Here is a 72089-nt window from a genome sequence, read left to right as displayed (position 1 = left end):
AGTAGGTCGGTGGAGCCATGAGGGGCCCATGAGGGTGGGGGGCGCGCGTACCCCCCCTGGGCGCGCCCTCCTACCTCGTGGCCGCCTCGTTGGTTCCTTGACATCCACTCCAAGTCTTCTAGATTGCGTTTGTTCCAAAAATAACTCTCCCGAAGGTTTCATTCCGTTTGGTATTCCTTTTCTGCGAAACACTGAAATAGGCAAAAAAACAGCAATTTGCACTGGGCCTTTGGTTAGTAGGTTAGTCCCAAAAACATATAAAAGTGCATAACAAAGCACATTCAACATCCAAAACTGATAATATAATAGCATGGAACAATCAAAAATTATATATACGTTGGAGACGTATCAGGGGGCCGCGCCCCCACCCCTTGTCCAATTCGGTTTGGGCAGGGGGAGGCGCGCGCCACCTCTTGGCCCTTCTCCCCTCTCTCCACTAAAGCCCAATAAGGCCCATTACTTCTCCCGGCGAATTCCCGTAACTTCCCGGTACTCCGAAAAATACCAGAATAACTCGAAACCTTTCCGATGTCCGAATATAGCCTTCCAATATATCGATCTTTACATCTTGACCATTTTGAGACTCCTCGTCATGTCCGTGATCTCATCCGGGACTCCGAACAACCTTCGGTACATCAAATCACATAACTCATAATACAAATCGTCATCGAATGTTAAGCGTGCGGACCCTACGGGTCCGAGAACTATGTAGACATGACCGAGACTCATCTCCGGTCAATAACCAATAGCGGAACCTGGATGCTCATATTGGTTCGTACATATTCTACGATGATCTTTATCGGTCAAACCGCATAACAACATACGTTGTTCCCTTTGTCATCGGTATGTTACTTGCCCGAGATTCGATCGTCTGTATCATCATACCTAGTTCAATCTCGTTACTGGCAAGTCTCTTTACTCGTTTCGTAATGCAACATCCTGCAACTAACTCATTAGTCACATTGCTTGCAAGGCTTATGGTGATGTGCATTACCGAGAGGGCCCAGAGATACCTCTCCGACAATCGGAGTGACAATTGCTAATCTTGATCTATGCCAACTCAACAAATACCATCAGCGACACCGGTAGAGCATCTTTATAATCACCCAGTTACGTTGTGACGTTTGATAGCACACTAAGTGTTCCTCCAGTATTCAGGAGTTGCGTAATCTCATAGTCATAGGAACATGTATAAGTCATGAAGAAAGCAATAGCAATAAACTAAACAATCATAGTGCTAAGCTAACGGATGGGTCAAGTCAATCACATCATTCTCTAATGATGTGATCCCGTTAATCAAATGACAACTCTTTGTCCATGGCTAGGAAACTTCACCATTTTTGATCAACGAGCTAGTCAAGTAGAGGCATACTAGTGACACTCTGTTTGTCCATGTACTCACACATTTACTAAGTTTCCGGTTAATACAATTCTAGCATGAATAATAAAAATTTATCATGATATAAGGAATTATAAACAACAACTTTATTATTGCCTCTAGGGCATATTTCCTTCAGTCTCCCACTTGCACTAGAGTCAATAATCTAGTTCACATTGTCATGTGATTTCACATCAATAGTTCACATGTTTATGTGATTAGTTCACATCTTTATGTGATTAGTTCACATCTTCATGTGACCAATACCCAAAGGGTTTTACTAGAGTCAATAATCTAGTTCACATCGCTATGTGATTAACACCCAAAGAGTGATCATGTTTTGCTTGTGAGAGAAGTTTAGTCTACGGGTCTGCAACATTCAGATCCGTATGTATTTTGCAAATTTCTGTGTCTACAATACTCTGCACGGAGCTACTCTAGCTAATTGCTCCGACTTTCAATATGTATCTAGATCGAGACTTAGAGTCATCTAGATCGGTGTCAAAAAGTTTGCATCGACGTAACTCTTCACGACGAACTCTTTTATCACCTCCATAACCGAGAAATATTTCCTTACTCCTCTAAGGATAATTTTGACCGATGTCCAGTGATCTACTCCTGGATCACTATTGTACTCCCTTGCCAAAATCATGCTAAGGTATATAATAGGTCTGGTACATAGCATAGCATACTTTATAGAACCTGTGACTGAGGCACAGGGAATGACTTTTTCATTCTTTTTCTATTTTCTGTCGTGGTCGGGTTTTGAGTCTTTACTCAACTTCACACCTTGCAACACAGGCAAGAACTCCTTCTTTGACTGTTCTGATAACCCACAAGTATAGGGGATCGCAACAGTTTTCGAGGGTAGAGTATTCAACCCAAATTTATTGATTCGGCACAAGGGGAGCCAAAGAATATTCTCAAGTATTAGCAGTTGAATTGTCAATTCAACCACACCTGGATAACTTAATATCTGCAGCAAAGTAGTATGGAAGTAACGGTAATGGTGACAAAAGTAACAGTGAAAGTTTTGTAGTGACTGTAACAGTAGCAACGGTAAAGTAAATAAGCGAAGAATAATATGTGAAAAGCTCGTAGGCATTGGATCGGTGATGGAGAATTATGCCAGATGCAATTCCTCATGCAATAGTTATAACATAGGGTGACACAGAACTAGCTCCAATTCGTCAATGTAATGTAGGCATGTATTCCGAATAGAGTCATACGTGCTTATGGAAAAGAACTTGCATGACATCGTTTGTCCTACCCTCCCGTGGCAGCGGGGTCCTATTGGAAACTAAGGGATATTAAGGCCTCCTTTTGATAGAGTACCGGACCAAAGCATTAACACTTAGTGAATACATTAACTCCTCAAACTACGGTCATCACCGGTAGTGGTCCCGATTATTTTCACTTCGGGGTTAACGGATCATAACACATAATAGGTGACTATAGACTTGCGAGATAGGATCAAGAACTCACATATATTCATGGAAACATAATAGGTTCAGATCTGAAATCATGGCACTCGGGCCCTAGTGACAAGCATTAAGCATAGCAAAGTCATAGCAACATCAATCTCGGAACATAGTGGATACTAGAGATTAAACCCTAACAAAACTAACTCGATTACATGGTAAATCTCATCCAACCCATCACCATCCAGCAAGCCTACGATGGAATTACGCACGCACGGTGGTGAGCATCATGAAATTGGTGATGGAGGAAGGTTGATGATGACGATGGCGACGGATTCCCCTTTCCGGGGCCCCGAACGGACTCCAGATCAGCCCTCCCGAGAGAGATTAGGGCTTGGCGGTGGCTCCGTATCATAAAACACGATGAATCCTTCTCTCTGATTTTTTTTCTCCCCGAACATGAATATATAGAGTTGGAGTGGAGGTCGGTGGATCACCAGGGGGCCCACGAGGCAGGGGGTGCGCCCAGGGGGGTAGGCGCGCCCCCCACCCTCGTGGACAGGGTGTGGGCCCCTGGCCTTGATTCTTTCGCCAGTATTTTTTATTAATTCCAAAAATAATCTCCGTTGATTTTCAGGTCATTCCGAGAACTTTTATTTCTGCACAAAAATAACACCATGGCAATTCTGCTGAAACAGCGTTAATCCGGGTTAGTTCCATTCAAATCATGCAAGTTAGAGTCCAAAACAAGGGCAAAAGTGTTTGGAAAAGTAGATACGACGGAGACGTATCAACTCCCCCAAGTTTAAACCTTTGCTTGTCCTCAAGCAATTCAGTTGATAAACTGAAAGTGATAAAGAAAAACTTTTACAAACTCTGTTAGCTCTTGTTGTTGTAAATATGTAAAGCCAGCAATATGCACAAAGATTATGAACTAACCATATTCACAATAACACTTAGGTCTCATATTTACTCATATCAATGGCATAATCAACTAGCGAGCAATAATAATAAATCTCGGATGACAACACTTTCTCAAAACAATCATAATATGATATAACAAGATGGTATCTCGCTAGCCCTTTCTGAGACCGCAAAACATAAATACAGAGCACCTCTGAAGATCAAGGACTGACTAAACATTGTAATTCATGGTAAAAGAGATCCAGTCATAGTCATACTCAATATAAATTAATAGTAATGGATGCAAATGACAGCGGTGCTCTCCAGCTGGTGCTCTTTAATAAGAGGGTGATGACTCAACATAAAAGTAAGTAGATAGGCCCTTCGCAGAGGGAAGCAGGGATTTGTAGACGTGCCAGAGCTCGATTTTTGAAATAGAGATAAATAATATTTTGAGCAGCATACTTTCAGTGTCAACATAACAACCGAGAGATCTCGATATCTTCCATGCTACACACATTATAGGCGGTTCCCAAATAGAATGGTAAAGTTTATACTCCCCCTCCACCAACAAGCATCAATCCATGGCTGGCTCGAAACAACGAGTGCCTCCAACTAACAAGAGTCCCAGGGGAGTTTTGTTTGCAATTATTTCGATTTGATTTGCTTAGAGCATGGGAATGGGCATCCCGGTGACCAGCCATTTTCTCGTGAGTGAGGAGCGGAGTCCACTCCTCTTGAGAATAACCCACCTAGCATGGAAGATACAGACAGCCCTAGTTGATACATGAGCTATTCGAGTATGCAAAACAGAATTTCATTTGAAGGTTTAGAGTTTGGCACATACAAATTTACTTGGAACGGCAGGTAGATACCGCATATAGGAAGGTATAGTGGACTCATATGGAATAACGTTGGGGTTTATGGAAGTGGATGCACAAGCAGTATTCCCGCTTAGTACAAGTGAAGGCTAGAAAAAGACTGGGAAGCGACCAACTAGAGAGCGACAACAGTCATCAACATGCATTAGAATTAATAAACATTGAGTGCAAGCATGAGTAGGATATAATCCACCATGAACATAAATATCGTGAAGGCTATGTTGATTTTGTCTCAACTACATGCGTGAACATGTGCCAAGTCAAGGCACTCAAATCATTCAAAGGATGATACCACCCTATCATACCACATCACAACCATTTTAATAGCATGTTGGCACGCAAGGTAAACCATTATAAACTCCTAGCAAATTAAGCATGGCATAAGCAACTATAATCTCTAATTTTCATTGCAAACATGTTTATTCATAATAGGCTGAATCAGGAATGATGAACTAATCATATTTACAAAAACAAGAGAGGTCGAGTTCATACCAGCTTCTCTCGTCTCAATCATTTCATCATGTATCGTCATTATTGCCTTTCACTTGCACGACCGAATGATGTGGATAATAATAATGGTGCACGTGCATTGGACTAAGCTGGAATCTGCAGGCATTCAATACAAAGGAGAAGACAAGATAATATGGGCTCTTGGTTAAATCAACAATAATGCATATAAGAGCCACTTCAACATTTTCATTATGGTCTTCTCCTCTCGACCCCAAAGAAAAGAAAAGAAATAAAACTATTTACACGGGAAAGCTCCCAACAAACAAAAGAAGAACAGGAAATCTTTTTGGGTTTTCTTTTAATTATTACTACTACAGGCAAGGAAAGTAAACTAGCTAAGAGCTACAACTAATTTTTTTCTTAAGGTTTTTCAAACACACAAGAAGAAGACTAGAAAAACAAAATAAACTAGCATGGATATTACAGCGAAAAAGTATGAGCACCGACAACTAGAATGAGTGTGTGAACATGAATGTAATGTCAGTGAGAAATACGTACTCCCCCAAGCTTAGGCTTTTGGCCTAAGTTGGTCTATGCCCATGGATCAAAGTTGTAGTTGGGGTCGTACTGAGGAGGAGCCTCGGGTTGCCACTGGTTGGCAATCTCCTCCGGATCCCACTGGTAAACAGACTGTCGTGAAGGATCAAATTGTGGTTCCGGCTCTTGCTCTGTGGCTGGTGTGGGGTTCTGGTAGGCACGAAATGCCTCCGGCTGAACAAGGTACTTGCTGCTCGCGCTGGTCGCGGAGGAAGTCGGTGAGGCCCGCATTCTCAACCAAAGAATAAAAATCGTCATGAATCCCGGCCGCTGTTAAGAACTCATCACAAGGCACTTCACACGGCCGAACTTCCGTGGTGTGAGGGAGATTATATTTGGGCCTCTTATCCTCCTCACTTTGCTTGTTGATACGTCTCCAACGTATCTATAATTTTTGATTATTCCATGCTATTATATTACCCGTTTTGGATGTTTATGGGCTTTACTTTACACTTTTATATCATTTTTGGGACTAACCTACTAACCAGAGGCCCAGCCCGTATTGCTGTTTTTTTGCCTATTTCAGTGTTTCAAAGAAAAGGAATACCAAACGGAGTCCAAACGGAATGAAACCTTCGGGAGTGATCTTTTTGGAACAAACGTGATCTAGATGACTTGGAGTGCAAGTCAAGAAGCAATCGAGGAGGCCACGAGGGTGGAGGGCGCGCCCCCCTATCTCATGGGCCCCTTGGGCGTCCACCGACCTACTTCTTCCTCCTATATATACCCACGTACCCCGAGAACATCAGGGGCGACCACGAAAAACTATTTCCACCACCGTAACCTTCTGTATCCGCGAGATCCCATCTTGGAGCCTTCGCCGGCGCTCCGCCGGAGGGGGATCAACCACGGAGGGCTTCTACATCAACACCATAGCCTCTCCGATGAGTTGTGAGTAGTTTACCACAGACCTTTGGGTCCATAGTTATTAGCTAGATGGCTTCTTCTCTCTCTTTTGATCTCAATACCATGTTCTCCTTGATCTTCTTGGAGATCTATTCGATGTAACTCTTTTTGCGGTGTGTTTGTCGAGATCCGATGAATTGTGGGTTTATGATCAAGTTTATCTATGAGAAATATTTGAATCTCCTCTGAATTCTTTTATGTGTGATTAAGTTATCTTTGCAAGTCTCTTCGAATTATCAGTTTGGTTTGGCCTACTAGATTTATCTTTCTTGCAATGGGAGAAGTGCTTAGCTTTGGGTTCAATCTTGCGGTGTCCTTTCCCAGTGACAGCAGGGGCAGCAAGGCACGTATTGTATTGTTGCCATCGAGGATAAAAAGATGGGGTTTATATCATATTGCATGAGTTTATCCCTCTACATCATGTCATCTTTCTTAATGCGTTACTCTGTTCTTCATGAACTTAATACTCTAGATGCATGCTGGATAGCGGTTGATGTGTGGAGTAATAGTAGTAGATGCAGGCAGGAGTCGGTCTACTTGTCACGAACGTGATGCCTATATACATGATCATGCCTAGATAATCTCATAATTATTCGCTTTTCTATCAATTGCTCGACAGTAATTTGTTCACCCACCGTAATACTTATGCTATCTTGACAGAAGCCACTAGTGAAACCTATGGCCCCCGGGTCTATCTTTTATCATATAAGCTTTCAATCTACTTTTATTTGCATCTTTACTTTTCCAATCTATATCATAAAATACCAAAAATATATTTATCTTATCATATTGTCTCTATCAGATCTCACTTTCGCAAGTGGCCATGAAGGGATTGAAAACCCCTTTATTGCGTTGGTTGCGAGTTCTTGCTTGTTTGTGTAGGTGCGTGGGACTTTTGAGGAGCCTCCTACTGGATTGATACCTTGGTTCTCAAAAACTGAGGGAAATACTTACGCTACTATTGCTGCATCACCCTTTCCTCTTCAAGGAAAACCAACGCAAGCTCAAGACGTAGCAAGAAGGATTTCTGGCGCCGTTGCCGGGGAGGTCTTCGCTCAAGTCAAGACATACCAAGTACCCATCACAAACTCATCTCCCTCGCACTTAACTTATTTGCCATTTGCCTCTCGTTTTCCTCTCCCCCACTTCACCCTTGCCGTTTTATTCGCCCTTCTTCCGTTCGATCTTATGTTTGCTTGTCTCTCCATGTGCCTTCTATGTGCTTGCATCTTTGCTTGCTAAATCTATTGATATGGATCCACTCAAAGTGTTCTACTTGGATCATCTTCGATCCTTATGTGCTCGTGCTGAAACCCCAACTAGCCTAGTTGATGGGAAATCTTTAGATGAGCATGCTTATTTTGTGCGTCACCGTTTGTCTGAAAAGGGGAGACTCTTATGGGATCAAATAAACAGATTTTTGTGTTATGCTTGGAATCTTTGTGAAATTTATGAGTTTACTTGTTGCTCTAAGAACCCTAAAAAACACCTTCCCTACCTATGTGAGTTTAATGAAAATGAAATCTTATCTTCTTATGCAAGGGGTGTTTATAGTTACTATGATATCGAACAAATTGAAGAATTTGCTGCTTTTAAGGGTGCTTATGAAGTTGCTTCTTTGATTGAAAAGTATGATATTACTCTCTACGAATCTGAAAATTTTGACATACTTAAATATTGCTATGAAAACTATGCTCATAATGTCTATGTCAAAGAATTTATTGAGAGAATGACCGTTGCTTTGGGAGAAGATAATGATATGCATGAATCTATAGATAATGATGATTCTGATGATTTGATTGAAATATCCCTTGATGGAAATGATGCTTGCTATTCTTGTGGCCATGATGCCAATATTTATGAAGATGAATTTGCTATAGTTCCTTATGTTAAACATTAGATCGTTGCTATTGCACCCATACTTGATAGTTCCTTCGATGAAAAGCATGATTGCAATGATGTTATTATAAATTCTATTAATGTCAATTGTGCTAGTAATATACAAAACCCTAAGCTTGGGGATGCTAGTTTTGCTATGTCTACTATTTGTTGCAATGTTCATGATTGGGGTGATTCTTTTTATGATCTTGAAAATTAATTTCAGCCCCGTGATGAATATGAGATTGATAATAGTGTTTGAAATATTATTGAAAGTGGGTTTGGAAGAGTGTCAACTTTAGATCCCACATATTTGGAGAATGTTCAATTTTATGAAATTTTTGATAAAAGTGGGTTTGGAGAGGTCATGAGTTTAGTTAATGATAATCCCACTATTTTGGAAGAGTGTCAACTTCGCATGCATGTGGATCGTGTTGAGAATATGTTTTGTGATAGCTATATTGTTGAATTTGCTTATGATCCTACATGTAATTATTATGAGAGAGGAAAATATGGTTGTAGAAATTTTCATGTTGCTAAATTACCTCTCGTTATGTTGAGATTGCTATTGTTTCTTTCCGCTTCCTTGCATATGCTAGTTTTTGCTTGCATTGATAATTTGTTTGCCTATAAGATGCCTATGCATAGGAAGTATGTTAGACTTAGATGTGTTTGTCACGTGTTTTATGATGCTCTCTTTGTGCTTCAATTCTTTTCTTTCCTGTGAGCATCATTGAAATCTCAATGCCTAGCTAAGGGCGTTAAACGATAGGGCTAGTTGGGAGGCAACCCAATTTTATTTTTATTTTTTGTTTTTGTTTCTGTTTAGTAATAAATTTTGCATCTACCTTCTGTTTAGATGTGTTTTTATGTTTTAATTAGTGTTTGTACCAAGTAGAACCTATAGGATAAACTTTGATGATAGTTAATTTGATTCTGCTGAAAAAACAGAAACTTTACGCGCACGAAAATAATTTTAGTAATTCACAGAAACGTGCTTTTGCGTTGATTATTTTTGCTGTAGATCAATAGACAAATTGCCTAGGACTTCCTAGTTTGGTAGAAGTTTTGGAGTTCCATATGTTTGCGTTAGTTACAGATTACTACAGACTGTTCTGTTTCTGACAGATTCTGTTTTTCGTGTGTTGTTTGCTTATTTTGATGAATCTATGGCTAGTAAAATAGTTTATAAACCATAGAGAAGTTGGAATACAGTAGGGTTAACACCAATATAAATAAATAATGAGTTCATTACATTACCTTGAAGTGGTGTTTTGTTTTCTTTCGCTAACGGAGCTTACGAGATTTTCTATTGAGTTTTGTGTTGTGAAGTTTTCAAGTTTTGGGTAAAGATTTGATGGACTATGGAATAAGGAGTGGCAAGAGCCTAAGCTAGGAGATTCCCATGGAACCCCAAGATATTCAAGAATATCCAAAAGCCTAAGCTTGGGGATGCTCCGGAAGGCATCCCCTCTTTCGTCTTTGTTTATCGGTAACTTTACTTGGAGCTATATTTTTATTCGCCACATGATATGTGTTTTGCTTGGAGCGTCTTGTATGATATTAGTATTTGCTTTTTAGTTTTTCCACAATCATCCTTGCTGTACACACCTTTTGGGAGAAGCCCACTTGATTAGAATTTATTAGAATACTCTTTGTGCTTCACTTATATCTTTTGAGCTAGATAGTTTTTGCTCTAGTGCTTCACTTATATCTTTTAGAGCACGGCGGTGGCTTAATTTTGAAGAAATTGTTAATCTCGCATGCTTAACTTATATTATTTTGAGAGTCTTTTAGAACAGCATGGTATTTTCTATGGTTATAAATTTGGTCCTAGAATGATGAGCATCCAAGTTGGGTATAATAAAAACTATCATAGAAAGTGCATAAAACACTAGGATCAATTTGATGCTTGATAATTGTTTTGAGATATAGAGGTGGTAATGTTAGAGTCATGCTAGTGGGTAATTATGAAATTTAGAAATACTTGTGTTGAAGTTGGCGAGTCCCGTAGCATGCACGTATGGTAAAAGTTGTGTGACAAATTTGTTGCATGAGGTGCTCTTTTGATTGTCTTCCTTATGAGTGGCAGTCGGGGACGAGCGATGGTCTTTTCCTACCAATCTATCCCTCTAGGGGCATGCGTAGTAGTACTTTGCTTCGAGGGCTAAGTAGACTTTCGCAATAAGTATATGAGTTCTTTATGACTAATGTGAGTCCATGGATATACGCACACTCACCCTTACACTTTGCTAGCCTCTATTGTGCCGTGCAACTTTCGCCGGTATCTTGCACCCATTATTTACCTTCCTCAAAACAGCCACCATACCTACCTATTATGGCATTTCCATAGCCATTCCGAGATATATTGCCATGCAACTTTCCACCGTTCCGTTATTATGACACGCTCCATCATTGTCATATTGCTTTTTGCATGATCATGTACTTGACATTGTATTTGTGGCAAAGCCACCCTCATAATTTTCATACATGTCACTCTTGATTCATTGCATATCCCGGTACACCGCCGGAGGCATTCATATAGAGTCATATTTTTCTCTAAGTGTCGAGTTGTAAATTAATAAAAGTGTGATGGTCTTCATTATTAGAGCATTGTCCCAAGTGAGGAAAGGATGATGAAGACTATGATTCCCCCACAAGTCGGGATGAGACTTCGGACTTTAAAATAAAAATAAATAAATAAAAAGAGGCCAAAGATCCCACCAAAAAAAGGAGAAAGGCCAAATAAAAAGAGAGAGAAAGGCCAAATAAAAAAATAAAAAAAATAAGAGAAAAAGAGAGAAGGGACAATGCTACTATCTCTTTTCCACACTTGTGCTTCGAAATAGCACCATGATCTTCATGATAGAGAGTCTCTTGTGTTGTCACTTTTATATACTAGTGGGAATTTTTCATTATAGAACTTGGCTTGTATATTCCAATGATGGGCTTCCCCAAAATGCCCTAGGTCTTCGTGAGCAAGCGAGTTGGATGCACACCCACTTAGTTTCTTTTGTTGAGCTTTCATACATTTATAGCTCTAGTGCATCCGTTGCATGGCAATCCCTACTCACTCACATTGATATCTATTGATGGGCATCTCCATAGCCCGTTGATACCCCTAGTTGATTGAGACTATCTACTCCCTTTTTGTCCTCACAACCACCACCATATACCACCATAGTGCTATGTCCATGGCTTGCGCTCATGTATTGCGTAAGAGTTGAAAAAAGCTGAAGCACGTTAAAAATTATGAACCAATTGCTCGGATCGTCATCGGGGTTGTGCATGATGGGAGTATTTTGTGTAATGAAAATGAAGCATGGCCTAACTATATGATTTTGTAGGGATAAGCTTTCTTTGGCTATGCTATTTTGATAGGACATGATTATTTGTTAGTATGCTTCAAAGTATTACTATGTTTATGTTTTATAAGCTTTTATCTTGAATCATTTGGATCTGAACAATCATGCCACAATAAAGAAAAATACATTGAGAATTATGCTAGGTAGCATTCCACATCAAAAATTCTGTTTTTATCATTTACCTACTCGAGGACGAGCAGGAATTAAGCTTGGGGATGCTTGATACGTCTCCAATGTATCTATAATTTTTGATTGTTCCATGCTATTATATTACCCGTTTTGGATGTTTATGGGCTTTACTTTACACTTTTATATCATTTTTGGGACTAACCTACTAAACGGAGGCCCAGCCCGTTTTCTGTTTTTTTTTTGCCTATTTCAGTGTTTCGAAGAAAAGGAATACCAAACGGAGTCCAAACGGAATGAAACCTTCGGGAGCGATCTTTTTGGAACAAACGTGATCCAGACGACTTGGAGTGCAAGTCAAGAATCAATCGAGGAGGCCACGAGGGTGGAGGGCGCGCCCCCCTATCTCGTGGCCTCCTCGGGCGTCCACCGACCTACTTCTTCCTCCTATATATACCCACGTACCCCGAGAACATCAGGGGAGACCACGAAAAACTATTTCCACCATCGTAAACTTTTGTATCCTCGAGATCCCATCTTGGAGCCTTCGCCGACGCTCCGCCGGAGGGGAGATCAACCACTGAGGGCTTCTACATCAACACCATAGCCTCTTCGATGAGTTGTGAGTAGTTTACCAAAAACCTTCGGGTCCATAGTTATTAGCTAGATGGCTTCTTCTCTCTCTTTGGATCTCAATACCATGTTCTCCTTGATCTTCTTGGAGATCTATTCGATGTAACTCTTTTTGCGGTGTGTTTATCGAGATCCGATGAATTGTGGGTTTATGATCAAGTTTATCTATGAGAAATATTTGAATATCCTCTGAATTATTTTATGTGGGATTAAGTTATCTTTGCAAGTCTCTTCGAATTATCAGTTTGGTTTGGCCTACTAGATTGATCTTTCTTGCAATGGGAGAAGTGCTTAGCTTTGGGTTCAATCTTGCGGTGTCCTTTCCCAGTGACAGCAGGGGTAGCAAGGCACGTATTGTATTGTTGCCATCGAGGATAAAAAGATGGGGTTTATATCATATTGCATGAGTTTATCCCTCTACATCATGTCATCTTTCTTAATGCGTTACTCTGTTCTTCATGAACTTAATACTCTAGATGCATGCTGGATAGCGGTTGATGTGTGGAGTAATAGTAGTAGATGCAGGCAGGAGTCGGTCTACTTGTCACGGACGTGATGCCTATATACATGATCATGCCTAGATAATCTCATAATTATTCGCTTTTCTATCAATTGCTCGACAGTAATTTGTTCACCCACCGTAATACTTATGCTATCTTGACAGAAGCCACTAGTGAAACCTATGGCCCCCGGGTCTATCTTTTATCATATAAGCTTTCAATCTACTTTTATTTGCATCTTTACTTTTCCAATCTATATCATAAAATACCAAAAATATATTTATCTTATCATATTGTCTCTATCAGATCTCACTTTCGCAAGTGGCCATGAAGGGATTGACAACCCCTTTATTGCGTTGGTTGCGAGTTCTTGTTTGTTTGTGTAGGTGCGTGGGACTTTTGAGGAGCCTCCTACTGGATTGATACCTTGGTTCTCAAAAACTGAGGGAAATACTTACGCTACTATTGCTGCATCACCCTTTCCTCTTCAAGGAAAACCAACGCAAGCTCAAGACGTAGCACTTGTCCTTCGAGCTTCGGCTCGAAGAGCCCCTCAAAAATCTCTTCATCAATTTCTGAAATTTTTAGTAACTTAAAATAAAAGTGAACCAAACTCAACAAAATTGATAGCAACTACTCCCACAAGTGCCTAGAGACTATATCATGAATTAGAACTACTTGGGACCAAATAAATTTGACATGCAAGCTCAAGAACAGGGTCACCTATGCAGCAAAAATTTGCAATGAATAAAGCACTAGAACAAAAACTAATTGGACCATTGGAGGAGTCACATACCGAAGAACAATCCCCCAAAGCAGTTTTGTGAGTGGAGCTTTGAGCAAGGAGATCGAAAATCGCAGCAAGATGAGCTAGAACTCGTGCTTGAGCTGGTTGGTGATTTTTGTGGGAGGAAGAAGGAGTGTGTGGTGGCTGGAATAAGTGGAGGGGAGCCACCATGTGCCCACGAGGCAGGGGGCGCGCCCTGGACCCTCGTGGCCAGGTGCATGCTCCCCCTGTTGTGTTCTCAGTGCCAGACATTCTCAAATATTCCAGAAAAAATCATATTTCATTTTCGGGGCATTTGGAGAACTTTTATTTTTGGGGTATTTTTTATTGCACGGATAATTCAGAAAACTGATAGAATATACTATTTTTGCTTTATTTAATCTAAATAACAGAAAGTAAAAGGAGCGTACAGAAGGTTGTGCTTTCTAACTTCATCCATCTCATGCTCATCAAAAGGAATCCACTAACAAGGTTGATCAAGTCTTGTTAACAAACTCATTCCGAATAACATGGAACCGGAGAAATTTCGAATAACACTATGTTACCTCAACAGGGATATGCACATCCCCAACAATAAGAATATCATATCTCTTTTTGATAGTAGGAAGAGGAAATTCAAAACCTCCAATAGTAATCGATGGAATTTTTCCAATCGAATTGATACTATGGACTTGAGGTTGTTTCCTCGGAAAGTGTACCGTATGCTCATTTCCATTAACATGAAAAGTGACATTGCCTTTATTGCAATCAATAACAGCCCCTGCAGTATTCAAAAAGGGTCTTCCAAGAATAATAGACATACTATTGTCCTCGGGAATATCAAGAATAACAAAGTCCGTTAAAATAGTAACATTTGCAACCACAACAGGCACATCCTCACAAATACCGACAGGTCACTACTAGGAAAAAGCCTAGTAGTAGCGCGGGTTAAAAGCTAGTACTAGCGCGGCTGCCTGCGCTACTACTACGGCGCTACAACTAACTAGTAGTAGTAGCATGGTGCATCCCGCACTACTAGTACGTGTGTTAGTAGTAGCGCGGGTTCGGCACGCGCTACTACTAACTATCTGTAGCGCGTGTCTGTGACCCGCGCTACTAATATTAATTTGAAAAACCAAAAAAAATCTCGACCCCGTGCGTGCTATCAATGGTGTCAATGGTTCGGTCGACGGCGCCGACGGCCATGGCGACGGGGCGCCGGCGACGCGCATGGTGGCCGGGAGCAGGGAGATCTCGGCCATGACGCGTGCCTCATGGAAGCCGTTGAGGGCGGCCGCGGAGGCCAGCCCGGCGTGGGCCGGGAGCTGGAGGACCTGGATCTTGGCGTCGTGCGTGGGGAGCAGCACCTCGCGGCGGCCATCGCTGTTGAGGTTGGCGAAGAGTAGCGGCGGGAGGCGTTCCACGTCGTGCTTGATCGGGAACCCGTTGTCCGACATGTGGTACCACGCCTCCCAGAACAAGAAGTCGCCCTCGTGCTGCCGGAGGAGAGGGGGATGGGTCAGCTAGGGTTCCGGATTGAATCAAATAGGGGGGAGGAGGAGGAGGGCTGACCTGGAGCGAGAAGAAGACGGTGAAGGCAGCGAGGAGGAGGATGCCAAGGTCGCGCTTCCGCATCTTGGCGACGGCGAGGAGCTCCAGCGACCTCCCACCGGAGGGATCTCGGAGAGGGAGGGGGAAGAAAGCAGAGTCTACTAGCGGCGGCCACCACTGGAGTACGAGGGAGAGAGGAGGATAGTGAGAGAGAGGGAAGTGAGGGAGAGAGGAGGGATTCGGCCGAGGATATGGGGATTTCACCTACCTCGTATTTAGTAGCAGCGAGGGGTATAAAACCGCGCTACTACTATCAACTTAGTAGTAGCGCGGGTTTGTACCCCTTGCTACTACTATGGCATGTCCCAGGAGGGCACGGTAGAGACCGCTTAGTAGTAGCGCGGGTTAAGAACCCATGCTACTAGTATCAACTTAGTAGTAGCGAGGGGTAAAAACCCGCGCTACTAGTAAGTAGCAGTAGCGAGGGTTATAAACCCGCGCTACTAGTAAGCGTCTACCTATAAGCTTTTCCCTAGTAGTGGGCATAGCAGTTGATTTATCAGCCATTTGCAAAGATATTTCAGTAGGTGTCAACTTATTCAAATCAAGTGTACGATATAAAGAGAGAGGAATAACACTAACACCGGCTCCAAGATCACATAAAGCAGTTCTAACATAGTTTATTTTAATGGAGCATGGTATAGTTGGTACTCCTGGATCTCCTAGTTTCTTAGGTATTCCACCCTTAAAAGTATAATTAGCAAGCATGGTGGAAATTTCAGCTTCCGGTATCTTTCTCTTATTTGTAACGATATCCTTATATACTTAGCTTAAGGATTCATTTTAAGCATATCAGTAAAACGCATACGTAAGAAGATAGGTCTAATTATTTCAGCAAAGCGCTCAAAATCCTCATCATCCTTTTTCTTGGATGGTTTAGGAGGAAAAGGCATGGGTTTCTGAACCCATGGTTCTCTTTCTTTACCGTGCTTCCTAGCAACAAAGTCTCTCTTATCATAACGTTGATTCTTTGATTGTGGGTTATCAAGATCAACAGCAGGTTGAATTTCTACATCATTGTTATTACTAGGTTGAGCATCAACATGAACATCATCATTAACATTATCACTAGGTTCATGTTCATCACCAGATTGTGTTTCAGCATCAGAGATAGAAATATCATTGGGATTCTCAGGTGTGTCTACAACAGATTCACTAGAAGCATGCAAAGTCCTATCATTTTTCTTTTTCTTCTTCTTAGAAGGACTAGGTGCATCAACATTAGTTCTGTGAGAATCTTGCTCAATTCTCTTAGGATGGCCCTCAGGATACAAAGGTTCCTAAGTCATTTTACCCCCTCTAGTCATAACTCTAACAGCATTATCATTTTTCTTATTATTTAATTCATTGAGCAAATCATTCTGAGCTTTAAGCACTTGTTCTACTTGAGTGGTAACCATAGAAGCATGTTTACTAATGAGTTTAAGTTCACCTTTAACTCTAGATATATAATCACTCGAGTGTTCAAGCATATCAGCATTGTGTTTCAATTGTCTACCAACATAAGCATTGAAGTTTTCTTGTTTGACAATAAAATTATCAAACTCCTCTAAGCATTGGCTAGCAGACTTATAACGAGGAATATCACCTTCATCAAATCTATAAAGATAATTTACCTTTACTACCTGTGTCGGGTTATCAAGACAATGCATTTCTTCAACAGGCGGCAAATTAAGACCATGTATTTCTTCAATAGGAGGTAAATTCTTAACATCTTCAGCTTTAATACCTTTTTCTTTCTTAGATTTCTTTGCCTCTTGCATATCTTCAGGACTAAGAAATAGAATACCCCTTTTCTTCAGAGTTGGCTTAGGAGTTGGTTCAGGAAGTGTCCAATTATTTTCATTAGTCAGCATATTATTCAATAGCAATTCAGCTTGATCAACTGTTCTTTCCCTGAAAACACAACCAGCACAACTGTCCAGGTGGTCTCTGGAAGCATCAGTTAGTCCATTATAAAAGATATCAAGTATTTCATTTTTCTTGAGAGGATGATCAGGCAAAGCATTAAGTAATTGGAGAAGCCTCCCCCAAGCTTCTGGGAGACTCTCTTCTTCAATTTGCACAAAATTATATATTTCCCTTAAGGCAGCTTGTTTCTTATGAGCGGGGAAATATTTAGCAGAGAAGTAATAAATCATATCCTGGGGACTACGCACACAACCAGGATCAAGAGAGTTAAACCATATCTTAGCATCACCCTTTAATGAGAACGGAAATAATTTAACACTACTAGGGAAAACCTTATACACAGAATCTTAGTAGCAGCATGGTTTAAAAACAAGCACTACTGCTAATTAGCAGTAGCGAGCTCCAGGAAACCGCGCTACTAACACACATATAGCAGTAGCGCTCTAGGTGAAACAAGCGCTACTACTATAATTGCCACGGCGTTGCCTCCAGGCTAGATATAGTAGTAGCGCCCTTCTCCTGGACGCGCTACTGCTAAAGTACTCAGTAGCAGCGTTTTTCTTCAAAACTCACTGTTGCTAAGTATGACCGCAACTAATTAAGTTTAGTCCCATACTGCTAAGCGAACATGGTGTTTACCACCTTAAATATGTTACTTCTCAAACTATCTCGAGCACTTGGTCTTCATTGAACTATATGTGTAGGATTTGTGGCTGCAATATGAATCCTCGCCTGTACCTATACAGGTACGGTGCGGATTCATGTTGACTATTTAGATTCTACACAAAAAGATCAATGATGACCAATGTATATTTTTGATGTTTTCACATGCTTAGACTTATAGCGTTTTTTCAGGACAAAGCGGTACAGATATTGGGATAAACAAAAGAAATAACTGCTTCCTTTAGCAGTAGCTTTTTTTCTAAAACGCGTTATAGCTAAATTAGCTATAGCGCGTTTCCTTAAGAGCGCTACTGCTAGTTCGACTTAACCACCCGCGGGCTCAAAATTTTGCTAAGTCCTCCTCCCCCCCTGTTCCCCTACTCCTCTGTCGCCGCCGCCCGTGCCCAAGCCTGCCCTCACTGCCGCCGCCCGAGGCCGCCCTCAACCTCACCGCCGCCGCTCCCGACCTCACCGTCGCCGCCCTCGACCTCACCGCCGCCGCCCGAGCCCGCCCAGGACCGCCGCCTCCCGATCACGAGCCCGCCCTCGCCGCCCCTACCTCCGTCGCCGAGTACCTCCATGCCACCGTCTCTCCCCTCTCTGTGTAAGCCCCCCACCCCTCCCCCACCCCCTCTCTCTCTCTGCTTAGTTAGTAGATGTTTTTTAATAGTAGTAGATGTTAATTTAGGGTTAATAGATAATGATTTTTAGTAGTAGTAGATGTTAATTAGTAGTAGTGATGGTACTAGTTAACTAGGGCAGTATGGTTAATAGTAGATGTTTTTTACTATTGTATAATGTAGTTTTTTTACTATTTTTAGTAAGTGTTCAAAATAATTAGTAAGTAAATTAGTAAACTAGTTGAACTAGTTTAGTTTTAGTTGAACTAGTTTAGTAAGTAAATTAATAAACTAGTTGAATTAATAGAACTAATGTATTTTTATTAAGAAAATTAATATAACTAGTTGAACTACTTTATTTTTAGAAAGAACTAGTTTTTTTTTCTATTTATAGTAAGTTTATATTTAGTAAGAACTAGTTGAATTAATAGAACTAGTTGAACATGTCATATTTGTTGTTGTTTTTTGTTTAAGCAATTATTCGGGATGTATTAGTGATAACTTATAGGGTTTTTGTTTTTGCAGAAATCAAGGAGCCCCTCCATCATCCCCGCCGTCGTCCCCGTCACCGACCCTCTCCGAACTCGAGGTGAGACCAGCCAAATCTCCATGTCAATATGAGTCCTATAAGATATGATGTAGATAAAAACATATATATCTTGTGTTGCTCAAATAGGATATGTGGTTGCCCAAGTGGCCGGTCATGTTCAGGTTACACCTCCGAGTGGCCTATGTTTTGCCGGAGTGTTGATTAATTTCCGTTCCGGAAAATTTCAGGCTCTCTATATGTCCTTTTTTAGCAAAGGTCATGCCGGATTTTTCCATGAATTCTGGCATGACTTGTGCTACAATATGTAGGAAATATCGAGTGGCCTGGATTTTCTCAAAAAATAATTAAACGACATTTCGACAGACCGATAGTCAACCCGTGATGAATAATAATGATCTAATTTAGGTTTTTTAGTACATATATTTAATTGTACAAGTTTAATATTTGAATTATGAACGTAGGAAATGTCGTACTCGGACGACAAAAGTCTCCCGGGGGAGTGCAGCTGGTGCCACGACGATCGAGGTCTGTGCGACAGGCCTCACCTGGACGAAGATCGGCGCTTCAGCATTAAGCTCGAGGAGACCTTCGATGTTGAAACGGTACGCAACGACGACAAGTGTTTTTTTCGTAATTAAGCACTACTTCAACTATTTTAGCGTCTAATTTTCATATTTTACAATTCGACTAGCTTATCCCATGCCATGCAAGACGCTATGTCTTGGAGAGGATGGGTTTTGAAGACCATGAAAATTTTGAAACAAAAAAAATACACCTAAGGACCCATCATGATATGGATTTTGAAGTAAATCTGTACAATTCTCAGAGCGTAACCCATTTTGGTTGCCAAAATTGGGAAGCACTTTGCAAAATGTATGGTTTTTATGAAGATATGATTGTCACCATGGATCTTGGTGATCGTGACATCGAGCAAGACAATATGGACATTTGGGTCCTTGTTGATATGCTTCCGATTCTACCGTTGTGTGAGTTTCTCAAACATAGTTATTAACTAATTTATATTGTTTATTTCAAAATAGTTGACAGCTTATTTCCATTGACAGCTTATTTTCATTCTTCAAAGAATGTGCGGAAGATGGTAGACAAAACCCACTACACCGATGGCTCCGAATTAACTTATAAGGAGAAAAATCATCTGATCGCATTTTGTACTGATCTTGAGAATTACAATACCTATTATCGAACTCCTCCAAATTATGGTGAATACGTGCCACTAGTGCACGTGTTGAACCACGGTAACTTCTATGGAGATATCCTGGTAAGATTTTTTACTATTACGACATCCGTGCATTTTTGCATACTTCTAAAACTAGTACATCATTGCTAACTACGAAGTTATTACTATGTTGTTCAACAGAAAATCCCGATGGATTGTGTGCCTCATCTGATGTATCAGAATGGTCGCCTTGATGTTCTGAACATACAGCCAGGTCATCCTACGGATCTCACGTGTGCATATCGGATTTCTAAAACTGGTGAACACATGCTAATCAAAGAATGGAAAAATGTTTGGACAGTCGTAAGGAGGTTCTTGGAAGCAACATTAAGCGAAAGGCAAGAATTGGAGACAGGATAATCTCCATTCTCCATAATGGAGAGTCAGGGGCTATCTTGTTTTTTGCTATTTTACCTTAGAGAATATAGTAGGTCCTAAGAGAATGTAGTAGGTCCTATGAGGTACAATATGTTTATTATGTGGTACAATGTGTTAGAGTTGATGATGAGGAGTAGTTGTGATTATGACTAGTGACCAACTTGCTATGTGATGTCTCATTGATGAAAACGATGACCATGAGGAGGTTTTATATGACAATGATGTATTATGATGATAAGTTGTTAATGATATGATGATGATGATTTTTATTATATTTTTGGGTGAAAGAACCGCGGATTAGTTTCAAGTGTATGTCCATCCACTTGAAACTAGTCCACGGTTCTTTCACCCTGTGATGTAATAACTCATTATGATGTAAAAACAATCTCTAAATTGCTGTTGTATGAAAACTTGTATAAAGGTGTATGAATACAACATCAAATAAAAGTGAAATACGGAATAATAGTAGTAGCACGGGCTGAGAGAAGCGCTGCTAGTAATTACCAGTAGCGCTCTTTAGTGAAAGAGCTACTACTAAGTCGACATAGCAGTAGCGTGGGTTAACAGACGCTACTGCTAACCTTTAGCTGTAGCGCCTTACTAGTAGCGCCGTAACCAGCGCTACTGATAGGCATTATTCCCGCGCTACTGCTAGGGTTTTCCCTAGTAGTGTAAGGATATAGTAGTAGCGAGTTTTCTCATCATTAGTGAACAGGGTGGCTATATCATTTAATTTAGTAAGATGTGCCACAACAGTTTCAGATTCATAGCCATAAAAAGGATCAGATTCAACCAAAGTAATTATCTCAGTATCAACACAGAAATCATAATCCTTATGAGTAATAAAGATAGGTGAAGTAGCAAAAGTAGGGTCATATTTCATTCTAGCATTCAGAGATTTTTCTTTCAGCTTAGCTAATAATTTCTTAAGATCACTCCTATCATTGCAAGCAAGAAAGTCTCTAGCAGTTTCTTCATCCATAACATAACCCTCAGGCACAATAGGCAATTCATATCTAGGGGAGAATCTTCATCATCACTTTCATCAATATTATCAGTTTCAATAATTTCATTCTCTCTAGCCCTAGCAAGTTGTTCATCAAGAAATTCACCTAGTGGCACAGTAGTATCAAGCATAGAAGTAGTTTCATCACAAGTATCATGCATAGCAGAAGTGGCATCATCAATAACATGCGACATATCAGAATTAATAGCAGAAGCAGGTTTAGGTGTCGCAAGCTTTCTCAAAACAGAAGGTGAATCAAGTGCAGAGCTAGATGGAAGTTCCTTACCTCCCCTCGTAGTTGAGGGAAAAATCTTAGTTCTTTCGTCTTTCAAGTTCCTCATAGTGACCAGCAGATATAAATCCAAAGTGACTCATGAAGGAAATATGCCCTAGAGGCAATAATAAAGTTATTATTTATTTCCTTATATCATGATAAATGTTTATTATTCATGCTAGAATTGTATTAACCGGAAACATAATACATGTGTGAATACATAGACAAACAGAGTGTCACTAGTATGCCTCTACTTGACTAGCTCGTTGATCAAAGATGGTTGTGTTTCCTAGACATAGACATGAGTTGTCATTTGATTAATGGGATCACCTCATTAGGAGAATGACGTGATTGACTAGACCCATTCCGTTAGCTTAGCACTCGATCGTTTAGTATGTTGCTATTGCTTTCTTCATGACTTATACATGTTCCTATGACTATGAGATTATGCAACTCCCGTTTACCGGAGGAACACTTTGTGTGCTACCAAACGTCACAACGTAAATGGGTGATTATAAAGGTGCTCTACAGGTGTCTCCAAAGGTACTTGTTGGGTTGGCGTATTTCGAGATTAGGATTTGTCACTCCGATTGTCGGAGAGGTATCTCTGGGCCCACTCAGTAATACACATCACTATAAGCCTTGCAAGCATTGTGACTAATGAGTTAGTTGCGGGATGATGTATTACGGAACGAGTAAAGAGACTTGCCGGTAACGAGATTGAACTAGGTATCGAGATACCGACGATCGAATCTCGGGCAAGTAACATACCGATGACAAAGGGAACAACGTATGTTGTTATGCGGTCTGACCGATAAAGATCTTCGTAGAATATGTGGGAACCAATATGAGCATCCAGGTTCCGCTATTGGTTATTGACCGGAGAGGTGTCTCGGTCATGTCTACATAGTTCTCGAACCCATAGGGTCCGCACGCTTAACGTTACGATGACAGTTATATTATGAGTTTACATGTTTTGATGTACCGAAGGTTGTTCGGAGTCCCGGATGTGATCACGGACATGACGAGGAGTCTCGAAATGGTCGAGACATAAAGATTGATATATTGGACGGCTATATTCGGACACCGGAAGTGTTCCGGGTGATTTCGGAGAAAACCGGAGTGCCGGAGGGTTACCGGAACCCCCCCCCCCCCCCGGGAGAAGTAATGGGCCTTATGGGCCTTAGTGGAGAGAGAGAGGAGCAGCCAGGAGGGGCCGCACCCTCTCCCCCTCTGGTCCGAATTGGACTAGGAGAGGGGGGGCGGCGCCCCCCTTTCCTTCTCCCTCTCCCCCTTCCTTTCCCCCTCCTAGTAGGAGTAGGAAAGAGGGGAGTCCTACTCCTACTAGGAGGAGGACTCCTCCTCCTGGCGCGCCAACAAGGGCCGGCCGGCCTCCCCCTTGCTCCTTTATATACGGGGGCAGGGGGCACCACAGAGACACAACAATTGATCCTTGAGATCTCTTAGCCGTGTGCGGTGCCCCCCTCCACCATATTACACCTCGATAATATCATAGCGGTGCTTAGGCGAAGCCCTGCGTCGGTAGAACATCATCATCGTCACCATGCCGTCGTGCTGACGAAACTCTCCCTCAACACTCGGCTGGATCGGAGTTCGAGGGATGTCATCGAGCTGAACGTGTGCTGAACTCGGAGGTGCCGTACGTTCGGTACTTGATCGGTCGGATCGTGAAGACGTACGACTACATCAACCGCGTTGTGTTAACGCTTCCGCTATCGGTCTACGAGGGTACGTGGACAACACTCTCCCCTCTCGTTGCTATGCATCACCATGATCTTGCGTGTTCGTAGGAAAAATTTTGAAATTACTACGTTCCCCAACAGTGGCATCCGAGCCTGGTTTTATGCATTGATGTTATATGCACGAGTAGAACACAAGTGAGTTGTGGGCGATATAAGTCATACTGCTTACCAGCATGTCATATTTTGGTTCAGCGGTATTGTGAGATGAAGCGGCCCGGACCGACATTATGCGTACGCTTACGCGAGACTGGTTTCACCGTTATGAGCACTCGTTGCTTAAAGGTGACTGGCGGGTGTCTGTCTCTCTCACTTTAGTTGAACCGAGTGTGGCTACGCCCGGTCCTTGCGAAGGTTAAAATAGCATCAAGTTGACAAACTATCGTTGTGGTTTTGATGCGTAGGTAAGAACGGTTCTTACTAAGCCCGTAGCAGCCACGTAAAACTTGCAACAACAAAGTAGAGGACGTCTAACTTGTTTTTGCAGGGCATGTTGTGATGTGATATGGTCAAGACATGATGCTATATTTTATTGTATGAGATGATCGTGTTTTGTAACCGAGTTATCGGCAACTGGCAGGATCCATATGGTTGTCGCTTTATTGTATGAAATGCAATCGCCATGTAATTGTTTTACTTTATCACTAAGTGGTAGCGATAGTCATAAAAGCAATAGTTGGCGAGACGACAAACGATGCTACGATGGAGATCAAGGTGTCGCGCCGGTGACGATGGTGATCATGATGGTGCTTCGGAGATGGAGATCACAAGCACAAGATGATGATGGCCATACCATATCACTTATATTGATTGCATGTGATGTTTATCTTTTATGCAACTTATCTTGCTTTGATTGACGGTAGCATTATAAGATGATCTCTCACTAAAATTTCAAGATAAAAGTGTTCTCCCTGAGTATGCACCGTTGCAAAAGTTCTTCGTGCTGAGACACCACGTGATGATCGGGTGTGATAGGTTCTACGTTCAAATACAACGGGTGCAAAATAGTTGCACACGCGGAATACTCAGGTTAAACTTGACGAGCCTAGCATATGCAGATATGGCCTCGGGACACTGAGACCGAAAGGTCGAGCGTGAATCATATAGTAGATATGATCAACATAGTGATGTTCACCATTGAAAACTACTCCATTTCACATGATGATCGGTTATGGTTTAGTTGATTTGGATCACGTAATCACTTAGATGATTAGAGGGATGTCTATCTAAGTGGGATTTCTTAAGTAATATGATTAATAGAACTTAAAATTATCATGAACTTAGTACCTGATAGTATCTTGCTTGTCTATGTTAATTGTAGATAGATGGCCCGTGCTATTGTTCCGTTGAATTTTAATGCGTTCCTTGAGAAAGCAAAGTTGAAAGATGATGGTAGCAATTACACGGATGGGTCCGTAACTTGAGGATTATCCTCATTGCTGCACAGAAAAATTACGTCCTGGAAGCACCGCTGGGTGCCAGGCCTGCTGCAAGAGCAATGCCAGAAGTTATGAACGTCTGGCAGAGCAAAGCTGATGACTACTCGATAGTTCAGTGTGCATGCTTTATGGCTTAGAACCGGGTCTTCAACGACGTTTTGAACGTCATGGAGCATATGAGATGTTCCAGGAGTTGAAGTTAATATTTCAAGCAAATGCCCGGATTGAGAGATATGAAGTCTCCAATAAGTTCTACAGCTGCAAGATGGAAGAGAATAGTTCTGTCAGTGAGCATATACTCAAAATGTCTGGGTATAATAATCACTTGATTCAACTGGGAGTTAATCTTCCGGATGATAGCGTCATTGACAGAATTCTTCAATCACTGCCACCAAGCTACAAGAGCTTCGTGATGAACTATAACATGCAAGGGATGGATAAGACAATTCCCGAGCTCTTCGCAATGCTAAAGGCAACGGAGGTAGAAATCAAAAAGGAGCATCAAGTGTTGATGGTCAATAAGACCACTAGTTTCAAGAAAAAGGGCAAAGGGAAGAAGAAGGGGAACTTCAAGAAGAACAGCAAGCAAGTTGCAGTTCAGGAGAAGAAACCCAAGTCTGGACCTAAGCCTGAAACTGAGTGCTTCTACTGCAAGCAGACTGGTCACCGGAAGCGGAACTGCCCCAAGTATTTGGCGGATAAGAAGGATGGCAAGGTGAACAAAGGTATATGTGATATACATGTTATTGATGTGTACCTTACTAATGCTCGCAGTAGCACCTGGGTATTTGATACTGGTTCTGTTGCTAATATTTGCAACTCGAAACAGGGGGCTACGGATTAAGCGAACATTGGTCAAGGACGAGGTGACGATGCGCGTGGGAAACGGTTCCAAAGTCGATGTGTTCGCCGTCGGCACGCTACCTCTACATCTACCTTCGGGATTAGTATTAGACCTAAATAATTGTTATTTGGTGCCAGCGTTGAGCATGAACATTATATCTGGATCTTGTTTAATGCGAGACGGTTATTCATTTAAATCAGAGAATAATAATGGTTGTTCTATTTATATGAGTAATATCTTTTATGGTCATGCACCCTTGAAGAGTGGTCTATTTTTAATGAATCTCGGTAGTAGTGACACACATATTCATAATGTCGAAGCCAAAAGATGCAGAGTTGATAATGATAGTGCAACTTATTTGTGGCACTGCCGTTTAGGTCATATCGGTGTAAAGCGCATGAAGAAACTCCATAATGATGGACTTTTGGAATCACTTGATTATGAATCACTTGGTACTTGCGAACCGTGCATCATGGGCAAGATGACTAAAACACCGTTCTCCGGAACTATGGAGAGAGCAACTAATTTATTGGAAATCATACATACAGATGTATGTGGTCCGATGAATATTGAGGCTCGTGGAGGATATTGTTATTTTCTCACCTTCACAGATGATTTGAGCAGATATGGGTATATCTACTTAATGAAACATAAGTCTGAAACATTTGAAAAGTTCAAAGAATTTCAGAGCGAAGTTGAAAATCATCGTAACAAGAAAATAAAGTTTCTACGATCAGATCGTGGAGGAGAAGATTTGAGTTACGAGTTTGGCCTACATTTGAAACAATGCGGAATAGTTTCGCAACTCACGCCACCCGGAACACCACAGCGTAATGGTGTGTCTGAACGTCGTAATCGTACTTTACTAGATATGGTGCGATCTATGATGTCGCTTACTGATTTACCGCTATCGTTTTGGGGTTATGCTTTAGAGACGGCTGCATTCACTCTAAATAGGGCACCATCGAAATCCGTTGAAACGACGCCTTATGAACTATGGTTTGGCAAGAAACCAAAGTTGTCGTATCTTAAAGTTTGGGGTTGCGATGCTTATGTGAAGAAACTTCAACCTGATAAGCTCGAACCTAAATCGGAGAAATGTGTCTTCATAGGATACCCAAAGGAGACTGTTGGGTACACCTTCTATCACATATCTGAAGGCAAGACATTCGTTGCTAAGAATGGATCCTTTCTAGAGAAGGAGTTTCTCTCGAAAGAAGTGAGTGGGAGGAAAGTAGAACTTGATGAGGTAACTGTACCTGCTCCCTTATTGGAAAGTAGATCATCACAGAAACCAGTTTCTGCGACACCTACACCAATTAGTGAGGAAGTTAATGATAATGATCATGAAACTTCAGATCAAGTTATTACTGAACCTCGTAGGTCAACCAGATCAAGATCCGCACCAGAGTGGTACGGTAATCCTGTTCTGGAGGTTATGTTGCTAGACCATGACGAACCTACGAATTATGAAGAAGCGATGGTGAGCCTAGATTCCGCAAAATGGCTTGAGGCCATCAAATCTGAGATGGGATCCATGTATGAGAACAAAGTATGGACTTTGGTTGACTTGCCCGATGATCGGCAAGCCATTGAAAATAAATGGATCTTCAAGAAGAAGACTGACGCTGACGGTAATGTTACTGTCTATAAAGCTTGACTTGTTGCGAAAGGTTTTCGACAAGTTCAAGGGATTGACTACGATGAGACCTTCTCACCCGTAGCGATGCTTAAGTATGTCCGAATCATGTTAGCAATTGCCGCATTTTATGATTATGAAATTTGGCAAATGGATGTCAAAACTGCATTCCTGAATGGATTTCTGGAAGAAGAGTTGTATATGATGCAACCGGAAGGTTTTGTCGATCCAAAGGGAGCTAACAAAGTGTGCAAGCTTCAGCGATCCATTTATGGACTGGTGCAAGCCTCTCGGAGTTGGAATAAACGCTTTGATAGTGTGATCAAAGCATTTGGTTTTATACAGACTTTTGGAGAAGCCTGTATTTACAAGAAAGTGAGTGGGAGCTCAGTAGCATTTCTGATATTATATGTGGATGACATATTATTGATTGGAAATGATATAGAATTTCTAGATAGCATAAAGGGATACTTGAATAAGAGTTTTTCAATGAAAGACCTCGGTGAAGCTGCATATATATTGGGCATCAAGATCTATAGAGATAGATCAAGACGCTTAATTGGACTTTCACAAAGCACATACCTTGACAAAGTTTTGAAGAAGTTCAAAACGGATCAAGCAAAGAAAGGGTTCTTGTCTGTACTACAAGGTGTGAAATTGAGTAAGACTCAATGCCCGACCACTGCAGAAGATAGAGAGAAGATGAAAGATGTTCCCTATGCTTCAGCCATAGGCTCTATCATGTATGCAATGCGGTGTACCAGACCTGATGTGTGCCTTGCTATAAGTTCAGCAGGGAGGTACCAAAGTAATCCAGGAGTGGATCACTGGACAGCGGTCAAGAACATCCTGAAATACCTGAAAAGGACTAAGGATATGTTTCTCGTTTATGGAGGTGACAAAGAGCTCATCGTAAATGGTTACGTTGATGCAAGCTTTGACACTGATCCGGACGATTCTAAATCGCAAACCGAATACGTGTTTACATTGAACGGTGGAGCTGTCAGTTGGTGCAGTTCTAAGCAAAGTGTCGTGGTGGGATCTACATGTGAAGCGGAGTACATAGCTGCTTCGGAAGCAGCAAATGAAGGAGTCTCGATGAAGGAGTTCATATCCAATCTAGGTGTCATACCTAGTGCATCAGGACCAATGAAAATCTTTTGTGACAATACTGGTGCAATTGCCTTAGCAAAGGAATCCAGATTTCACAAGAGAACCAAGCACATCAAAAGACGCTTCAACTCCATCCGGGATTTAGTCCAGGTGGGAGACATAGAAATTTTCAAGATACATACGGATCTGAATGTTGCAGACCCGTTGACTAAGCCTCTTCCACGAGCAAAACATGATCAGCACCAAGACTCCATGGGTGTAAGAATCATTACTGTGTAATCTAGATTATTGACTCTAGTGCAAGTGGGAGACTGAAGGAAATATGCCCTAGAGGCAATAATAAAGTTATTATTTATTTCCTTATATCATGATAAATGTTTATTATTCATGCTAGAATTGTATTAACCGGAAACATAATACATGTGTGAATACATAGACAAACAGAGTGTCACTAGTATGCCTCTACTTGACTAGCTCGTTGATCAAAGATGGTTGTGTTTCCTAGACATAGACATGAGTTTTCATTTGATTAACGGGATCACCTCATTAGGAGAATGACGTGATTGACTTGACCCATTCCGTTAGCTTAGCACTCGATCGTTTAGTATGTTGCTATTGCTTTCTTCATGACTTATACATGTTCCTATGACTATGAGATTATGCAACTCCCGTTTACCGGAGGAACACTTTGTGTGCTACCAAACGTCACAACGTAAATGGGTCATTATAAAGGTGCTCTACAGGTGTCTCCAAAGGTACTTGTTGGGTTGGCGTATTTCGAGATTAGGATTTGTCACTCCGATTGTCGGAGAGGTATCTCTGGGCCCACTCAGTAATACACATCACTATAAGCCTTGCAAGCATTGTGACTAATGAGTTAGTTGCGGGATGATGTATTACGGAACGAGTAAAGAGACTTGCCGGTAACGAGATTGAACTAGGTATCGAGATACCGACGATCGAATCTCGGGCAAGTAACATACCGATGACAAAGGGAACAACGTATGTTGTTATGCGGTCTGACCGATAAAGATCTTCGTAGAATATGTGGGAACCAATATGGGCATCCAGGTTCCGCTATTGGTTATTGACCGGAGAGGTGTCTCGGTCATGTCTACATAGTTCTCGAACCCGTAGGGTCCGCACGCTTAACGTTACGATGACAGTTATATTATGAGTTTACATGTTTTGATGTACCGAAGGTTGTTCGGAGTCCCGGATGTGATCACGGACATGACGAGGAGTCTCGAAATGGTCGAGACATAAAGATTGATATATTGGACGGCTATATTCGGACACCGGAAGTGTTCCGGATGATTTCGGAGAAAACCGGAGTGCCGGAGGGTTACCGGAACCCCCCCCCCCCGGGAGAAGTAATGGGCCTTATGGGCCTTAGTGGAGAGAGAGAGAGGAGCAGCCAGGAGGGGCCGCGCGCCCTCTCCCCCTCTGGTCCGAATTGGACTAGGAGAGGGGGGCGCCGCCCCCCTTTCCTTCTCCCTCTCCCCCTTCCTTTCCCCCTCCTAGTAGGAGTAGGAAAGAGGGGAGTCCTACTCCTACTAGGAGGAGGACTCCTCCTCCTGGCGCGCCAACAAGGGCAGGCCGGCCTCCCCCTTGCTCCTTTATATACGGGGGCAGGGGGCACCACAGAGACACAACAATTGATCCTTGAGATCTCTTAGCCGTGTGCGGTGCCCCCCTCCACCATATTACACCTCGATAATATCGTAGCGGTGCTTAGGCGAAGCCCTGCGTCGGTAGAACATCATCATCGTCACCACGCCGTCGTGCTGACGAAACTCTCCCTCAACACTTGACTAGATCGGAGTGCGAGGGACGTCATCGAGCCGAACGTGTGCTGAACTCGGAGGTGCCGTACGTTCGGTACTTGATCGGTCGGATCGTGAAGACGTACGACTACATCAACCGCGTTGTGTTAACGCTTCCGCTATCGGTCTACGAGGGTACGTGGACAACACTCTCCCCTCTCGTTGCTATGCATCACCATGATCTTGCGTGTTCGTAGGAAATTTTTTGAAATTACTACGTTCCCCAACAACTCAAAGAATAGAGCTATGCTCCCCGGCAACGGCGCCAGAAAATAGTCTTGATAACCCACAAGTATAGGGGATCGCAATGGTTTTCGAGGGTAGAGTATTCAACCAAAATTTATTGATTCGACACAAGGGGAGCCAAAGAATATTCTCAAGTATTAGCAGTTGAGTTGTCAATTCAACCACACCTGGATAACTTAATATCTGCAGCAAAGTATTTAGTAGCAAAGTAGTATGGAAGTAACGGTAACGGTGACAAAAGTAACAGTGAAAGTTTTGTAGTGATTGTAGTAACAATAGCAACGGTAAAGTAAATAAGCGAAGAACAATATGTGAAAAGCTCGTAGGCATTGGATCGGTGATGGAGAATTATGCCGGATGCGATTCCTCATGCAATAGTTATAACATAGGGTGACACAGAACTAGCTCCAATTCATCAATGTAATGTAGGCATGTATTCCGAATATAGTCATACGTGCTTATGGAAAAGAACTTGCATGACATCTTTTGTCCTACCCTCCCGTGGCAGCGGGGTCCTATTGGAAACTAAGGGATATTAAGGCCTCCTTTTAATAGAGTACCGGACCAAAGCATTAACACTTAGTGAATACATGAACTCCTCAAACTACGGTCATCACCGGTAGTGGTCCCGATTATTGTCACTTCGGGGTTAACGGATCATAACACATAATAGGTGACTATAGACTTGCAAGATAGGATCAAGAACTCACATATATTCATGGAAACATAATAGGTTCAGATTTGAAATCATGGCACTCGGGCCCTAGTGACAAGCATTAAGCATAGCAAAGTCATAGCAACATCAATCTCAGAACATAGTGGATACTAGGGATCAAACCCTAACAAAACTAACTTGATTACATGGTAAATCTCATCCAACCCATCACCGTCCAGCAAGCCTATGATGGAATTACTCACGCACGGCGGTGAGCATCATGAAATTGGTGATGGAGGAAGGTTGATGATGACGATGGCGGCGGATTCCCCTCTCCGGAGCCCCGAACGGACTCCAGATCAGCCCTCCCGAGAGAGATTAGGGCTTGACGGCGGCTCCGTATCGTAAAACACGATGAATCCTTCTCTCTGATTTTTTTCTCCCCGAACGTGAATATATAGAGTTGGAGTTGAGGTCGGTGCAGCACCAGGGGCCCACGAGGCAGGGGGCGCGCCTAGGGGGTAGGATTGCCCCCCACCCTCGTGGATAGGGTGTGGGCCCCCTGGCCTTGATTCTTTCGCCGGTATTTTTATTAATTCCAAAAATAATCTCCGTTGATTTTCAGGTAATTCCAAGAACTTTTATTTCTGCACAAAAATAACACCATGGCAATTCTGCTGAAAACAGCGTCAGTCCGGGTTAGTTCCATTTAAATCATGCAAGTTAGAGTCCAAAACAAGGGAAAAGGTGTTTGGAAAAGTAGATATGACGGAGACGTATCATGTTCCATTTTGAACTACTTCAAAATCTTGTTAAGGTATGTACTCATTGAAAAATATAGCAAGCGTCTTGATTTATCTCTATATATCTTGATGCTCAATATGTAAGTAGCTTTACCGAGGTCTTTCCTTGAAAAACTCCTTTCAAAATACTGCTTTATGCTTTCCAAAAAATTCTACATCATTTCCGATCAACAATATGTCATACACATATACTTATCAGAAAAGATGTAGTGCTCCCACTCACTTTCTTGTAAATACAGGCTTCTCCAAAAGTCTGTATAAAACTATATGCTTTTATCAACTCATCAAAATGTATATTCCAACTCTGAGATGCTTGCACCAGTCCATAGATGGATCGCTAGAGCTTGAACACTTTGTTAGCACCTTTAGGATTGACAAAACTTTCTTGTTGTATCATATACAACTCTTCTTTAAGAAATCCATTAAGGAATGCAGTTTTGACATCCATTTGCCAGATTTCATAAAATGTGGCAATTGCTAACATGATTCAGACAGACTTAAGCATTGCTACGAGTGAGAAAATCTCATCGTAGTCAACACCTTGAACTTGTCGAAAACCTTTTGCGATAATTCGAGCTTTGTAGATAGTAACACTACTATTAGCGTCCGTCTTCCTCTTGAAGATCCATTTATCATCGGGCAAGTCAATCAAAGTCCATACTTTGTTCTCATACATGGATCCCATCTCAGATTTCATGGCCTTAAGCCATTTTGCGGAATCTGGGCTCATCATCGCTTCCTCATAGTTTGTAGGTTCGTCATGGTCAAGTAACATGACCTCCAGAACAGGATTACCATACCACTCTGGTGCAGAACATATTCTGGTTGACCTACGAGGTTCGGTAGTAACTTGATCCAAAGTTTCATGATCATCATCATTAACTTCCTCACTAATTGGTGTAGGAATCACTAGAACTTATTTCTACGATGAACTACTTTCCAATTCGGGAGAAGGTACAATTAGCTCATCAAGTTTTACATTCCTCCCAATCACTTCTTTCGAGAGAAACTTCTTCTCTAGAAATAATCCATTCTTAGCAACGAATATCTTGCCTTCGGATCTGTGATAGAAGGTGTACCCAACAGTTTCCTTTGGGTATCCTATGAAGACGCATTTCTCTGATTTGGGTTCGAGCTTATCAGGTTGAAACTTTTTCACATAAGCATCATTGCCCCAAACTTTAAGAAATGACAGCTTAGGTTTCTTGCTAAACCACAGTTCATATGGTGTCATCTCAACGGATTTAGATGGTGCCCTATTTAACGTGAATGCAGCTGTCTCTAATGCATAACCCCAAAACAATAGTGATAAATCAGTAAGAGACATCATAGATTGCACCATATCTAATAAAGTACGGTTATGGCGTTCGGACACACCATTACGCTGTGGTGTTCCAGGTGGTGTGAGTTGCGAAACTATTCCGCATTGTTTCAAATGAAGACCAAACTCGTAACTCAAATATTCTCCTCCATGATCAGATCGTAGAAACTTTATTTTCTTGTTACGATGATTTTCCACTTGACTCTGAAATTCTTTGAACTTTTCAAATGTTTCAGACTTATGTTTCATCAAATAGATATACCCATATCTGCTCAAATCATCTGTGAAGATCAGAAAATAACGATACCCGTCGCGAGCCTCAACACTCATCGGATTGCATACATCAGTATGTATTATTTCCAATAAGTCAGTTGCTTGCTCCATTGTTCCGGAGAACGGAGTTTTAGTCATCTTGCCCACGAGGCATGGTTCGCAAGCATCAAATGATTCATAATCAAGTGATTCCAAAAGCCCATCAGCATGGAGTTTCTTCATGCGCTTTACACCAATATGACATAAACGGCAGTGCCACATATAAGTTGCACTATCATTATTAACTTTGCATCTTTTGGCTTCAATATTATGAATATGTGTATTACTACGATCGAGATTCAATAAACCATTCACCTTGGGTGTATGACCTCAGAAGGTTTTATTCATGTAAACAGAATAACAAGTATTCTTGACTTAAAGGAATAATCGTATTGCAATAAACATGATCCAATCATATTATGCTTTACGCAAACACCAAATAACATTTATTTTAGATTCAACACTAATCCCGAAGGTAGAGGGAGTGTGCGATGGTGATCTTATCAACCTTGGAATCACTTCCAACTCACATCATCACCTCGCCCTTAACTAGTCTCTGTTTATTTTGCAACTCCTGTTTCGAGTTACTACTCTTAGTAACTGAACCAGTATCAAACTGAGGTGTTGTTATAAACACTAGTAAAGTACACATCAATAACATGTATATCAAATATATACTTTTGTTCACTTTGCCATCCTTCTTATCCGCCAAGTATCTAGGGCAGTTCCACTTCCAGTGACCATTTCCTTTGCAGTAGAAGCACTCAGTTCCAGGCTTGGGTCTAGCTTTGGGCTTCTTCATGGGAGCAGAAACTTGCTTGATATTCTTCTTTGAAGTTCCTCTTTCTTTCCCTTTGCCCTTTTCTTGAAACTAGTGGTCTTGTTAACCATCAACACTTGATGTTATTTCTTGTTTTCTACCTTCGCCGATTTCAGCATCGCGAAGAGCTTGGGAATTACTTTCATCATCCCTTGCATATTATAGTTCATCACTAAGTTCTAGTAACTTGGTGATAGTGACTACAGAACTTTCTCAATTACTATCTTATCTGGAAGATTAACTCCCACTTGATTCAAGCAATTGTAGTACCTAGACAATCTGAGCACATGCTCACTGGTTGAGCTATTCTCCTCCATCTTGTAGGCAAAGTACTGTCAGAGGTCTCATACCTCTCGACACGGGCATGAGCATGAAATACCAATTTCAACTCTTGGAACATCTCATATGCTCCATGTTGTTTAAAACATTTTTGAAGTCCCGGTTCTAAGCCGTAAAGCATGGAGCACTAAACTATCAAGTAGTCATCATACCGAGCTTGTCAAACGTTCATAACGTCTGCATATGCTCCTGCAACAGTTCTGTCACCTAGCGGTGCATCAAGGACATAATTCTTCTGTGCAGCAATGAGGATAATCCTCAGATCACGGATCCAATCCGCATCATTGCTACTATCATCTTTCAACATAGTTTTCTCTAGGAACATATCATAAATAAAACGAGAAAGCAATACGTGAGCAATTGATCTACAACATAGATATGCAAATACTATCAGGACTAAGTTCATGATAAATTTAAGTTCAATTAATCATATTACTTAAGAACTCCCACTTAGATAGACATCTCTCTAATCATCTAAGTGATCACGTGATCCATATGAATAAACCATGTCCGATCATCACGTGAGATGGAGTAGTTTTCAATGGTGAACATCACTATGCTGATCATATCTACTATATGATTCACGCTCGACCTTTCGGTCTCAGTGTTCCGAGGCCATATCTGCATATGCTAGGCTCGTCAAGTTTAACCCGGGTATTCTGCGTGTGCAAAACTGGCTTGCACCCGTTGTATGTGAATGTAGAGCTTATCACACCCGATCATCACGTGGTGTCTCGGCACGACGAACTATCGCAATGGTGCATACTCAGGGAGAACACTTATACCTTGAAATTTAGTGAGAGATCATCTTATAATGCTACCGCCGTACTAAGCAAAATAAGAAGCATAAAACATAAACATCACATGTAATCAAAATATGTGACATGATATGGCCATCATCATTTTGTGCCTTTGATCTCCATCTGCAAAACACCGTCATGATCTCCATCATCACCGGCATGACACCATGATCTCCATCATCTTGATCTTTATCAACATGTCATCACATGGTCGTCTCGCCAACTATTGCTTTTGCAACTATTGCTATCGCATAGCGATAAAGTAAAGCAATTATATGGCGCTTGCATCTTATGCAATAAAGAGACAACCATAAGGCTCCTGCCAGTTGCCGATAACTTTAACAAAACATGATCATCTTATACAACAATTTATATCTCATCACGCCTTGACCATATCACATCACAACATGCCCTGCAAAAACAAGTTAGACGTCCTCTACTTTGTTGTTGCAAGTTTTACGTGGCTGCTATGGGCTGAGTAAGAACCGTTCTTACCTACGCATCAAAAACCACAACGTGGTATAGTGATTGCTTTTTGATCTTCAGAAAGAACCTTGTTCATTGAATCCGATTCAACTAAAGTTGGAGAAACAGACACCCACTAGTCACCTGTGTGCGAAGCACGTCGGTAGAACCAGTCTCGCGTAAGCATACGCGTAATGTCGGTCTGAGCCGCTTCATCCAACAATACCGCTGAATCAAGAATCAACTAGTGATGGCAAGCAATATGTATATACCCACGCCCACAACTCCTTTGTGTTCTACTCATGCATATAACATCTACGCATAAACCTGGCTCGGATGCCACTGTTGGGGAACGCAGTAATTTCAAAATAATTTCCTACGCACATGCAAGATCTATCATGGTGATGCATAGCAACGAGAGGGGAAGAGTGTTGTCCATGTACCCTCGTAGACCGTAAGCGGAAGCGTTTAATCAACGCGGTTGATGTAGGCGTACGTCTTCACGATCCGACCGGTCCAAGTACCGAACGTACAGCACCTCCGCATTCAGCACACGTTCAGCTCAATGACGTCCCACAGGCTCTTGATCCAGTTGAGGCCGAACGAGAGTTCCGTCAGCACGACGGTGTGGCGACGGTGATGATGAAGTTACCAGCGCAGGGGTTCGCCTAAGCACTACGACGATATGACCAAGGTGTGTAACTGTGGAGGGGGCACTACACACGGCTAAGACAAATCTTGGAGTGCCTTTGGGGTGCCCCCTGCCCACGTATATAAAGGAGGGAGGAAGAGGAGGCCGGCCCTAGAGGGGGCGCGCCAAGGTGTGGGGAATCCTACTAGGACTCCCTAGTCCAAGTAGGATTCCTGTCCTCTTTCCTATTCGGAGTAGGAGAGAAGGAAAGAGAGGGAGAGGGAGAAGGAAAGCGGGGCCGCGCCCCCACCCCTTGTCCAATTCGGTTTGGGCAGGGGGGAGGTGCGCGCCACCTCTTGGCCCTTCTCCCCTCTCTCCACTAAAGCCCAATAAGGCCCATTACTTCTCCCGGCGAATTCCCGTAACTCCCCGGTACTCCCAAAAATACCCGAATCACTCGGAACCTTTCCGATATCCGAATATAGCCTTCCAATATATTGATCTTTACATCTCGACCATTTCGAGACTCCTCGTCATGTCCGTGATCTCATCCGGGACTCCGAACAACCTTCGGTACATCAAATCACATAACTCATAATACAAATCGTCATCGAACGTTAAGCGTGCGGACCCTATGGGTTCGAGAACTATGTAGACATGACCGAGACTCATCTCCAGTCAATAACCAATAGCGGAACCTGGATGCTCATATTGGTTCCTACATATTCTACGAAGATCTTTATCGGTCAAACCGCATAACAACATACGTTGTTCCCTTTGTCATCGGTATGTTACTTGCCCGAGATTCGATCGTCGGTATCATCTTACCAAGTTCAATCTCGTTACCGGCAAGTCTCTTTACTCATTCCGTAATGCAACATCCCGCAACTAACTCATTAGTCCCATTGCTTGCAAGTCTTATAGTGATGTGCATTACCGAGAGGGCCCAGAGATACCTCTCCGACAATCGGAGTGACAAATCCTAATCTCAATCTATGCCAACTCAACAAACACCATCGGAGACACCTGTAGAGCATCTTCATAATCACCCAGTTACGTTGTGATGTTTGATAGAACACTAAGTGTTCCTCCGGTATTCGGGAGTTGCGTAATCTCATAGTCATAGGAACATGTATAAGTCATGAAGAAAGCAATAGCAATAAACTAAACGATCATAGTGCTAAGCTAACGGATGGGTCAAGTCAATCACATCATTCTCTAATGATGTGATCCCGTTCATCAAATGACAACTCTTTGTCCATGGCTAGGAAACTTAACCATCTTTGATCAACGAGCTAGTCAAGTAGAGGCATACTAGTGACACTCTGTTTGTCTATGTATTCACACATGTACTAAGTTTCCGGTTAATACAATTCTAGCATGAATAATAAACATTTATCATGATATAAGGAAATATAAATAACAACTTTATTATTGCCTCTAGGGCATATTTCCTTCAGTCTCCTTGGCAGCGCTTTCTTTAAAGCCATTAAGCTACGCATATAGTGCTCAAGTAATGGATCCACCCGGATCCCAAGGTATATCAAATCCAATTTTAATTAACAATGATTTGTGATTTAGTAGTGAGTACAAAGTAACATATATCATGTAACAACGAAGTCTAACTCTCTTCCTATGCATCGGCATGTCATAAAAGAACAATTCATGCACACATAGTAAAGGCGAATGCATAGTATAAACAGTTTCTTGCAATTTTATCATATTGGAAACATGGAGAGGCGGAGATGTAGTTCCTCTCTCATAATAATTGCAAGTAGGAGCAGCAAGCACATGCATATTATATCTAGCAAAATCATCATGTGTAGTAGTAAAACGCAACCCATCAATCCTCTAGGGCATATTCTCCGATATAGTGTAGTCGGGAGAATTCAAAAAGATAATAGGACTATCATGCGTGGGTGCAATAGCAACAATTTCATGTTTAACATAAGGAACTATAGCAAGTTCATCTCTATAAGCATCATTCATATTGACATCATGGCCACAAGCATAGCAAGCATCAAGTTCATCAAAAAGGGGTATTTCAAATGAACCAATGGGATCATAGCAATTATCATAGCATTCATCCTTCAGTAAGAACGAAGGGACATTAAACAATGTATGAGTTGGAGGGTTACTCTCATTAGAAGGTGAGCACAGGTAGCTAATCCGCTCTTCCTCCTTTTGTTCTTCGCTCTCCTCATCATCTTTTTCATCCAATGAGCTCACAGTTTCATCAATTCCTTCTTCCATAGACTCCTGCAAAATATTAGTCTCTTCTTGGACAGCGGAGACTTTCTCAATAAATTCATCAATATCGGAATTGAATTTATAATTATCATAGCAATATTTAAGGATAGCTAAATTTTCAGGTCTATAAACTGAATCATCAAAATCTTCAAACTCTTTAAACAAAGATTCAATTTCACATGCACCCTTAAAAGCAACAAATTCTTCTATTCGTTCCACATCATAGTAATCATATATACCATTAGCATAAGAAGCTAAGGTTTCATTTATCATTAAATTTGCATGAAAAGGGAAAATGTGGAGCATTCATCCTAGAGCAACAAGTATAATCATATCTAGAGCATAGATTCCAAGCATACCACTTCAATATATGAATTTGATCCCATAACAATTTCCCTTTATGAGTCAAGCAATAATCCGTAAAGTATTCACGTTGATCCAACGTTACTCCCATTATATAGTTGAATGGGGTTTTCTCAGGATTATTGAAGTAGTGCATAATATCTTTCACATAACAAGCATCGAGGGTTTTAGGAGGTTCCCCATCTCCATGAGTAGCAAGTACCACTAATTTTTTTGGTGTTTCATGTTCCATATCCACAACTAAAGATAGAGAACAACTTATAATAGAAAATAAAAATTACTTAGTGATAAAGCAAACAAGCACACACGAGAATATTCACCCCACGCTATAACTCCCCGGCAACGGCGCCAGAAAAAGGTCTTGATAACCCACAAGTATAGGGGATCAATTGTAGCCTCTTTCGATAAGTAAGAGTGTCGAACACAACGAGGAGCTAAAGGTAGAACAAATATTCCCTCAAGTTTTATCGACCACAGATACAACTCTACGCACGCTTGACGTTCGCTTTACCTAGAACAAGTATAAAACTAGAAGTACTTTGTAGGTGTAACGGGATAGGTTTCCAAGAATATAAAGAGCACGTTAATAAAAACTAGGGGCTATTTAGATAAAGAAGCAATAAAGTTAGTATAGCGAGTGTGGAAAAGTGGTGGTAGGAGTTGCGAAATTGTCCCTAAGCAATTGACTACTTTACTAGATCGATAGCAAGTTTTATGTGGGAGAGGCCACTGCTAGCATGTCATCCCTGACTTGGAATTCTATGCACTTATGATTGGAACTATTAGCAAGCATCCGCAACTACTAACGTTCATTAAGGTAAAACCCAACCATAGCATTAAGATATATTGGTCCCCCTTCAATCCCGTATGCATCAATTTCTATGCTAGGTTGAAGCTTCTGTCACTCTTGCCCTCCAATACATAGTCCTATCAACATACAACTAACCCTACGGTGTGATCCACGCGCGCGCTCATATGATGGGCACCAAACGACAGCAACATAACCACAAGCAAATTAAACCAATCATAGCAATTCACCAATTACCAATAGGACAACGAAAATCTACTCCGGCATCATAGGATGGCAACACATCATTAGATAATAATATGAAGCATAAAGCACCATGTTCAAGTAGAGGGTACAGCGGATTGCGGGAGAGTGGACCGCTGTAGATAGATGGGGGGAGGTGATGAAGATGTTGGTGAAGATGACGGAGGTGTTGGGTGTAGATCGTCGTCGCACGATGATGGCCCTGGCGGCGTTCCGGCGCCACCGGGAGAGAGGGGGAGAGAGCCCCCCTTCTTCTTCTTCTTCCTTGACCTTCTCCCTAGATGGGAGAAGGGTTTCCCCTCTGGTCCTTGGCTTCCATGGCATGGGAGGGGCGAGAGCCCCTCCGAGATTGGATCTGTCTCTCTGTCTCTCTTTGTTTCTGCGCTCCGGATTCTGGCCTTTCACCGTTTCTTATATTCTCGGAGATCCGTAACTCCGATTGGGCTGAAATTTGGACACGATTTTTATCCGGATATTGGCTTTCTTGCGGCGAAAGAATGGCACCAACTGCCTTACGGGGTGGCCACGAGGGTCAGGGGCGCGCCCACCCCCCTAGGGCACGCCCCGTGTCTTGTGGCCCCCTCGGGCATCGTCTCGCATTGATTCTTCTTCCCAAAAATCACGTATATTTCAAAAATAATCTCCGTCAGTTTTTATCCCGTTTGGACTCCGTTTGATATGGATTTTCTGCGAAACAAAAAACATGCAACAAACAGGAACTGGCACTGGGCACTGGATCAATATGTTAGTCCCAAAAATAGATTAAAAGGTTGCCAAAAGTATATGAAAGTTGTATAATAATGGCATGGAACAATCAAAAATTATACATACGACGGAGACGTATCACGTGTCAACCATCGACTCGCAACTAGGGGAGCGACGTCTGTGTGTTTGTCGGGGACCCCAGTTGCGTGTCAACCATCGACTCGCAACTAGGGGGCGACGTCTGTGTGTTTGTCTGGGCCCCCAGTTGCCTGTCAACCATCGACTCGCAACTAGGGCGTGTTTGTATAGGGTCCCGTTTGCAAGTCAACTATCGACGGACAACTAGGAATGAGAGTGTATTTGTACGTGTCCCAGTTGCAAGTCAACCATCGACTTGCAACTAGGGGTTGCATCTGTTTCTGTAGGGACCCAGTTGCATGTCGATCATCAAGTCGCAAGTAGGAGGGGTGTGTTTTCATAGATATTATAGTAGAAACAGATTTTGCAAATCAATCATTAACTTGCAACCATGCCCAGTTAGAAGTCAACCCTCAATTTGCAAGTTGGACGCTTCGTACTTATTTTTGTAGTTGCCATAGTTGGAAGTCAACTCTCGGCTTGCAACTAGGGGCATATGTGTTTGTGTGTGTGTGGGGGGTTGCAATATTCCATTTAATAGAATAAAAAATTCATGAAATCCCTAAAAAAGAACAAATTCTACTTCTTTTTAATATAAATGCGATGTTGTATTTGCCATTTTTTACCATTAATTTTTAATTGTCAAATATTTTTCATTCAAACCTCTTGTGACTCGTTATTTTTTCGTTTTTCCATTTTGTGGTTTTTTTACCATGAACCCATTTTTTTATATTGCCAGCCCTATTTTTTATTTAATGTGATCATTATTTTACAAAACAACCTAACACTAATTTTGTAGGAACGTACTGACCAGTTTTTGTAGTCAACTGCATTATTTATTTTTGTATGGGGTTTTCTGTAAGATTTCTAAAGATGCAACGGATAACACCTAAATTGTGTGGCTCAGTTTTTTTTCCCGCACTGTTTGAATCGGTGGGAGAGACAGCTGGGCAGAGACGGGGCGAGTACCTCGAAGACGATGGCCTCCGATGTGGCCGCCGACGAGCCACCCGCCATCAGCAACATCCACGAGGTCTGCGCGGCCGACGAGCTCCCCGGCATCGCCACCGTTCAGAAGCTCTGCGCGGCCGACAAGCCCCCCGCCATCTGCACCGTCCACGAGCTCTGCGCGGGCGACGCACCCCCGCCATCGGCAGGGTCCCCGATCTGTGCGCCGCGGACGCAGACGTCGTGGCGCAGGAGCGAGTAAGAGCAAGTCTACCTCACGCTCTTCGATTTTTTCTTTCGTATACGGAGTTCCAATTTGGTTCCGCTCAGTTCAATTCAGTGTTGCGCTTACACGGTAGAACTCGTTGGCTGTCCGGTGGATTTTGTGTGGGTAAGGTTGGGGGCTATGGGGTTGGGCAGCGGGGGTATGTTGACTTTGATTCACTGAGACTGTAAATTTTTTTATACAGACTGAATCTGTTAGCTAGTCAGAATTTGTTCATTCAGACTGAATTTGTTTGATTCAGACTAGGATAGCATTTCTGAATTTTTAAGATCCTGGTTAGCTGGTAGGTGGTGATTATGGTGTTACTCCCTACTCCCTAGGAGTAATTAGCAGCATCGATTAGGCTTATGTGAAACTCTGAATACTTTTTGCTTTTCCATCCATATGTCCAACTGTGCAAATGTTCAGATCTTGAGAGGGGGATGCGGACTTCATTCAGACTGAATTAAGAGTCTGAATTTTGTTTGTTATACGGACTGAATTTGTTCGTTAAGACTGAAATTGTTGATTCAGACTGAAGTTCTATCCGTGGACTGAAATGGCTTGCTTGAGGAATTGTTTGGTTCAGTCTGAAATTCCCAATGGTCAGTCACACGCTTTGTTTCAGACTGAAATTGTTTTGATTCAGACGTGCAAACCCGGCAGCCACACAATTCTGATTCTAGGGGCTTCTATATACTTTTTCTATTCTTTGATTCTAATTCTAGACATGCAAAAAAAAAACCGTTGTTGGTTCCCCCTACAGGACATGCTTCAGATTTTTGCACGACTGCTTGCTGTTGTCTAAATATGTATGTGCTTGTCAACATCTGATTCAGTTTGCAACGGCGATGATACAAGAGCATGGTACTAATAGATCACCTGTGGCGGCTTCGATAGGTGAAATCAAGTGTTTACTCCAAGGAGACAGAGAGCTTAATTTTTGTTCCTATATCTCGTGATCAAAACGTTTGCCAGCCATAGGTTTGCCCAGTTGGGGGCGTTCTTCCATTTTTAGCGATGCTTGCCCAGTTGGGGCCATCTTCTCCACGTGCAGTTGCCTAGGTTGGTTTTTGAATCAAAACTTGATGATAAGACACTGCGGTGCAAATATCAGTTAAAGTACTGTCGGTGGACTACTGTCGGTAGTTTTTTTCATAATTCTTGTTTTTGTGGCTCCAGGCTAGTTTTATGCTTGTGAACTACTGTCAGTGGACTTTTGTTTGTGCATGTGTAGGTGAGATTTCTAGCAGGGTTTCTCTGTTTTTTTTAATAGATTAATGCCCTCTAAGTTGGTCATCATTTGGATTTATTTTTTTAGAACGAAAATCATTTGGAATTTTACGAACAAGCATTTTTTTTGTAAGGTCCAGTGTTTTTTGGTGTTCATCATCAGTGTTTTCTATGTCCCTTTCTTAGTTGGTCACCTTAAGATTTATAAGATTTAAGGGACAGGGATCACTTTGATCTCTGGAACATTTTTTCTGTCAATTCTACTTGGTAGGAATGGTGGGGGCAGTCGGTGGAATCGGCCACGCCAACACACACTCATGCAACAGGGCTTTTTGTCTTGTTTTTGCCATAACACAACTGCTATGCACTGATCTACATGCCTAATAACTATCTGATTTTTCTCCACAGACCAATCAATCCTTGTCCCATGAAGACTGCAACAAGCACTAGCATTCTTTGGGTGGGGTTTCAGAAGAAGGAACTCAAGGAAGATTCAGAAAACTCACCGTGGTAAGAGTTACCATTGCCTGACATTTTTTTTCCCTCATGCAACTTGCTCCTTTTCTTTCTACAGATCTCCAATTGTTGTTTGTCTCTGTTTTCTACTTGTCCTTATCAGGGGAGGGGGGGGGGGGGGGGGGGAGGGACATCTGGGGTGCGGGTGGCAAGATAGCTGCGATCATCAGCTGGCAAAAGAGAAAAAAACGCCCACTCTTTCCCCATTTTTTTTGCAAGCTTGTTTGACAAACAAAGTGCGCAGTCCTGGACTCACACAAGGCGTATATCTGTTTCCAATCCAATTTTTTTTCTAGAACAAACAAACAATTAAGCCCACAAACACAAGGCCCAGGCCCAGGAAAGTGGGGGAGGGGTGCGGCCAAGCCCTGGAAGCAACAACAAAAAGGATGAGGGGTGAAAATCATTAAAAAAAAACAAAAAATCATGGAAGTGTACCCAGTTTCCATATAGTTAGGGTTTTCGTCTCCTCTCGCCGCCATTGGCGACGTTGAGATTTACCGTCCTTCTCGCCGGTAGCCTTGGGATCTGCATCCAGGGAACGGGGCAGCCCTGCCTGCCGCCCAGACCTGGGGCTGTTCTCCCATCGCCGGAGAGTTAGGGTTTTCTGCGTGAGAGATCGATCGTCCACTCTGTCTGGTCCTGATGGCAAGTCAGGGAAGTTCTTCGGCGGCTGACCGCAAGGGAAAAGGCAATCTGGAGGAGTTGGCCCTCAAAGAAGATGACCTCGACGATGTGATCTTCGAGGATGATGACGCCCCAGCAGAGGAGGCGCTCCGCTGGATGATTCTAGCCCGAGTTCATATGGACAAGGGCTTCAGCACCTACTGGTTCTTCCGCAGCATGAGGTCGGCGTGGGATCTAGCCAGGCCAGTCAAGATCAAAACCTTGGACGAAAATCTTTTCCAGATGGAATTTGATTGTTTGGGGGATTGGGAGCGCGTTACCCAGGGCGGTCCATGGCACTTTAGGGGAAATTCAGTGATCATCACCCATATGATGGGTACACAAAACCCTCCTCGATTGAGCTCTTCACCTTCGAGATCTGGGCAAGAATCATCGAGCTCCCGTTCGCTTTCCATGGAAAAGTTAAGGCGCTGGCCTCAAAGATTGGTGAGTTTGTCGACTCCGAGCCATCATCTTTTGACTTCGAAGGAAACTTTTACAGAGTCAGGGTCAGACTGGACGTTCGACATCCGCTGAAGAAAGCTATATCCCTGATCCGTGGTGGAGAGAGGGAAATTTTCGCTGTCAAGAGTATGAACGCTTGCCCGACTGGTGCCAGGTGTGCGGCATGATGGGCCATGAGTTTAAGGAGCATGGTGATGGGGTGCACCCCCCCCCCCTACCCTGGTGTTTAAAAACTTACATGCTCCTGCGACCACTGCTTGGGGAACGCGACGCCGAAACAAGAACCAGAAGAATCAGAACCAAGAGATGGATGCTACGCCCAGTCCGGAGTCGAGCCAGCAGGGTGCAAAACTTGATGAAGGGATGGATGTGGAGGTCATAGACGCCAACAGAAAGCATTCGTCCGAGCAGGTGGCTGGTTCCCCAAACCCCAAGTCCACCACGGGGCTGGAGCTGGTCGTGGCTACAAAGCCGAGTGGGGGTGCGGTGCCACTGAGCCCTCCTCCTAAGCAGGACCCAAAGCGGTCTAAGCTAATGGGACAGACTGGGAAGACATGAAATTTGGGCGAGAAGGACGGAACGATTGGTGTAAAGAAGAACCCCAATGGGGTAAAGAACTCGGACGCGAGATCGGCGGCCTCCCTGTGGCGGAGGACCGCCGGACGCAATGAATCTTCTATGTTGGAACTGCCGGGGGATTGGCAACGCCCCGACAGTTCAAGAGCTACGCGAACTCGCGAATAAGTTTGCCCCTAGAGTACTTTGTATAGTTGAAACCCAGATCAGTGGGGAAAGAGCGGAAAATTTGAAAAGTACTTTAGGTTATGATAGTTCATTTGCTGTTGATTCCTCTGGTAGGAGCGGAGGTTTGGCTATTTTCTGAAATAATGAAATAAAGAACGAGATTTTGGGTTATTCGAAGTATCATATTGACTGCAAGATCACTGGCATAGGTGATCAACCATGGAGGCTCTCTTGTTTCTATGGTGAAGCTCAGACCCACCTTCGCTATCACACATGGAATACAATGAAAAACCTGTCCACTCTCCAAGATATGCCGTGGGTGTGTATAGGTGATTTCAACGAGGTGTTGAGACATGATGAACATGATGGTATTGGGTCTAGGAGTCAATCGCAAATCCAGGGCTTCAGAGGTGCGATTGATGTGTGTGGCTTGCTTGATCTTGGTTACAAGGGCACAAGGTGGACCTATGAGAAGAAAGTAACAGGCGGCTCATATACCCGAGTCAGGTTGGATAGGGCTTTGGGCTCGGTGGATTGGTGTGGTTTGTTTCCATCAGCGGCTGTAGAACACATCACAGCAACGACTTCAGATCATTCGCACATCCTACTACAGCTCGCCCAAACGAATGGAGGAGTCAAGAGAGCCAAGCAGTTCAGGTACGAAGTGATGTGGGAGACTCACCCGGATTTGAAATCTACTGTGCACGCAGCGTGGGAGTCCAATGGCCATAATCTGTCGGCGGGTGAAGTCCGCGCGAATCTCGAGGCTTTGGCAAATAACTTGGGCGACTGGTCGCGAACCACATTTGGGAGTGTTAGAGGGGAAATCCACAGTTTAAAGAAGGAGCTCGAACGCCTAAGAAGCGACAACATGAGGGTAGGCCCGTCTCACGCGGAGATCAAGATCAATGACCGCCTGATTGAACTCTATTTGCAGGAAGAGCTGATGTGGAGACAACGACCACGTGTTGAGTGGTTATCAGCAGGGGATCGGAACTCTCGTTTCTTCCACATGCGGGCATCAATGAGGAGGAGGAAGAATTTAATCAAGGCTATGCAAAAACCGGATGGGCAAGTAACTACTGAGCTAACGGAAATGCAACATATGGCACTTGACTTTTACAAACAACTATATACTTCAGAAGGTGTTCAGGGGGTACTGGACGTTCTCCAGCACGTGCCGTTGAAGGTTACACCGGAGATGAATGCATCCCTCTTGGCCCCGTATGAAGCGAAGGAGGTTAAGACTGCTCTTTTCCAGATGTTTCCCACAAAAGCTCCAGGTCCAGACGGCTTTCCGGCTCATTTCTTTCAGAGACACTGGGATGTATGTGGTGAAGCGGTCACTAGGGCAGTGTTGGCTATTGTTAAGGGGGAGGAGAGCCCTGCATGCTTGAATGGTACCTTGCTGGTTCTTGTTCCGAAGGTATCAAACCCAACTTTGCTCTCTCAGTTTCGCCCAATAAGTCTTTGTAACGTTTTCTAGAAGATTGCTTCGAAGGTGCTACCAAACCGGCTTAAGTTAATTCTCCCAGAGATAATATCAGAGGAGCAGTCGGCTTTCGTCCCGAAAGACTGATAACTGACAACATAATCTCGGCCTATGAATGTTTACACTTCATGAAGAGGAACAGATCAAAGAACAACAGATATGCAGCTTTGAAACTTGACATGATGAAGGCATATGATCGCGTGGAGTAGAGTTACTTGAGATCTATCATGGAGAAATTGGGCTTTGCTACACCATGGGTTTCTGTTGTTATGAATATGGTGAGCTCAGTATCCTTTTCTGTAATGTTCAATGGTGTGAAGTCAGAAGCGTTTAAACCCACAAGGGGTATTCGATAGGGAGATCCAATCTCTCTGTACCTTTTCTTGTTAGCAGCAGAGGGCCTTTCGTGCCTCTTAAAATTCCAGAACCAATCATCCCAGCTCAGCGGCATTAAGGTGGCACCGTCGGCCCCGGCGGTGAACCACCTTTTATTCGCGGATGATAGTCTGCTGTTTTTCAGGGCAAGTGTAGATGGAGCAGAAGCAGTATCAAACCTATTGGATACTTATTGCATGGCATCTGGTCAGAGGATAAACAAAGAGAAATCATCTATTTTCTTCAGCAAGGGTTGCCCAGAGATAGTTCGTGACGCTGTCAAAGGCTACTTGCAAGTTCCCAACGAATCTTTGAGTGATAGGTACTTGGGCATGCCAACGGTTGTGGGACACTCAAAGAAAGGTACATTTAAATATTTGAGCGACAGAGTTTGGGACAGGGTGAAGGGATGGATGAGCAAATGCCTGTCTGCTGGTCGGAAAGATGTACTAATTAAGTCCGTCGCCCAAGCTATCCCGGTTTTCTCTATGTCATGTTTTAAACTCCCAGAGAGGTTTGTGTGATCATATCAAATCCATCATTAGGAAATTTTGGTGAGGATGTAAGCAGGGTGAACGCAAACCGGCTTGGGTGTCATGGGACGTGATGACACGTCCAAAACACTTGGGAGGGCTTGGCTTTAGAGATCTTGAGATTTTCAACCTATCTTTGTTGGCACGACAAGCATGGAGACTCTTGCAAGAACCAACAAGCTTGAGTGCCAGAATACTGAAAGCCGCATACTACCCTGACAGGACGATTCTCAATGCTGAGTTGGGGTCTAGGCCTTCTCAGATTTGGCGTGCTATCCTGGAGGGGCGGGATTTGGTAAAGCAGGGAATCATCCGCCGAATTGGTAATGGCCAAACAACGGATATCTGGAATGATAACTGGATACCGAAGGAGATGACACCACGGCCCATCACGTCGGTAGTGGTCAATCCCCCAAGGTACGTCTCGGAGTTGCTCTCCCCGGCAACGGCCTCATGGAATGAGGCATTAGTCCGGACAGTTTTCTTGCCTATTGATGCGGATGCTATCATGAAGATCCCGGTGTGCACACGTAATATAGATGATTTTTGGGCTTGGAACCCGGATAAGAAAGGCCAATTTAGCGTGAGCTCAGCCTATAAATTTTTGCTTAAGACAAAGTTGCAGAGGGAGGAGTGGCTGAATGGAGGAAGCGGATCATCTCATTCGGAGAAAGATGAAAAAGCCTGGACCTCTATGTGGAAATTAAAAATCCCGTCGAAGGTGAGAATTTTCCTGTGGAGGCTTGCTCATCATTCTCTCCCAACCACGGATGTTTCTGAAGAGACGAAACATGGCAGTGCAAGATGTATGCCCGTTATGTGGATGTGAGGACTCATGGCACCATGCTCTAGTTGCATGCACGATGTCCGATGCGTGTGGGCGCTGTCGGATGAAACACTAGTGTCGCTCATGTCAGAAAACCTGGAATCTAACGCAAGAATCTGGCTGTTTGAGCTGAATGAGAAGATGGATCATGCTAGTTTTACAAGGATGGTCATCACATTGTGGTCAATATGGTATGCTAGGAGAAAGGCCATCTATGAATCGATTTTTCAGAGCCCTCAACACACGGCATCTTTCATCAACAACTACATCGACGAGCTGGGCCACTTGAGCGCTGGAAGAATGCATGAAAGTACTCGTACTGTGTCACCACCACAACCGAAGCGGTGGCTTCCTCCTCCGAGTGGCATCGCGAAGATTAACGTGGATGGAGCAGTAGTGAGATCCCGGCGAGGTGGGGCAGTTGCAGCTCTATGCCGCGACTAGGACGGACACTACCTAGGGTCATCGGCGGTGGTTTACTATGGAATCGCTGATCCTTTAACTTTGGAGACGTTTGCATGCCGCGAATCCCTTGCTTTGGCTGACGACCTGGGTGAGCAGAAGGTGCGCGTGGCCTCGGACTGCGAAGAGGCGGTGAACGACATCAACAGGGGTACTGGAGGCCCTAATGCCGCTTTGGTGCATGAAATAACGAATCACTGTAATAGCTTTATTTCTTGCTCTTTTGTTTTTTGTTTTCGAGCGTAGAAACTTCAATTTTGAAGCTCACAATCTCGCCAAATTTGCTTGTAACCTAGATATAGGTAGACATGTTTGGTTGGGCGTCCCCCATGACCCAAACCTTGTACCTATGACAATCGTTTTGAATGAATAAAGCAGGCGAGATTTCTCAAAAAAAAAAAGGATGAGGGTCGAAGGGAGGAAGCGTGCAGGTGACGAACAATCGAACGCGGGAGACCAAACAGATCGATCAGGAGGGCCACAACAGGGTGACGTCATCTTAGATGTGACATAATTATGTCACATCTAAATGTGTCCTAGACAGACCAACTTATTTGGAAGAGTTGATGCTAAAATGACTAGGTTAAAACTTTCCCTTCCCTTTCCGGCTTTCCCTGCTCAGAACGGTAATGAATGTTCTCTTTTACCGAAAAAGGCTTTCGCCCCGCTTTATATATAAAACAACGATCGACATACATGATGCAAGCCACCCGACACCACACACACCCAAGGCAGATACAAGGGAGCTGACGAATAGCAACGCTACTCCAAACACCCCAAAGCAAACAAGAAGTAGGCAGAAGAGTATAGCTAAGGATCTAAAGAGCTCTCCACCGTGAACGAGTCAACGCGAGGAGACGAAGCCGCCACTCGACGAACCAGGGACTCCAAACTCCAAAGTGATGCTTTCAACAAAGAAACGACACCGAAGAACCGCCACCGCCAGATCCAGGGGATCTAGGTTTTCACCCGGAGTAACACGAAGGACGCAGGGTCACCGCGATGGAGCCTTCAAGAAGGAAACGACGCAAGGACGCCGTCGCCATCGGTCTGGCTCCGAGCCAGACGAGATTTTCACCCCGGCCACCACCCTCCGCCTCCGCCCGAGGTACGACCCCATAGGAGAGTGCTGGCCCGCACCACCATCGAGATCGTCGAATGCCCGCCCCCATGCCGCCCACGCGGCCATGGCAGTAAGCCCGTCAGCACCTGAGCCGCGAGCTCCACCCACGAGCCAGCAGCTCCCACCACCAAGGCCGCCGCCTTGCATCCAGACACTCCGGAGACCATCAAAGGCCCGAGCTTTAAGCCGACCGGCAAACCCCTGGCACCATCGGAACCGCCGGTGACCGGCCCGCCCCAAACATCGGTCAGCGGAAGGAGGCACTAGGCCAGGAAAAGGGGAGGGGGGAGCGAAGCTCGTCCGGACCGGCGCACCCCTGCACCGATGACAGGTAGTCGGTCTACCCGTCCCTCCAGCAGCCTCCCCTGCATCATCCCTGACGCCCTACCACGGCCTCCGGCCAGAACCACGCGAGGAAGAGGCAGCCACCCGTCCGCCGGCGAGGGTCGCCGGATCGACCGCACCCTGCCGCGGAAGAAGGCCGCCAGAGGAGCGTCAACCACCACACCACCTGCGTCTCCACGCCCTGGCCAGGTCCTGCCGGTGCCCCGCCACCCCACCGGAGCAGAACGGGCACCAGCTGCAGCGCCACCACCTTGGAAGGGCCGCCGGCCACTCCAGCTGCCGCCAACCGCCATGGCGGCATAAATCTTACTCGTTCCCTTCCTCGCGTTCTGCTAGAATATTTGTTTACAAAGGCTCATGGCACGCAGTTCGGCAGATGGACCTGACCTCCTCCACGAGGGGCGAGGCAGAGGCGCCTGCAGACGCGCGCAGCACGACCAAGCGAGATGGTGGCTGTTCGCACTGCGCCGTTGCGCGAGGTAGAGGCGTACTGGGAAGGCCTGAGCACAATGGAGGCCTAGTAATGCGGCCACACGAGCGGAGAGCAGGAGGAGATGAGCCTGGTTACCGTGTCGCAGCTGGCAAAGAAGGTGAACGCCGAGGCTGGGCAGCGGTTGACTGAGAAGTCGGGAGCATAGCCACCAAAGCGGCACTGAAGAAGGGTGGCGACGAGTGGCTCGTCGAGGGGCGGGGTGTTGGAGTGGAAGAAGAGAGGAAATCACTAGACGCGGCCGCGGATCGTGCGTTCAGAGAAATGAGAGAGTGCAGCGCCTGCCAGACAGAATCTTGAATTCCAGTCTGGGCAGCTCGTCGATGCGAAGCAGGAAGCGGGTGAACTCGCGTGCATGTCGGACGCGGTCACCGATATCATGGCCATGCACGACGACGGGGAGTTGGTTTGGGGGAGAGGCGTCGGTACTTGGAGGGGCGCTTGGAGGGACATGCTCACCCTACACCGACATAGAAACGATATACCAGAACTAAACCATGAGTTCAACGAGATAAATGCACGGGCTTAACCATTAATATTCCTAGCTGGGGAAGAATCCGCACTTTTTAAAAATGAGGCCCTTAAGTCAAGGCAAGATTCCAATGAAAAGTTACAAAGTCCGAGGGACCAAACAAATGCGACTCAGCGCACATAAGCTAGATATAGAGGTGTACTAATCCGATACATGGTCACATAGACCGATACAAGCGACGCAACGCTGATAAGGAGGCACTGAGCAAAGATGCACAAGTACCAAAGAGACCGACCTAACGGCTCAAGCCACTGCCGTCCATCTCGCATCCATACTCAGAGAATCTCCGGTTGCTGTTGAGGTCCGGCCACTTCTTCGTCCTGATCTCACATCATCTGTGTAGGCACTGACATGGATAAACCAACAATTAGATAGCTGCGTACAACTGGAACTTGCAAAATACTTATATATGAATGGGAGACATCTATTTAAATCTTACGTCGTCCATATGGCTCGAACGACGGCGTAGTAATCCAATCCTTCTTCGTATTTAGGAGGGTATAGCAAGCACACATATTATGGCTAAAATGAGTTTTGATCTCAGTGAGGAGATCATTCAGATCCCCAAATTGCTGAAATATTGATAGAGAGTACTAGTTAGTTATTAGAAGCCGAATTCGGAAAAGAATGGGAAGTAAAGAGTCAGAAAAATAAATCATGTGGCTTAGGTGTATACCGCACAGTATTCAGCTCCATGCTTTATCAGGTTCTGAACCAACCTGATGATATTGATATAGATGTATCGTTCACCATACCTAGGTGACCAAATATTGTATCGAAGGTCCTTTAGGAACTGATTCATTGGATACTCATGTGGTGGCCCCCTCCCATAGTTAGTGTTTGCTTTCAGTACCAAATAATTGGCGTGTCGGAATGTAAAGAGGCGGTAGTAGAGCTTGTTCCACGGAACAAGTCTTCGAAAACGGAAATCATACTCGCTAGCCACTTTATCCTGGAGGTCACTAGAGAAGAACCTTCTCAACTGGGGGTAGTCACGGTGAATCCTATTTGAGAACCTAGCTCTGTGCCCCGAAGCATCGTCCAGATCCATCACACCTTCATGGAGAGTTACAAAGCATTCCAGTTTTTCTTATACGGTGTCCAATAAAATTGGGTGCCCCAAGGCAATACGAAGGAAATTCTGGACTGTTGCTGGGTCACTGCATGCATACCCAAATATTAATTAGTTAGTACTGCGGACACACTATTCTAGGAGTAGGTACATCAAGAACACGTACTAGTAATAGAAGTCTTTCTTTTTTGTATCGTAAAGGTAATAAAGTCTACCTACACTTGAGATAGTTCTTGCATTATGGCTAGAACTTCCATATTTAATTTAATTAATTTTTCACATTGTCATGTACTGCTAAGCTGTGTTGTGAGATATGGCAGAATAGTACCTCATGGTCTTTGAAATCAGAAGATTCTTAAGGGATACCCACTCATATTTAGTCGAACTGTCAGGGAATAGTCTAGATATAAGATGCATAAGATCCTCCATGTCTTTCCCGGCTTCGTATTTGTCATGATAAACTCGCCCCATATTAATTATCCTCTGATCTCCACGACAAGTCACGTAGCTGCTAGGGCTCGAGAGACTACCATGTCTGATTTCGCGCTGTGCCGCGTAATGGAGAAGTTTTATGAATGACCTGCGCGATCCCAAAAGAACACAGGAATGAATCAGCTATCTCTAGACCTGATCTCTAGACATTAGTCAACATATTAATTGTATGAGACAACGCACCTCATCCTTTTTCGCCAATATTCTGTCAAGTCCAGCTGTAGGCCATCAGCAGAAAAAAATGCCGGGTTGCGTATTCCCCAAATTGAGGACCGGGCGAATGGCTCGTAGGCCACTATATATTTCTGGATTTTATGGGCAAACGCACTGAAATATGCTCGCACAATTAAGTCACCACCATAGCCAGAAAGCTTTTGAGTATGCCCAACAATTGCATCTCCAATCTCACTAGAGTTGTCCTTATGCTCTAAGACCACTACTGTGATAGGGTATACTCTGAACTGTTCTAGATCATACTCAATTTGCATTACGCCGTCAATGACATCAGCATTAGATTCTTCATCAAAGTAGAAGGTTCTAACAAACCCACCCAAGACTTTCTGCATGAATGCATATGTATGTTGTCGGTTAGAGGTTAGAATACATTTGCTTACTCTATGGAATAATAAATAAAATGTGTTTGGATAGACAAGAGTTAGTGGTTTCAATTAATACTATACAACTAACATTCTCTTATATACATCTAGGTAAGAATAATTGGTTATTAAGATCTAGTGTAGCAGAAATTTTGGTTTAGTTTTTGTGGTTATGAGTTTATATTACAATCAAATTTATGTAATATCATAGGAGTGAACTTGGGTTTGTTAGGAAAACATAAGGGAACCAATTGGCTTTTAACAATTCTACAAGCCTAACATCCAAAAATACACCTAAATATCTAAAAATATATGTGTAGTTTAGCCCAAGATCCAAATTGGAAGTAAGCATGGCCTTTTACTGCAGGCATAGAATTTTATATTTTTGAAAATATGTTTGATAGAATTTATGATACATTTATTTGGCAAAAAAAAAAATTATGATCAATATTATGTGTTGCCCCAAAAAAGGCAAGTACTTCTATTTCTTTGGGTCAAACATAGAAACGTCCTACAAAAACATTATAAGAATTTTTTGCAACTTAATATGAAAGTTTTTTGAAAAAGGAGGATCTATGCACACAGGTTGACACATCATGTGTCACGTATTTGCTTCGTTAACAAAAACTCATATGACTTCCTATTATAACGTTAGTCCGAATCAACTAGACTAGGCAACGTTGGTGCATACACAAAGGAGGACACTAGCTTACGTTTTGGTGTTAAATGGTATGGCAACCAAAAAAGTAGTTCGGCAGACATCTAGGTAAGAGTCCAAGTAGGAAAAAAGAGATTCGGAAGAGTCCGACTATAACGCTCCCAACCATAGAAAAAGAAGATGCGTCCGAGCAGAACAAGTACGTGGGCTGAAATAATATGGGATATGATTTCAGCAAACTAATTAATCCAGACACTTTTTTGCGTTAAGGAAAATCTATCTGCAGTACTACATTAGCGCTTCACGTTGGACAACAACTCATGGGCAAAGTTTTTTTTTCCTCAAACCAGATTAAAAGAGTAGATATGTACGTACTATTTTTTTTAACTTAGATATGTATGTATATAGCACAGAGCATGGGGCAAACAATTTGACAAAATACTACTTTACACAGCTTAAATTACCTCGACCCTTAATTTCAGATATAGACGGATGGGATTTAAAGATCTGACGTTACGTACAAATATTATGTACTTTTTTTTGCGGGCACAAATATTATGTACTTGCACCTGTGAATTCTATCACGTGCCAAGACACAAGAGAAAATCTATCACGTAGTATATGTCTATATAATGAACAGGGGCAACCACAATCACGTACAGTACAGGAGAAGGAAGACTTGCATGGAAAAAACATCATGTAACGCACTATGCATGCAATTTCTAAAAAAAGAAGCAAATACAGGCCGGTTTAAAAAGGCGCCCGTGAAGAACTCAATCAAGCCACCACCAAACGCACCATATGCATGCGACTTCCGAAGAAAACAAATAGTTGTACATGACAGTCCGAAAAGGTGTCCTAAGGACTCGAATAAGTGGCAAACGCAAGCACGCCGCTCTTGCATGCAACTTTTGAGGAAAAAAAAACGGATACAAGCTATAGAACGTCCGTCTGAAGAACTCAAGTAGTACCATAGCATCACATGTGCATGCACACTAAAAGAAACACAAGTATATGCATGCATGCAAGTAAAAATCTATATTTATATCAGATAAGTAGTACAAAGAATTATATTTAGGAACGGGGTAGAATATAAGATGGACCAGCAATATAACATACCGTATATGCATGCAGTAAGAAAAACAAGTACATTTATGAAAGAGAAAAGTGGATGGATTAGCTCAACTTTACTGTCCGATATATAAATGCATGGAAAGATATATGATATATGCATGGAAAGGACACATGCAACGGCACATGCACCCCTGGCCAGCAACCAATACGCAGCTAGGGCATTTCACCTAAAAAAAACGCACCTTTGCTGCGTATGACTAAAACATACAGAATCGATATCATATGTACATACATGACCTTGCATAAAGGAAGCAAAAATAGGCAAATCTATTAACAAAAATAATAAAGATATACACATATAGACTACATTGGAAGTAAGCATGACGGTCAGCAAAAAAGATTAGCATATATGTTTAAGTGCGCTATGAGTACAAACCGTACACTGGGAATAAGTAAATATAGACATATTTAAAACATGGAAAAGAAATCTTATGCCCAGAAATATGTTTTCAGGAAGAAGTAATCAGCTGTATGATCTAATCCGTCGCATAAATGTAATCAACAATCATGGTCGACGGCTCAGGTTGTTATTCTCTTTGTTCTTCATCTCTATACTTATCTTTTTTATTTCACAAATGAAATTGTACTCATAAAAACATCTTATACGTTGAGCCGACAAATACTTATTCCATTTGGAGCGAGGATAAAGTTTCCCGTCAACAATTAATGGGAGTGGACTAAAAATTTGAGGAATATATGCAACTGTTAAGAGCATCATGATGTATAGACGAGAGGCTAATCCAAAATCCCGAAGCATAATAGACCCCATATGCACCAATGAAATTATATATTTTTGACCATTTATATTTGAAGTGACATAAATGTTATGTTACAAGACCACTTGCGCCGGCCTGTCGGGCACAAACAACATAGTCTAGCCTGAATAATAAATAGCTAGGAATTAACATATACTAGAGGATAGTGGAATAACATTTCAAAGACGAAACTAAAAGACAATCTTGAAAGGGTGCTTAAGCTACACAAATATCGTTGCAAATGTAATGATGAAATAAATCTAAAGATAGATGGTTGTAGGATGCGTATTTTGTAAAATAATGAGTGATAGCCCGTAAGATATCTAATTATGGTGCAAGCAGGATTATATAAAAAATCCAAATGAGCAACAGTAAATGTTAAAATGGCTAAGCCAAGAAGGATATCTTAATTAGACGGGGAAGCACAAGCATGTCGAAGCATGGATTAAAGATGGATAAAAAAACAAAGTTTAAGAACATATTAAAAAATAAAAAGGTCCAATAGTTATTTGTTGAGACGTGTGAGCATATCATCTAACTATATTGTTCATATGAATTATATCTCAATGTTCATGTGCCCGAAACTAAAACCAAATAACATTTCGAATAGCAGCAAATTTCCGGCGAACAAAGAAAGCAGAGAGCGTATGTTCATTTCTACCCTAAACACTAAAAAAGTTTTATTTTTGGGCTCAACCAAATTACCGTCGTCATGTTTGGCGCATTGTTTCGTGCATTCCTGAGATTGTCTTGCGTCTGGTCCAAGAGGTTAAGGAATCCTCGGTCTGCCTCAAGTGTCTACATTAATTAATAACAAATAACCAAGTCAAGAGGATAAATAATGTATCCACAGAAAGAGAGGGGGTAAAAGCAGGAGTTTGTACTAACAGTACGAGTTTCAAAACTATCTGCACCATGAAACCAGGCTTTCTTCGGCTTTGGCATTTCTGAGGTGAGCAAACAAGATGGATTAATCCAAAATTATGAACAAGAAAAAGAATTGTAGAGAGAGAGGAGGGAAAAGAGAGGGGGGACACTTTAGAGAGGATGAGAAACACACTTGATGAAAAAACCAACAGAGATCTCTAGATCTGCAAGAGAGAGATGGACTGTTAGAGATGACTAACAATGCAAATGCAGTGCAAGATGAACATACATAAAAAATAGAGAACAAGAAAAATCTCAAGACGAACGAGATCTCTAGATCTGCAAGAAATAACCTAAACCATAATCCAAGAACAAGAAAACCTCGACACACATGGAAGGCTAACCTAAACCATAATCCAAGAACAAGAAAAGGAAAGGAAGAGAGATAGAGGGGAGAGAGAGGATGAAAACCTCGACACACTTGGACGTCTTGAACGAGATCTCTAGAGGGACACTAACCCTAAACAATAAGCAGCCATCTGTGCGTGCTGTTGCTGTGTGCTCGCACTGGCGCTAGCCACTCAACTTATACAGGGCGGGGGAGGGGCGAGGCACTAAAGTCTGGTCATATCAGAGAGAGAGAGCAGGGGCGAGGCACTAAAGTCTTGTCATGAGAGAGAGAGAGAGAGAGAGAGAGAGAGAGAGAGAGAGAGCACGTTGTAGCGTGGAGGGAAATAAATATGAGCTGGGACAGTGCTAGCGTGGAGACAAATAAACATGTGTGAGGAGTTGTGGTTGTGAGAGAGAAAACGTCTCCTAGGAGACAATGTGGCCACGGGAAGGTAGTTGTAGTCAAAGAGATAGGAGCATCTGTGATCAATCACGATCCTTCCCCACATGTTCCTCTAACCTAGCACCCAAACACCCCAGGCGGCGCCTCCAAAAAGGGTACGACACACACAGTGCCGCCGCCGCCCAATCTAAGGAGATATTGGGTTTTCACCCGTCCATGGGGTCGTGGTGGAGCGCAGGGACCTCGATGGCGCCTGCAAGGAGGAGAACGGCGACCCAGGTCGTCGCCGCCGTCGGGATGAACGAGTCATCCAAAGTTTCCTCTCGTCCGTTGGCACCTCTACCAGCCCCCGCGAACGCACTGAGGCCGACGACCGCGATCGTAAGCCACCAAGTGTAGCAGGAGAGAGCCTGCAGTGCGGAGGAGATCCACCGGCACCTCACCATCCGCGCGGTCAAGACGCCATCCATCCACCCCCGCGAACGTCGCCAGCCGAGGGCGCTGTCGCCATGCCTAACGGGGCCGCCGCCCCAGGTCCAGGTTCCTCCATGATGGCCGGAGTGGCGAGATCCGCCACAAGCGACGAGATCCGGCACCGCGCGGCCGGCGCCATCGCCCAAGCCCGTCGTCAACCTATCCCGCCGCCGCCGGGAGCCCGCACGCTGCCGAGAGTTGATCTAGACGCCCGTGCACCGCCGCGAGCCCGCCGCCTTCGGGATCCGCCACACCGTTGAGAGAGCCGCACCCCGCGGACCAGGACGACCGCGCCGCCGTGGATCCCGGAGAGGGAGGAGAGACCCTCCGCCGCCGCCGTCGCACACACAGGCTTTGCCTAGCGCCGACCATCGGCAGAGGCGGAGGGGGAGAAGGGCGCTGGAGGGTTACTAGGCGGCGGCGGCTGAGCCCTCCCGAGCCGCCCGCGGGGGAGGCGACGCGAGAGGGAGCGTTCTTTCTCCTACTACATCATACATGAATCAAACTATGTACATTCTAAATAAACTATACCAAAAATTCACAGGGCAAGCACATGCGCTGCCCACTATGGCCACTCGCCGGCAGCGTGATTCATGTCGCGCTTAGAGCATCTCGCGCTTAGAGCATCTCTAACAGACCTCTTATATCGCGCCGAACTGTAGAATAACCGTCGGTTTACAGTTTTGCGCGAAAAAAGTGGTCCGAACAGATACCGTATCGGACCACGGCCTTTAAAAAAATTGCGGGGCGTGGCAAATTCTTCCCCTCATTGGGGGACTCCTGGGATGTCTTATACTTGGACCTCTGAGGTTACAAATGATAATGAAAGAGTGATGGGCCCTGTTGCCAGCGTCCCTGGCCTCCAGTGGTGCCCGCCGGCTCCACGTCACTGTAGCCAGTAGGTCAGGGCGTCACGGAGTGGTTGGCACTGGGCCTCCACAGTGCCGAGCCGCGCTGATGTCATTCGCCCCGGTCAGCGATACCAGTGGCACTGTAGCCACGATGTGCACGACGTGGGAGAGGTCTTGTCATATGGCGGGATTCGACATGGCGTCGTGCCCAACCGGCCTCCCGCGGAGGGGCCGGCTGGAGGGCCAGCCGGACTTAGGAACTCGAGCCATCCCAATGTTTCGAAAAGTTGACTTGTAACTTGTACTCCCGAGCCTACCCGGGGGTTATCCCCCGACAGAAACAGTGCGTCCAACTACGGAAGCGCGGGCTCCGACTTAGTTTTGGGTAGACCTAGGGTGTCGGAGTTCAATGTGATTGGTGTCCGGACCGCCGGAAAGCATCACATGTTTTCGTTCCGGTTTGCATGAACAAAACGGTTTAGACTGCTCCGTAGACCGATGGGCATCGACATTGGATGGCTTGCGGTGTCCGAACCGTCGGTCTGGAAGGAGCAGGCATTTTGGGGTCAGTGTTGGGGATGTCGTGAGTACGTCTCAAGTACTATCTTGGTTATTTCATCCTGCAGTTTAAATATAGCAGTTTTGACGACTTGGCTGAAACATTTATAGCATTGGTCAAAATATTATTACTCCTTCCACCCACGTATATAGGGCCTGATCATTTTTTAAGGTCATCATTGACCACCGTTAGCACAATAATATATGGCATGCATGTTACACAAAGCATTCCATCAAATTCGTATGCGAAAAGAGTTTCTAATGATGTAATTTGTCTATCATACTCCCTCCGTTTTTATTTACTCTGCATATTAGGTTTAACTGAAGTCAAACTTCATAAAGTTTAACCAAGTTTATAGAAAGAAATATAAACATTTACCATAACAAATCTATATGATTTGAAAGTACATTCAATAATGAATTTAATGATACTGATTTTTTATATATATGTTGATATTTTTGTTTATAAACTTTGTCAAATTACAAAGCTTGATTTTGACCAAAACTAATACGCAGACTAAATAAAAATAGAAGGAGTACATCTCATATACTAATAATTTTATCATTGGTCAGAGGCTACCTTTAAAAATGTATTAGGCCCTATATAAGTGGATGGAGGGAGTAGGTGTATATAGGAGTATCTTGTAAAAAGACATTCATCAATGAAATTTTATTACATGTATATACTTTGATTTTATCAAAAAATCCTTCTTTTTTCAACTGGCCTTCGCCTCATAATTGAACGGCTCGGTGCCAGAACCCGGCCTTCTCAAGCGTGCGCTTGGGCGCGGCGTTGTTGGTGTCCCTTATGAAGTTAAGCATGCATGGCTTCCAGGTGTCTCTTTTGCGGGCTGGCTTCTCAGGTGTCTCACTTGGGCGGTGAATCTCTATATTTCCCTCTCTTAAATTTATTGTTGTTTTATTGAGAAATCCAATAGTACTACTTTCTGAAAGACATATAAAAAAATAACAAGATCTTATATTTGTTTACAGAGCATTCTTCTGTATTACCAGTGGTGGCACCTGGTCGACAAGGGCTAGAGACGACGCACCGCCTGCTGCATGCAGTTACACACCGGATGACGCGCTGATACTGTTCACCCACCGCCTGCTTGCTTCGCCCAGCATCTAGAGGTAGCAGTGCTTTGAACCAGAAGCGAAGCAGAGCTTTCATTGGCTGGCTCCGCCTGCTGCTTGCCTACCTCAGCTTAGCAGCGGCGTTCTTTATTTCGACTCGCGCCTGATGTAGTCGTAGGCGTGGGCTGGGTCCAACGTGCCAATCCCGCGCGTCACCCACCACGCTGCTCCCCATTTGCTGCCTCACTTTACGTACCCATCCCGCTCTGCCGCGCTCGAATTTAAAACGGCTCCTCTGGACGCGGATTTCATAAGCCTACATTTCAGTGCCTGTCAAAGAAAAAAGAAAGCCTACATGTAGGTGTGCAGGCGCATGCGCAGACATTTGCAAGCACCATTAGTGGATTATTTTTTTGAGGAACTGTATAAGATGGCATGAAACAGTAGCCTTCTACACACCTTAGGTTAGAGTATTATTTTGTGTAGCCTTTTTTTGAGAGAATTGTTTTGTGTAGCATTAGATTGCAAAAGATGCTCAACACGCCTGGTGGGCCGAATCCCGACCAGCATGCTTATCCATACAAGTAATATCATGCCTGCCTGTATATCTCCCTCTGCTGCGAATATCATCCCGTGGAGTGCAAGCTAGCAGCCGGAAGCGGGGTGGCAAGAATGTAATAAGAAGCGAGGAAGGAATCTTGTAGGGGTGGGTGGGATCATAAAATCTCCTGTGGAGATCAAGGACGCGTCCGGGATGCCAGTCCATCCTCCCTCACGTTGGACTTGTCACCTTTCACGCGTCTATCGAATTCATCATAATCGAGAAAGGAAGCGTGCCTGGTCAAGACTGCGCTGCGCTGGTGCAGCGGCTATGTGGTTGTGGAACCGAGGGAGATGATCAGCATGCCTATATATTTGGCGTTAGGTCACTCGGGCAATTGGCGTCACGTCAATCGTAGCACCTTTCACGGATCGTTTGTTGAGTCGGGCAAGCAACCACTGGCGCTCACGTGCCGCTGCTATACGTGCTGCTGCTACCTTGCATTCCATTGGATATCTCATTTATGAGCATTGGCAAAGCTAGCAGGCATCACCAAAAGATAAGGCATTATTTGCATTGCACCATTAGTGACTTACTAACATAATGGTATAAACCACATTTATTTGAAAACGGCAAACCAATTTTATTGCAACCTCCAACGAGTAAAATAGTTTACACGACCAACTTTATGCATTAAAATCTACCAACCTGGCTCCGCCTTTTGTTTGTTTGTTTGTTTGTAATATCAGGTTTAGGATCCTATATACACGACTCCTTGAGATGGCTGACGATTGTCGTGTGATCATCTCAGCTGATCGTGCACCAGGACCAGATGGCTTCAATGGACTTTTCCTTAGGGTATGTTGGGAGATAATTAAAGAGGATTTCTATGCTCTCTGTGAAGACTTCTGGAATGGGACAATAAACCTTCAGTGTTTAAACACATCTTTAATCACGTTGATCCCAAAAAAATTGACTCCTGAAACGGTCAATGATTATAGACCGATCTCCTTGCTAAATTGCGTTCTCAAGGTTATCACAAAAATTCTGTCTGAGAGGCTTCAACGCTGGATTTTAAAGGTAGTACATCATAACCAATATGGGTTCATTAAGACTAGGACAATTCAAGATTGCCTCGGATGGGCATTTGAGTATTTGCACCAATGCAAACAGTCGGGTAGGGAGATTGTGGTTCTGAAATTAGATTTCGAAAAGGCCTTCAACACGATGGAACATTCTTTTATTCTGAAAATGCTAGAATGCAAGGGTTTTGACGAAAGATGGTGCATGTGGATTAAAATGCTATTACAATCTCGATCTTCCTCGATTCTTCTAAATGGTATACCTGGCACGGAATTTAAATGCAAACGGGGAGTGAGACAAGGTGACCCGATATCCCCCTTGTTATTTGTGCTCGCGGCAGATTTATTGCAGTCCTTAATTAATAAAGCATGGTCAGATGGTTTAATTGAACTACCAATCAATCAGCCTGCTTCAGAAGATTACCCGGTTGTGCAATATGCCGACGATACATTAATCATTCTCCCGGCAAATCAACATGAGCTCCAAACAAGTAATGGGATTCTTGACTCATATGCAAAGGCAACGGGCCTGAAAATCAACTACGCAAAATCACAATTAATGCCAATTAATGTAAATGCTCAAAAAGCTATTGATCTGGCAAGTGTGCTGGGCTGCCAGGTAGGAGATATGCCGTTTACTTATTTAGGACTGCCCCTCGGTACTACAAGGCCAACTGTTACAGACTTGATGCCATTGGTCGACAGAATTGAAAGGAGATTGACTGGAACGGCTATCTGGTTATCCTATGGCGAACGAGTTCAACTGATCAACTCTGCACTTTCGTCACTTCTATCTTTTGCCATGTGTGTTCTTAAAATTCCACTAAAGTTGATCGACAGTTTTGACCCCATGGGTAATGCTAGTCTGGAATGCTCGTTATGATGAGTCACCCCCCACGCAAAACCAAGTTGCGGCTCTTTTTGGTGGCGTGATGTTTTCTCTCTAATGGATATCTATCGCGGGATCACCACCTGTATTCCTGCTGCGGGAGATACAATTTTACTCTGGAAAGATGTTTGGTTGGATGAAAGACCGTTGATGGACACACATGAACACCTTTTCTCTTATACCAAAAACGAAGATATTTCATTGGCACAATACTACAACGACATTGGTCATGAGGATAATTTCTTCTTACCTCTATTAATGGATGCTAGAGCTGAGCTGGACAACCTACAAGGGATAATGGCAGGAATAACCTTGGAACCTATGGGACAGACGAATGGATTTTATGCTGGGGAGATACAGATTTTAAACCTAAGAAGTTCTATAACTTCATGTTCAGAAATATAGTGGCGCCACAATGCATCACCTCCATTTGGAAAACAAAATGTATCATGAGACATAAAGTGTTTGCATGGTTAATGTTGAATGACAGGGTCAATACAAGGGACATGCTACTTAGAAGACATTTCAACATTGGGGATGATCACAACTGTCCGGTGTGTGACATGGAGGTTCTGGAAACAAACATCCATCTATTCTACGACTGTCCATTTGCTACAAAGTGTTGGGAAACGGTGGGAATTCATTGGGATAATCAACTGGACATGCAACACAAATATGAAAGAGCTAGAACAAGCTGGCAGGGTCCTCTCTTCAAGGAGATTACCGTATTGACACTATGGAACATTTGGAAGCAACGAAATAGAGTGGTGTTTGATGGGGAGGTGGCTACCCACTTTGAATGGCTGAGGAAGATCAAGGAAGATTTTGTGATTTTGGGTTTCAGGATCAACCCTCAAAATCTAACCTTTTTAGAGGGTTTTAGCAACTCTCTTACTGTTTAAACCTTCTTCTTTGTAGTCTAGCTTATTTCTTGTTTTACTTCCTTTTGGATATTGACCATGTTTGGCATATCTTTTTTGTGTGTTACCATGCAAAGCTTTCTTGTACCCCCCCACCTCCCCTGTTAACCATAGGTTAACATTTGATTAATAAAAAAATAACAGTAGGAGTCTCTCCTGCTGTTTTCATTGGTAAAAAAAAATTGTTGTGTGATCACATCATTAGTTCCAAAAAATAAGCAAATTGTTCTAGTAGTAATCTATCTATCTATCTATCATGTTATTAAAACAATAGAAAAGGAACGGTGAAGATTCACCGGTCTAAAGTTACGGTAATTCAACGGTTGACATCCATTGGGTCAAAAGATAAATATTTTTTGAAACGACGGAAAAGTGAGATTGAAAGGTAAGTCTACTCCGGTAAAAACACTGACGTGCAAAGAATGTACAAAATATGCATATTCAACTGACCTTCGGTAAAAGCACTAGCGTAAACGGAACGGACTATATATGGGTCGAAAATTGCCTTTGGAGCTCGACATCCATGGAGGCATTTCCATGGAGGCATTCAAATTGAATTTTCAAATTTCATCAAAATTCATATTTTTACATTTCAAAAACTTCTAAAAAATATACAGACATACATGAAGGCATAATACACATGTGTGTAAATTTTCAGAGCAAAATACGTTGAAATGAGGCATGTGCAAAAAAATAAATATATGACTTTTTAACACATGATATTATTCATCCTCCTAGACCATGAATTTATCTTTTTTGTACATATCATATTTCAAGGTATTTCAACCAAAAAAATTACACACATACACATAACATCCTGTTTATTTGCACGATTTCTTCTGATATTTTTAAACCGAAAAGTTTGATTTTAGAATTTTTCAAAAATTTCGAGCTCCAGTGAACTCGTTCACCAAACGTCCGATCTCCATGTATGTGTACTATATATGAGTCCAATACAATAACACCTGAGCTCCTGCATGTCACGTCGTTCGGCATGTTAATTTTTTATTACTTTTTTTTGCTTTCCAGTCCAGACATATGTACTCCTACCGTGTTCGGACGCCAGCTGGACCGCATCGTCTCTGGCGAGGCAGCGATGGTTGTCCGAGCGCCGGATCCATGCGCCATTTGAACGAAAGCAATGGATTCCCGACGGAAGGAGTCTGAGCGCTGTCACGGACGGGCCTCCTCCCGGATGCAGCAGAGTGCACGCCGAACGGCCATCTCCTGCTCGAGGCCGCGTGGGATGAGCTCGGGGTCGATGGGTTTGGAGGTGAAGAACTCGGATCCGCTGCTTGCGATGCCGGAGACGGCCGGACTGCGCCGGAGATGAGCATGGGCTGCGGAGGGGAATGGAGGAGAGTGGAGTGAAGTGGTTAGGGTTTGGTCCGGCGAGCGGATGGGGAGAAATATATGTGCGGTCGGGTAGGCCAGTGTTGGCCGAGTCCGATGTGATGGGCGTGCCAGGCGCTCCATGTCCGTCTTATATTTGGTCTGAATAGAAGAGGTGCCGGTCAGTCCGGGCATTTGAGTCATGTTTGAAACGCCTGTCTGGGTCGAATTTTTGTACCGGTCTGTGACAGTGCGGGCTGTCCAAGGATTTGACGCCGGTTTAGGACGCCCGTTGTAGATGCTGTTAGTATTTATCTACCAAAAAGTTATGAGGCGGCTTCTGAAATTTACTAGTAAAATTTACTGGCCAATTGTGGCCTGCACCTTGTGGACCCTCTGATGCAAGTACCTCTCTTTCTCAAATGCATGCATGGCGTTCAGCCTTCGTTTCACTGTTCTCCTTTCTCCCACCTTTTACATCTCAAAACAAAGAGGCCGGCTCTTGTACAGGCCACACCACCGCCCACAGGGCTATAAACCTAGCTCCGAACCTACCGGGCAGCAGGTTGAGGCCATGCCTACTAACTGAACACTTATGCACGCCTTGGGGCGTCCCATCATACCATCGCATCTCGCCGTGGTGGCCGCAAGCATCCTGGCACCTTTCCTCCTCCCAGCGCAGCTCAAGCTTCACAGGCTAGCAACTATCCTAGACTATATACTCCAGCTAGCTAGTACCTACACCATCATCTAATACACTGCTCCTTAATTTTAGAGCCATCCCACTAAATTGAGGTGTTACATTTGATTTGATTTACAATTAGTTCTGTATTTGTAAAAACGTCTTAAACATGTATCATCAAACCAAACAATCAACTTTGAATGTTTTGCCAAAGGCTGACCAACTTAGGATATATGACCAAAGATCCACGAACTCCGTTACAGATAATCAAATTCCTCCTACCTCGCTTGGATTTATTTTTCGTTTTTCTTTCAGTCAGGTCCTTTCCTGCGCCAGGTATAGGCGGGTTTTTTATGGAGGAAGCAGCAGCACATCGGGCGTCCTGGCGTCCGAGGAGGGAGCTCGAGCAAACGCACAAACGACGCTATGTTGGGCCGGCCCATTTGCGGGTGCGGTAGCAAACGGCGCAAACTGAAAATCCCGCAAAAAATGCAGTGTGCTAGCTGGATGGAACTCCAGCCCTCCCGCTCGTGAGCGCATCCAGCTAGCCACGGGAGATGATGACAGTTGTTATTTAGCACACAGCCCGAAATATTCAAGAACTAACATCAGCGCCAATTTTGATTTTTTTTGAAAATTCAAAATACAAACATTTTTTTACTGTAGTGCCCAGAACTATGAGCTGCCTTTTTTTATTCCGAACAATTTTTCAAATTTGCGAAATTTTTCTTAATTTTAAACAAAAATTGCATCAGGAATATTATTTGAACTTCTGAACAAATTTTGAATAGCAAGAACATTTTTTGAATTTCTGAACAAAATTTGAAAACAGGAACATTTTTCGTAAAAGCACGAACATTTTTAGAAATTGTGAACCAAAATGGAAAACAGGAACATTTTTCGAACTTCTAAACAATTTTTGAATAGCAAGAATATTTTTTAAATTCCCAAACAATTTTTGAATTTCTGAACAAAATTTAGAAAGGGAAACATTTTTCGAAAAAGCACGAAAAGTTTATTAATTTCCTAACCAAAAATGAAAACAGGAACATTTTTCAAACTTCTTCAAATTTTTTGAAAAAGCACAAACATTTTTTATAAAGCGAACATTTTTTGAATTTCTGAGCAACATTCAAAAGCACAAACATTTTTTGAATTTATAAACAATTTATGATAAATGCAAACTTTTTTGTAATTTACGAACATTTTTCCAAAAACACAAACATTTTAAAAAATAAACTTAAAAAAGAAAATGAAAAAGGGGAAAAGTAAAAAAAAACAAAAAAGGAGAGAAAAAGAATAAAACAGGAAAAAACCGAAAAGAAAACAGAAAAAGAAGAAAGAAAAACGAAAAATAGAAAACCAGCTTAAGGAACCTTCTAGAAGGTTCCCAAAACCGATAAAAACCAGTTGGGAAACTTGTAGAAAGTTCCGAAAACCGGAACTGCCTACAGTGGGAGATGGGCCGGCCCAGCTGATCGCTCCGCCTATGCGATCGGTCGACTGCTTGACGCAGGGAGCGTCAAATAAGATTTTCCGCTCGGCACTGCTTCATCGATTTCTTGACCAAGTAATCACGGACCTGACTTCTTTTCAATACTACCTCTGTCCTGATTTATTAGGCCTCATTGTATTTTGGATCCAACCTTGACATTGTATTTGACTAAAGTATATAAAGTATATGATACAAAAAATATATTGTTGGATTTGTATTTGAAAGAAGTTTTCTATGCCAGCGCAAAAAAAAAGTTTTCTATGGCATAGTTTTTGTGAATTAAATGCATGGAAACCCAAATGGAGGAAGTACAATACACTTGACTCAAAATATTTTTTGAAAGAAGTTTACATATTACTGTATTATTTGAATGCATGATCAAACTTTGACTCAAAATAAAAGGGGGCCTAATAAACTCGAATGGAAGAGGTACAATAGTACACTTGATTCATCGTTTGCAGCGGATATGACGAATTGGTGGAGCTGTAGTTGGAAACAAAAGCCCACTGCGAATTAATGTTCTGACTAAACAATGTCTGTTGGAAACAAAAGCCCATTGCGAATTAATGTTCAGACTAAACAATTGGAACCCCTAAAAAACAGACTAAACAATTGGTAGGTGTAGAGATCAGATAGTCCGATAAAAGCTTTCATCCCACTTTATGTATAAAACAAACAGCCACAAGTACAATCAACCAAGATCAAACATGATACAAACGCAATACACACGATGCTAGAGTACACATATCATAAGAGCATCTTTAGCAGACCCCGCAAAAAGCCCCGACCCGCAAAATAACCGTTAAAATGCGGGTCGACGCGGAAAATCCTGCCCGAACAGACCACGCAAACGCGCCCGGCCCGTAAATTTTTATGAGGGGCGGGGTAAAATCTCGGCCCCAACCCGTGAATACGCAGGTTTTCGCCTCGCCCCTACGGTGTCCCGTATCGCAGGAAAGCGGTTGGTGGGAGGGACATTTTGGCCCGCGCCCTTTCCCCACCTCCTTCCGCCGTCGCCCGCCATTGGTTCCGCCCGTCCGCCACCGACGATTCCGGCCAAATATGCCGATGGAATCGCGCCGCGGGGGTGTCCCCCACCCTCCACCACCGATACGCTGCACCGCCCCCTCCCCCCCCGAATCCGGCGAGACGAGCCGCCCCTGGTCGCCGTCGCCGCCGGGGATCGACCGCCCTCGAGCCGCCCCTAGTCGCCGCCCGGGATTACCCGCCCCACGAGCCGCCGGTGAGTGTTTGCTTGTGATTTGTTCCGAGCGCTACGCATAGTTGGTTGACGCGCACGTGCAATTTTTGTTCACGTAGATGGAATTGAGCCCGTGCGAGAAGTTTTTGCTTGATGATTCGTCCGATTCGGACGACTCGGATGTTGAGACGCTGCTTGCAAACTATCGGCAACAGACGTTGGTGATGACCCTTGCCGTGAAGGAGCACGAAGACGAGAACCGAAAGAGGCGGCGAGGATCGACCGTCGGGCGTATTTGCATTCCTCGAAATCGCCATCTCGGGAACGAGATGTTGATGCAAGACTACTTCGAGGAGAATCCAACATATCCACCGCACCTCTTCCCGAGAAGGTACCGAATGCGCCGATCTCTCTTTGTGAAAATTGCTCAAGCTTGCGAGGCAAATTGTCGGTATCTTACTCAAAGAAGAAATGCCGCGAGCTTGAAGGGATTTAGTGCATATCAAGAAATCTCGGCAGCTATGCGGGTGATTGCATATGGCGTTCTGGCTGACTATGCCGCCGAGTACCTTTGCATTGGTGAAGATACCACTATGGAGTCAGTGCCTAGGTTTGTCAAGTGATCATCCGTGTCTTTGGTCCTAAATATCTTCGGGCACCCAACGAGGATGACACAAAAAAATTGATGGCATCTAATGAGAGGAGAGGTTGGCCTGTCATTCTAGGTAGCATTAACTGTATGCATTGGAGTTGGAAAAATTACCCGAAGGCATGGTAGGGAATGTATTGTCGCAAGTCTCGCGATACAACAATTGTGCTAGAGGCTGTAACATCCGAGGATTTATGAATTTGGCATTGCTTTTTTGGTATGCCGGGCACTCTCAATGATATAAATGTGTTGCAACGGTTTCATTTCTTTGCTAGGCTTGCTAGTGGTGATGCTCCTGCTTGCAACTACACTATCAATGGGCATGAATACACAAAAGGGTACTATCTGGCAGATGGTATATACCCTCCTTGGTGCACATTTGTGAAGAGCATCAAAGAACCCAAAACTAAAAAACAATGTGAATTCGCAAGGGTGCAAGCACTACTAGAAAAAGGGCTATAGATAATATGGACACTAATGGTGCACCACACATGTGGTGCGCCACTACTATATAGCAGTGGCGCACCATGTGCTGGTACGCCATTAGTGTCCATCACACTAATGGCGCACCACACCCACGGTGCGCCACTACTAATAAACTTTTTTTTCCAAAACTAGTAATGGCGCACCACAGCACAGTGCGTCATTACTAGTTTTAACTAGTAATGGCGCACCACACACCACGTGCGCCACTACTAACAAAATTTTTTTACTTTTTTTTTCAAAACTAGTAATGGCGCACCAGTGTATAGTGCGCCATTACTAGTTCAAATTAGTAATGGCGCACCATATACACGGTGCGCCACTACTAACATTTACTTTTTTTGCAAACCTAGTAATGGCGCACCACCTAACTGGTGCGCCATTAGTGACCAGGATTACTAATGGCGCATTGATAGGTGGTGCGCCATTAGTAACCTGAGACCAGCTAGAAATTTTGGACAGCCACCTACCACACTCACTTTCCCCACTTCATTCTCTCCACCTCCTCCTCCAAGCTTGTCTCGGCTGCCTCCTCCTCCTCACCTCATTTGCACCATAGATTCACCCAAATTAAGTGGTTAAATTACCTTTTTTGATAGGTAAGTAAGGGGAAAGCTTTCTTTATGTTGTAGATCTACTTTTTTCTCCCTCCAACAACGTGCACATGCACTTTTTATGGCCTAGCTAGATCTACGTATGTTTGTGGTGTTGCATATGTTTGTGGTGTTGCATATATGTTTGTGTTTGCAGGTACCGGTATTTGAAATGCGATAGTTGCCAATATTTTGCCAGAATGTTGATTCATTTCCGTTTCGGCGAGAATTTGGCAGTATGCATTCTTTTTGGTCCTATTTTTAGGCAAAGTCATGCCAAATTTTTTCTTGGTTCTAAAATATCGT

General features: G+C 43.3%; 2 protein-coding genes across 3 annotated transcripts; one reads left to right on the top strand and one right to left on the bottom strand.

The window, feature by feature from the left end:
- The first annotated feature begins 42503 nt into the window (after positions 1-42503).
- Positions 42504-62662, top strand: LOC123054712 (uncharacterized). The gene is made up of 4 exons (XM_044478545.1): positions 42504-42780; positions 44429-44530; positions 61675-61718; positions 61833-62662. Exons 1-4 carry the CDS (start codon positions 42554-42556, stop codon positions 61928-61930), a joined length of 471 nt encoding a protein of 156 aa, XP_044334480.1. The 5' UTR covers positions 42504-42553; the 3' UTR covers positions 61931-62662.
- Positions 52666-58801, bottom strand: LOC123054710 (uncharacterized). 2 transcript variants are annotated; one of them, XM_044478543.1, is made up of 9 exons: positions 58635-58740; positions 58357-58387; positions 58185-58243; positions 58002-58094; positions 54337-54713; positions 53990-54241; positions 53266-53749; positions 53029-53161; positions 52666-52935 (listed from the first exon to the last, which is right to left on the bottom strand). In XM_044478543.1, exons 3-7 carry the CDS (start codon positions 58239-58241, stop codon positions 53680-53682), a joined length of 849 nt encoding a protein of 282 aa, XP_044334478.1. In that variant the 5' UTR covers positions 58242-58243; positions 58357-58387; positions 58635-58740; the 3' UTR covers positions 52666-52935; positions 53029-53161; positions 53266-53679. The 2 variants fall into 2 exon arrangements, with proteins under 2 accessions (XP_044334478.1, XP_044334479.1); XM_044478544.1 differs by having other exon boundaries at positions 58185-58387; positions 58635-58801.
- Positions 62663-72089: the final 9427 nt, after the last annotated feature.

This window comes from Triticum aestivum, chromosome 2D (genome assembly GCF_018294505.1).
Source record: "Triticum aestivum cultivar Chinese Spring chromosome 2D, IWGSC CS RefSeq v2.1, whole genome shotgun sequence".
Taxonomy (NCBI): Eukaryota; Viridiplantae; Streptophyta; class Magnoliopsida; order Poales; family Poaceae; genus Triticum; species Triticum aestivum.
This window is presented reverse-complemented; position numbering and strand designations above follow the sequence as displayed.

What these genes read in the sequence shown, in the direction of transcription:
- LOC123054712 (XM_044478545.1), top strand. Translation starts at nt 42,554, where the DNA reads ATGGCCTCCGATGTGGCCGCCGACGAGCCACCCGCCATCAGCAACATC. An exon ending in GATTCAGAAAACTCACCGTG is followed by an intron (nt 44,531 to 61,674) that starts GTAAGAGTTACC and finishes CATGGCTTCCAG; the next exon opens with GTGTCTCTTTTGCGGGCTGG. An exon ending in TCAGGTGTCTCACTTGGGCG is followed by an intron (nt 61,719 to 61,832) that starts GTGAATCTCTAT and finishes ATTTGTTTACAG; the next exon opens with AGCATTCTTCTGTATTACCA.
- LOC123054710 (XM_044478544.1), bottom strand. Translation starts at nt 58,241, where the DNA reads ATGCCAAAGCCGAAGAAAGCCTGGTTTCATGGTGCAGATAGTTTTGAA. An exon ending in ATGCGCCAAACATGACGACG is followed by an intron (nt 54,714 to 58,001) that starts GTAATTTGGTTG and finishes GCATTCATGCAG; the next exon opens with AAAGTCTTGGGTGGGTTTGT. An exon ending in CTGATTTCAAAGACCATGAG is followed by an intron (nt 53,750 to 53,989) that starts GTACTATTCTGC and finishes GTATGCATGCAG; the next exon opens with TGACCCAGCAACAGTCCAGA.